Raw genomic sequence first — 72,089 nt, forward strand, 5'->3', positions numbered from 1 at the left:
TATGTTTGAATAATAAGTGTTCAGCTGCAGGATTTGGGTCCCCATGCCTTCCTTATGAGGAATGGATTTCAGCAAAGTCATGGAAAAAAAAAAAAAAAAAAAAGACTCCTTGATGATATCCATTGCTGTACACTGTGGGAGAGGCAAACTGAGGTCAGCCAGGGTTTGATTCACAAATTCCCCTTTATCACGCTTTGTCATGGTTCCTCTTGAAGTGCGCAAAAAAACATAGATGTAAAAGACTTTAAATAAATAATAGCGTAGATTGTTTGGAACATTTTAAACCATGTTGGCATCCACTTTTGTGCCGCTTTTGTCAGACAAACAAATGTTATCGAACTGGCTGTTTGCTCTTCAGTACTGCTGGTTGTATGAGTGAAGCTATGCTTTTCCAAAGGTTTTCAGTAAAAATCATCAGGTCAGTCCGTGTTGTCAACCTGGACAGAGACTTTAGGTTTGCTTTGAAATGAAAAATAATTGCCATCCAGCGGCTAGCAGAGCTCACGACTTCATGAACCTACGTGTCTACATGTTTTGCACAACCAGCGTCAATTGAATCGGAGTTCTAGCTAGTACACATGGTCATGACAGGTTGCGAGACTTCCATCAACAGCTTTGGATCCAAACATTTCGTTGTTTTGCAGGATAAAATCTGCGTTCAGCCTCGTGGCACTACACAGATTTGATGCGATTCTCCGTACATGTTACAAATGGTTAAATGCAACAAGCCCTCCAGGGCTGTGTTGCAGCCAGATGTTCATTTCCTCTCTCGTTCTTTTTTTTTCTTTTTTTTCTCACCATTTGCCTTCCCTCCTCTGGCTCTTATTTCTCCATATCCCTGTTCTCGGTCCAGATGTCCGACTCTCCTGGGTTCTCCTCTCTATTCGCATGTTACAGCTTGTTATTCCTTCCCGACAGCTGGACAACACAACCCAGGTGTGTGAGGGTGTGTGCTGGAGCTGTCCTGTATAAATCTCAAATCTCAAGTTGAAGGGTCTCCAGAGAGACGCTGTCCTGGATAAACATATTCGTATGACATATTCTGTGACCGTCTGAGCATGCTAGAATCACAGTTTATTGGGTCATAATTAAAAGTATCAGTCCTGTGTTGGTCTGATTCTCTTACTTTATATACAATATTTACTACAATCAGCACCTGGGGGCTTCAAATGTTGGTATTTTCCTGCCTCAGAGAAAAAGGCAGCTCTGGTCCACTTGAGTTTCATGTCAGTTACACTGTAATTCAATGATTCCAAGATTTTACATCAGAAAAAAAAAAAATCCATAACGTTCATGGAATATTCTGGAACATAATCTACTCCTGCACTCTGCGTCTGTACAACCAGTACACCCATGTTCCAGTGAAATATGTCTAAAGCTTCCCTCAGCTCTGTTTAAAGCCTTGTGTAAGCTTGTGTAAAACCTTCGCTAGCATGGAGGTGAGGTATTGTGAAATCTGACGTGGATGTTCAAGGTCCCAAGCAGACGACTGCTAATAGATCCGCTGATCCGTGGATGTTTTGTGTCACGCTATCAGGTGAAGATTTTCTCTTCAGTGAACATCCAGCAAGGTTGGCCTTACTGAAACACTTTTCTTTTTTTGTTTTTTTTCAGAATCTCATAGGAAGAAGTGAGAAGGAGGATGTGAATGTATAGCCTACTAGCACGTTAGCATTAAGCACGCCATAGGTTGACAGTATATCAAGGCTGCTGTGAGTTTGTCAGCAACAGAAGCTAGAATTTAGCTTTGAAGCTAAATCATCAGCACAGGCTAGTTTGCTAGCCAGGAAAATATATCAAAACACATTTACATCCTCTAGCTACTTGACCTCAAACAAAAACACACATGTGGACAAAAAAAGTGTGCACAAAATAGCACTAGCTTAAATGTTAGCTTTTATTAGGCCTATGAAGAGTGTGTTTTAAACGCAGACTTAAATAAACGTGTCCAAGATGTGTGTGGATATTTTAGGATGAATTTGGGCCTACTCCTTTTTATATTTTAATCCTCAAATACAATCAAACATCACTGTTGGCATGGAAGAGGTTGAATGCTAACATTAGCTGTTGTTTAACCGAAGCTAACGGGTCATTTAACATGTTCTTATATCTTGAAGTCAGGCCCAGTTTCCCTCCAGATTTGACTTTATGGTAGCAAATCAGTCTGGAGGCTGTGAAATGATAGCAGTTTGTCAGATTACCACATTTGAGTCTCCCACCATGAGCTTGATTTTATAGGAAAAATGGCCACCATGTGATATGAGCAAAAGTGAGTCTTGGGACAAAGTTAACCAAAGTCAAACAGCAGTTACTGATCTACTTTTCAAGCCAGTTAGTGAACAATTACTAATTTATTTTATAAAAATCTTAAACTTCATGAGTTTGGACGCGTGTTGTCCATAATAATGAACACTCACTGAAGGTTGCAGCTTCCACTGCCTTTCTTTCTGCTCACCGCCACATTGGACGTCCATCTTTTCTTTTCTTTTCTTTTTTTTTTTACTTGTACATGTGAGAGAGAGAGAGACGCAGAGGTGATGACAAACAGGCAGAGGGAGTCAGACAGAGACAGAGTGTGCATCGCCGTCAGTATAGCCAGAGAATTGAGTTATGCTTCTAAAGCTGCTCCTGCAATCTGGCCTCCTCGTCTTCATCCCCTCCCCTCGCTCTTACGATTCCTCTCCTTCACACAACACGCTCAGGGCACGAGACTGTGTGTTCGTCCCGCCATGAGTCTATCTGTGTGTGTGTGGGAGGCGCTTTGGCAGCCGCCGGTAGTAGAGTAGAATAACGAAAACTGTCCGGTTGGCATTCGCTCATATATCCCAGTGTGCCCTTCGTCCTTCGCCCTGTCCCTCCTCCTCCTCCTCCTCCTCCTCCTCTTCCTCCTCTTCCAACGCGATCTTGTTTTCTCTTTTGCCGTCCCTTTTTTCTCTCTGCCATCTTTTTTTTCGCAGCACAGATGAAACTCGCTCCTTCACACCAACTCCTACGCTCCTTTACTCCTCTCAAAGTCCTTTTTTTCCCTTATCGTTTGCCTATCTAATTCTCTGAAATACATTTTTGCTCTGTCCCTCCATGGAGACGCTCGAGCAGTGCTTACACTTAAACTTTGTCCAAATCACATTTGTGACTCTCTTTTCTCTGCATGTTCACTCCAAGACTGTGTGTGATTTTCTTTTTTTAATTCCATCCAGCGAACACCAAATGTCCTAACAAGGTTAGAGAGATGAGAGAAATCCTCCGAAGTGAGGACATGTGGGCTGGTTTGCAAAAGTCAATCTTCCTGATATTACAGCTCGCAACGTTACCGTCGAAATGACTTGTAATTCTGGTGGAAAAACAAGATGCTACCTGACCACATCGCATGTTTTGTGGCCCTTGAATATCCTCGTTTTATCAACAGTCCAAATCATGATTTTGCACAAGCCAGCTTCGCAAAATAAGGTTTGATAATTCTTTGCAATAATACACTGAGATTAGCTTCTTTATTCTCCTCTCCTCTCTCAACTGTGGCTCATCTGCAAGGCAGCAGGACAGATTATATCTGACAGAACATTACTAATAGGAAAAACCACTGAGCTATTCCCCCCCAAAAAGCATTTTTCTGTGCAGCCATGTTGATGGATATCCAAGTAACAACAAGGCAGATGCACTACACCGTGCATTCACTGTCAAGGTCTTTAACAGCAGCACAGTAGCGCCTGTCTTTCTGTTTAAACACCGACCATTCAGGAGTAAATAATTGGAAGGAGAATAACAGGAATTGTAGTTAAAAGAATAAAGCCAAGACTTAACTTGAGGCGGGTTTGTTTGGAGCCACAGGAGCTGTTTTGTCCGACTTTAGGACGCTGTAATTTGTCAATCTGCTTCCATTTACTTCTCTGCTGGAGAGTGATCCCGCTCTGAATGAAACACTCGTTCCAGCTGCTATTTATATGAAAAGCTTTTGAGTCAAATATCTCAACCTCGAACTGAAAAAAAAAAAAAAATCTCTGGGACCTCCACCGAGGCCAGGCAATTAAGACATTTTTTTTGGCTAGTAGAAATGGTAAGACTGAGTGAAAATGTTTAAAGGGAGAATTCACAACAAAATCGTCTTACCTTGAATGCTTTATATACAGATGTCACCATCAGGTGCAAATATTAAATGCGTCTTCCACAGCTAAGTTAACGAACGGATGCCCTGTGATACGTGGAGAAAAGGTTCCTACATGTACCTGCTCACAATGAGGTCTGTAGATTATCTCTGGGATCTTTTTAAGACTTTGCTGTTAAGTTTTTTTGTAAGTTTTTGGGCACTTTGAGCTCCACGAGTCAACCCTCACTGAACTCAGCACTTACCAGAGAAATCCGGTTCTCTCTCTTCTTTAGGTATCTCAAGGTTTAAGTGCCAAAATGTTGTTGACAATAAACTGAAGTGGACAAACTGCAGGAGTCTTTTTCCTGATTTTGTCAGCCTTCAGTCTTCTCCTACACACCTGTCGACCCTCAAAGTTGCACTCTGTAAATCCCAAAATTAAAAAAAAGTCATCTCTGAGCTGTCCTCCTGTCAGTAAACGGGTCTGGATCAGAGCAGAATCTCAGATGATTCATGTCGTCTGTCTTGACAGAGAGTCCCTCAGCGTCAGAAATTACGTTAAAAAATTCAGTATCTCACGATGTTAAGAAATCCTGAAGCTGTTCCTTGACCAGGTCTCAATTTATGACCCAGTTTCTTTGTCCATGGCCGTAATTTCAATCAGATTTAAAGACCAAATGAATAAACCCAGAGATAAAGTAACTATCACATTGTTTCTACACAGGATCTGACAGGTACTCTGCTTCATTTTGAAGTGGGATCAGAGTGTCATCCTGCCATCAGTTCCCTGCTGACCTCTCTCGGTTTCACACTCAGAGACACCTGACCGAGGCTCAGTGGAGTTGGAGAAATTGAACAGGACATAGTGGACATTTCCCCTCAAAGTAATGTGCAGCTGGTGAAATGAGCTCGAAATCACACATTCCACAGAGGGCAGCGCCATAACTGAGAATCAAGAGAATAGATGTGTCTAACGCATTCAAATCAAGATAATCAACTTGATAGACACACTTGATACTGGATACAGCACCTGATTTACATGATGAAGAGATTGATTATCACAGAGCTTTATTCATTAGGAGGTAAAATATGCACACACACTTTTCACAGAATCAGAAGGTGTTTCAGCTAAATTCTTTTTAACATATCTTGTTTTCTTTTGGCATCCGACAGAGATCTCAGCGCTCCCCCCAGGCCTCTGACACACTTTTTCCCCTGAATAAACCAGAGTACATCTCTGACCCTCTTTGACTGTGAAATGGTGATCTGGAACCTTTTAGAATGTGAGTAAATTATGAGATTGGTATTCTTTTCAATTTCAGCTATATTCACCTTCAAGCATGTCAAGGATACAAGTGAAAGCAGAAAGATTCATCTTTCTGTTTGCAACTTTTTTTTTTTATGTGTTCGATATCAAGAGTCATATTGTGGGCTGGAGTAGATTTGTAACTATATATTTGTGTACATGGAACTGCTTGTATTCTCTACCACTAATTGATTTTTTTCTTCTTTTTTTTTTGATTGAATGGACTTATCAATACGGCCTTAAAAGTCTGATAATGTTTGCATACACGTATAACAACGTCTGTGTTGTTACTCCAGTGTGGATGCTGGCTTTGATCCCATTTGTTGTTTGTCAGTTTGATGTTTTTTTTTTTCTCTGGGATATAAAAGCTATGTTTGACATTTCCATAAATCTTGGTTACAAAGTAAGGCCATGAAACGGAGGGTTAGTCTTTGATTCATATTCAGCTCCAATAGAACAACATGTGGCCATTTATAATGCTCTTTGTATTTTTGGTGTAGAGGTAGTATTCTTCTTCTTAACTTATTTTCACCCGTGGGTATTCCGCAAAAGATTTTCTGCCATACAAACATATTCAAGTGTCTCTTTCTATGAATTCAGTCTTTCACGAGCCCTCAACGCTTCCTTCATTGAATTATTCCTTTCATATTACAAAGTATTCCTTCTAACTGGTCACCAGGTTCCTGTCTGCATGTGCTATTTGTCATTAACTGTCATAATTCTTCAACAAAAACCTGTGTTTGCAACCAGACTGAGATAACATGAGCACAATACTCGCCATTCCTGCAAAGGGTGATGCAATTTCATCTACAGGTGGTGCTACCAAAACAGGATGAATTTAAATGGACTTAATGCTAGTGTTGGTATGACTGTAGAATTCAGCAAATGTGGAGCACTGTGGAGCAAGCTACATTTTAAAAGTATCCAACCAAAAAAGATCCTACATTTCTTAGACCGAAAAGGCTACCTGATGTGACAGTTACTCCTTATTGCTGCAGCTGTGGCTCTGTTCCCTGCCTCAGGGGCTGTGTGCTTTGTGCTAACATTAGCTGTTGAAGAAGACTATTGCTGCCAATGGAGCTCAGAGCTTCTCGGGGGCTGTGTGCTTTGTGCTAACATAAGCCGCTTAAAGGGGCATGTTGATGTGGCTCTTTTATCAGGCTCAGGGGCTGCTTGCTTTGTGCTAATCTGTTAGCAGCTGATTGAGAGCCTGTCACTGCTGCTGGTGCTCACTTCTTCTTTGGATCAGGGGGTGTCTGCTTGGTGCTACGGAGTTAGCAAATTTTTTCTACATTTCTTTCTACAAATATGAAAAAAAAAGTTTCAAGAACAACTCAACAACCCTTCCTTTAAACTCATCAGTCATGAGGCTGATTTACTTGAGATTTTCATTCTTCTGCAGAGCCCTAATGTCGTTAGCAATAACAGAAACTACTGCACTATCCAGACCCTGGTTTTCTGAGGATGACAAGTCACACTTGCTATGAAAAAAACAACTTGTTTTTCCATCTTCCAAACAGCATGATTTCCTGTCACCTTATGTATGGTAAGGCAGCTCCAGAACCAATTAAAAACATTTCCTCATGAAGTAGCTGTAGCGCTCATACTATACAACGACAATGCCCATAATTTGATTCAGTCTGGGGACATTTTCCTGACCTTTTATGTCACACCAATCCCGCTCTCTTTCTTTCTCTCCTCATTTCCTCTCTGCTTTTATTCTATCAGTTGTCCAATAAAGTAAAAACATGAAAAACACATAAGTACCTCCTCTGAATGCGATCATTTAAAGCATCTTTGTCCACATGAAAGGGGGACGTCTGAGTGCAGAGATAGAGTGGAAGAGGACTCAACAGAGATATGTCTAATGTGTAATCTGTTTGTATAAAGGTCATTGTTTTTCCATATGCAGGTGAAAGCAGCGACTGCAGTCCTCTTTGTAATTACAGTCCTGCATGGCTGTTCTGAGACCAGTATGTCTCTTCCCAAAAACAGATGTGAGCCCTTTAACCTCAATCAGTAATTTCCTGTAATACCGGCGGCTTAAACAGTCGCTCTGCCGAGACCACATTCTGTTACTTATATATAGAAATAAAAAAATAAAAAAAAACCTTCATTAAAAATGGTCTGATTGTTGGAGAAAATATTTTGGTTTATGTTGAACCAAAAAAAAAAGAGTTTTAAAAGAGATAATGGCCCCGACGTTAATGGCTTTTTTTTTTTTTTTCTCCAGAATTTTCTTCATTGCAGCTTCAACTTGTCTGTTACGAGTAGAGCGGCATAATTTGGGTTTATTTTATGATTTTTTTTTCTCTCACACTGCACACACACACACACACACACACACACACACACACACACACACACACACACAGAGTCAGAGTCAGAAGAACAGAGTGATAATAGAATCATTGATGAATGAGCTGAATGCAGTTAGGGAAGCATGAAAGAGAGAGAAGGGGCGTGTTGAGATTAACGTAGCACAAAGCAAATTGGGTTTGCCATTATTACACAATTCAGACTGCAGAAAGCCCCTAACCATGAGAGACAAATGAGGCCTGAGATTCATAAAAGCTCCATTAACGGGAGCAAAGGGAGAGAGGGCAGACCATCAATGGGTCCGTTTAATACCAAACATTTATAGATCTGTGTCTATGGCCTGTGGCGTGTAATGACTAGACCGCAGGGCCCCTCGCTTTCTAGGGAGATCCAGACCGCTAAATTAGGATTAAAATAGATTCTGTGAAAGCTTTCCCTTCTCAAGCCGGTTCACTTCGTCTCGATCGACTGGCTTGCGATCCGTTGTATGGCGGTAACCTGCTATTCATTAACTTCTCCAGTGTCCTCGAAGCCTGTTTTTATTTGCCTGTTTGTCTTTTTAATTAATCTCAATCTAAATCTTCCCCGCCCCGCGGCCCGCTCTGTAAATTCCATCACGCTCACAAATCTCGGACTATTTTGTTGTTCACTCGAATGTTAGCATTAGCAGGTGCGTCTGGAGATCAATGGAGTTGTCACCGACTCCATAAAGCCATCACCATAACCATAACGCAGCCACTATAATACTCCGCTTAACTGACTGAGAACACATCATCGCCCATTCAGGGCTAATGTGCTAATACGTCTTAGCGCTAATGTCAACGCGACGGTGGAACTCTATGGATGAGGCCCCCAGCGCAAACCAGATTATCCGTCCGTCTCACTGTCTCTCAGATGGCCAGAGCAGGGGAAATAGAGTGTCTCATTATCATCATCTGCAGACGGCTCTCCACTAATCTAGAAAAAAACGACGCCATCAGAGTCTGTGAATATTTGCTTAGCGGGCAGGAGCACAGAGGGGCTGCTTGCCACCGGCGCAGATTGGCAGACATAAGTCGCACACACTCATCACAAGTAGTGTCAGTGCTCAACGCGAGGGCATCCGTCAGCCCGTATATAGATACAAATGGTGGGTCAAGTTTCAAACTGAGTGAGGAGAGAGAGGGAGCAATGAGCCAATTGGGGGATAAAGGGTTTCTGAGATTGTTTATTGCTGAGCTGTAATTGGATAAACCTGGCGTCTAACCTCTTTAGGCCTGTCACATTGCTTCATCCTCACGAGGCCAATCTCAGATGCCCTGATTGAGTTTATGCTCAATTGAAACTTATCAGCTTTTTTTTTTTTTTCTTGCTTTCCCTTCTCCTGTTTTAAGAGTGCTTGAACAGAGAGGTGTGTAAGTGTGATGCGCCGAGTCTCTCTCGCTCTCTTTGCAAGAACAAAGTTGGATAGCAGGAAGTGGCATTTTTCACTCTGGGGCTCGAGTCTTTGCTGCGAGTAGTTAAACTGCGTGTCATCTGAGCTTTACTTCACTTTTTTGGGGGCTTTTTAATCTCTCGGCGCTGAAATTCAACATGAAATTGCCCCAGGAGTGTCTCCACACCACTATTTCACTCCGCCAACTTGTACATGTTCATTGGCTGCGAGCACACATGTAAAATCCACAGTAATTGCAGTGAGCAAACGTGCTTTCGGTCTGTCATGATGAAGGGTGCTATTTATTTAAAAAAAAATGGGGGGAAATTCTTCTTTCTCTTATGGGCTACATGATTACAGTGAACTCCATTTAAGTCACGTCAATTACTGTAATTACACATGTGATGAAAAGCACTGGGACGTCACGCACTGATTGGAGGAATAACGCGTTAATATACCAGTCGATTCTGGAGACGCTTGATCAAATCACACTCCCTCTCGATGCAATTTGTCACCTTTAACAGAAACCCTTCTCCACAAATAGATACAAGATGAAATCGTTTGTGAAGCTAAATGTGAAAAATGTTCCCGTTCGGCTGTTTGTCTTGATTTAATACAGTTGTCGCAACAGGTGGGCTCGTGCAGATGTTGGACCAGGCGACCTGCGATGGATTCCGGGGGTGTTGGCTGTCCTCGCTTTTATCGTCAGAATCAATCTCAGAATGAGTAAAACAGACTCTGACGTCTGTACTCAAACCCAAAAAAACAGAAACACATTACCCCAAACCCAGATGGATCTGTGATTCACAGCCGGTTGTCACTCGGGACACGTCACCTACAGCAGCCTGATTAGTGGCCCGACGTCCACGTTTGACATTGGCGGCATCCTTCTAGCATCACTGTGCCCAGACAGACGACAGAAGTCCAGGTCTGGATGAGTTCAGGGTTTTTGGATGTGTCATAACTGGACCTAACTGAATCTTTATTTTCAGGAGATTTGGGCAGCAACAAACATTATTCTTGCAGCCATTTTCTGCAGCCTGTTCAGTGGCCTTAGACCTCTAAGTTTGATGCTGTACTTACGCTCTCTGTCACTTATTGAAGGGACCTCTAGAGTGAGAAAAGTCAAAGCCAGGGGTTGGTCGGGGCGACTGAACGGGTCACACACAGAACTAGTTTTGAAGTTTAAGGCTGCTGAGATAGCTGCTGTATCTGCTGAGATGACGACAGTCAATAGTTCTTACATTGGAACTTTGCAAAAGATTGGAAACCCACTCTTTTCTTATGCATTTGCCTAAAACACGCAAACTAGAAGTTAATGTAGTGGCTTTTGTTTATATCAAAATGCAGCAATGGACAAAACTGAACTTGACGCCCACATCGAGTCTCTCAGGATCTGATCTGACCTGTCTTGGGTTCAGTTTGGTCCTCGAGTTTTCAGCCGTTGAGTTCTCCTGAAGATCCAAAGCACACACACCTTAAACCTGGAATGATTTTTTTCTTCTTCCTGACTCGCTCTGGCACACGCTCTCTCACACACACACACACACACACACACACACACACACACTCCCTTCAGTCCCTTTCAGGTCCATCCATTCACTTCCCCCATCTCATGCTGATTCATGCCCCCTCTGCCTTCCTCCCTTCATGAGTTACTTTCCAGAACCAAGGTGCTCTTTACATTTGAAAGACCAATTTCTTCTATTGGATTAATTCATCAAAGTTGCCTCGGAGCTCACTGACCACTACAGCAGAAGCAGAGGAAAGGATACACGAATTATTGAGAGAGCATGAAAGGCCGGTATCACTAACTTTCTGCCTTTCTATGGATATTTCACTCAGAGCTGTAATTCTGATTTACTCCAATCCAAAGAGCCCGGCCGTTTCTTGATGTTAAAACCACTTGAGCTGGTTTTATTTTTGTCTTTCCGTACTTACCTTCCTGCTTCATATCACCCCAATTGACTCGTGTTAAAGTTTAGAAGAGTAAAATCCACTTCAACTGGCAATTGACAACTTATATTGCTTTGCTAATTGCACAGTTCAATGGCTGTAAAGAAAATGACACTATCCTCACATCAGTTCCCTGTAAACTTCGCTGTCGATGATTTTTTACCAGAAAATGACGGTTTCCTCCAGTTGTCGTCCCTAGATACTGGTGAAACTACTCAAACAACTGTGGAAACTCTTCACTGCAAAACAAAAAAGAACCTCATATACAAGTTTAAGAGGAAGAGTGACAGAAACCGAGGTGAAACTGAGTGAATGGACAAGCTTTCACTCAATGGAGAGCTCTGGTGTATCAAAGTCTGTTCCCCTGCTGATACATGTTTTCTTTTACCACCTGGAATTGAAACATTTCAAAACTGGCATTCTTTCCGCTTGATCGGTGAATAACCAAACCTGAAACCTGGTTAATACAACCAGGTTAAAAGGTCATTTTGTTGGACACTATTTTTGCTTTGAGCAGTAGCCAGGCAGTTAGCAGCAGCAATGCCGATACTGTTTTGTGACAGTGGCACCAAGGTTTATACCAAAAGGAAACCCTTGGATGGAGAACTTAAAAATATGTCTTGAAAAATACATTTATCAGGTCAAAGGGTTGGAGGAATACGAAAAAGCGCTTCAGATAACCATTTTATTTAATATTGGAGACTGCTGGTTAGTAAACTAAATATAAGATGACAACTGTATACTATCATTCAAAGTGAAAAAACACTACATTTTGGTATTTTTTAAAATTCTGGTGAATGTGTTTACAGTCAAAGCAAATGGAAAATTTGGACTTAAAGGGATATTCCAGTGTAAATTTAATCCATTGTCTAACACACTCCCTCTGAGATCAAGTTTGCAGGCCGCTAGCTTATGTAGTTTTAGCAACTTCAGAAAAGACCGCACGATAACAATACACTGCAGTATACACCTCCAAGATGAAACCGCCATCAAAAAGCCACAAATGATGCTCAGAACAGCATCAAACTTCAGCAACAGTACAAACAGGGTCCCAGTACATAGTTAAAGGCATCAAACATCTACTAGCTTTGCCGGATTTCTACTGTAAAGTGAACACAACTCACCACTCTCCTGCAGCAGCTAGCTCGTTGTGGGGAAGCCCTGACGAGTCGCTTACTGAGTGCAGTAGAGTTCTGCAGCTCAATGATGAAAATGTATGATTATTACTCCATGGAAATGCAATCAAAGTTCATATGTGTCTTACGTACCAGTTTTTAACAGTTATTATCGAGAGCTGACAAGGAAAAGAACGGAATTGAGCATTTCTAACTGCACCCTCAGGTCTTTGGGGGTTAACGGACTTACAAATGTTCAACCCCAAAACTGAAAACCTTTCTGAGAACAACGTGTATCTGGAGTCTATTTTTCATCCAGTGTAGTTGAAATGCAGCTTCTATAGGGGGCCTTGCTTTCACCAATAACTGCCTAATTGGTTGGAATTGCAGTCATATTACATGTGGTTGGACATTTTTCATCTGTGCAAAACAAAAGCAGACGAGGCAACAATAACCTGCTCTCATGGCCATTTTTTTTTTTATTTTTTTTTTACCGAGAGCAGTTTGTTCCGTTTGGTCTGACCATAATTTGTTTTTTATTGGTCTGAACTGTTATGAACACCACTTACACGGACTTAAACGTCACTTCTTCATTCAACAGAGGTCTTGTGATGGTATGAGATCAGAACGAAACCTTCCAGCTGAATTTTAAAACCTCAGCTGAGAGTGTGGTTTACCCCACGTTAGCTGTGTTACGCCAGGAGTAATTACTGACTAACAGATGTCAACATCTGTGTTGGAACCATAAAACTTGTGTTTTGCAATCATTGCCTGCAATATGCTTTCACAATCAATGATCTGCACAACAGTTTTATTGGAAGAAGACAGTGAGCAGGGCCTTGTTTTCACATTACAATCAACTCTGCTCATAAACGTCGGATCAAACTAGAATCTTTTGCTCCTTTTTGAGTTTCATTCCCAACTCGTCAAGTTCTGGCGAGTTCAGACAGCAGCTGACCCTGACCTACAATCCCAAAGCGTCTGTATGACTATCTTACAAAACTCTCACTGTGCTTGGGTCTTAACTTTACCGAGGCGAGATGTTTCTGGAACTTACTAACAACCGTATTCATCAGGCATTTGTTCTGTTCTCACTCTGCCATCATTGGCTTAAAAGAGCCGGCTCATGGGGTCGAGTCGTTCAAACCGACACATCGCTCATATGAAACACTTGAAAGCATCCGTCTGCTCCACAGTGATTGGTAGCTGTGGTTAGCATGAGGTCACGGTTGGGGAAAACTTCTGAGTCAACTCGTTCTAAGAACCAAAGCTTCGTATGTCCCTGCCACTTTTTTTCTCCTCCAGTATGACTTGATGCACTGCCTCCTTCTAAATCCTAATGCATGGCTTATCAAACAGTATAAAACTGAGAGCTGTGACTAAACTTTGTATTAATTCCCACCAACCGATATTATGCTTAACGACCAAACCAATCAAACTTAAAGACTTAACACTCCTTAGGTCAAATACACGGCATGCTTTTTGTGAATTTAGGCTTTATTAGTGCGCTGAAAGGTGAAATGGGCCACTGTGGCTCGGTCTTTACGGGTGACAGATCCTACAGAACCAGTTTTTCAGAGCTGATTACTTTTATTACAGGTTTTATATTGTGTATAGATTTTTCAACCCTATCGCTCTAGATCAGCCTTTCTCAAAGTGTGGTACTGCCAGTGGTCGACCAGAGCCCCCTCGCGGTCCGTGAGTAGATTTAGTCAAATATACGATATAAACTAAATGTTCCTCATGCTGTGAATGCGACACTGATCGACTCCAAAGCCTTGTGGTACAAAGGATATCTGTACCTCTGTGATTCAGCAATGTAACCAAACGTTTTGTGACCGTTTTGCGACACTGCCTGCAGCTAGTATTATGAGTAAAGTTCTCCGGTTTGCGTTCGAACATTGCTGTATGACCCGTGAGTGACTATGCGAGGCTATTTTGCAAGACCGTCATCTAATCAGGCTGTAATTTGTAATATGCTGTTGAAGTGGACCGACTGTTTGTGGAGATGTTGCAGAGTGAACACTCATGAGTTATTTTTTTAGTTTGTTTAGTGGTCCTTGATTTTTTTTAATGTTTAGATTGCTTGACAGCTCAATGCATTCAGAATTCACACAATCTACTCAATAATTTCACACAAAAGCTTTCCAGTGATCAATACTAACCCCCAAGTTAATCCCCAGAGAGGAGTCAAGATGTAACATCTGCTGTCACTCCTCAATTGAAAACTACCCTCGCACTATAATTCAGCAGTCGGTATTTTATTTTCCAATTTCCGCCGCTCTCATTGCTCGGACGGCCATGTTAACTTATTCGCCTCTGTCTCCGGTGCAGATTAACTTGTAATTGGTTTTCTCAAGAGGCCGGTGGGTTGAGCCGAATCAAAAAGGCCGTGATTTGGCTCCCTTCTTCCTCGCGACCCGGGGTACCTCCGAGTCAGAGCTCCCCACATCCACCGAACGCTGGGGCGGATTCTCTCGCTCTCGACTCTCTCCGTAGAGCCGCCGGTTGAGCGTGTGGGTGTTGCATTCCTGTTCATTAGCGAGGGTTTGATGTGGCCCCCAGATGACAGCTCAGCCCCTATATTACCTCGGCCACTCACCAGATTTGAAATCAAATTATCCGACTGGCTGAATGAGAGCTCTTTAAAGCTTTCCCTGTACACACACACACACACACACACAGTGAGAGCAGAAAAAAAAAGTTTGATTATGAATCAAACCATATATTTAAGTGTCTCACGGTGTCTGGTAGAATAAAGAACAGTATACGTTGTACAAGATAAACACAGTATGAAGGAATATGGATATTACCCCCGTGTTATTTTCATAAACAAGCTCTAATAGTCCCCGCGGTCTCTGAATGCCCATCAATTCAGCGACGCCGACTAAAATGTGCTTGTCGTTCCTCTCAATTAACTTAAAGTCATAATTGGAAAAGGCTAAGTAGCTGTCGTCTGTCTTAAGCGTGGGCCGGGAAGCAGAAGTTCAGTCAGTGGCTTTTAAGATGTGTGCGTGCTCTCCGGTTGCTATAGTGTGATTTGCAACAGCATAGACTGTCAAAAGCAATGAATCACATTACTTAAGTCAGTCATTAAAGGCGTGCCATTGCCGTTACACAAAGTACTCACATCAGCAGCTCCCCGTGACACCAAAGCAAGCTTTTAAAGCTCTCACCTGTGACATCTCGCCATGTTTTTTTTTTCCCTCGATTCTGGCAAAAATCTGCGGCGGTTAGTGCTTATTGCTGTGTGTTTTTTTCTGAGATTGCTTGTCAATCAAACAGCCCGGGCGGCTTGATGGCGTCTTTGTCCTTGGATTCTCCAGAACAAGACAGAGGAAAATGTGAGAAACGGTAAAATGTGAAATGTGACAGTTTCTGTGCACTAATGGACTTCTGCAGGATCGATCTACAGGCAGAGACGAAGAGAAAAGCTGTTTACAAACAGCAAACTGCAGAGGCTGCTTTGAATCAGACACACGTCGAGTCACAATCGTCTTACATCCTCAATACAAAGATATGTTATGTGTATTGTTGCTGCGCTGTGCAGAACGGTGCACTATGACATCAGAAGAGTACTTTCAAATTCACACCCATCTTTCTCTGAGCTATTTTTAAATCTGGGTTTAAAATGTTTACAGACAAACACGACTGTTACATCACAACTGGTACGGATGTAGTGTGACATGACAAGATCAAGACTTTAATCATCAGAGACTCTTGATTCTTTTTGATGAGGGATGAGCAGAAGTTACTCAAACTTCTGTCTGTGAACAAACCAAAAGTCATCATTTTATTCTGGCTTAAAGACTGAAACACTCAACTCTGAAATGCTCTGTTTTAGCTACCGTCTCTTTAAGGCCCGCCCCCTCTGAACACCCAGTCTGCTCTGATTGGTCAGCCCACACACGCCTGACCCAGGACTGCTAACAGAACAGCTGTAAGTTAATACTTGTGCGTCAAACTAGCCGTGAGGCATAAATAATGTAAATGTGTGACATGGTGTAGTAGTATGATGTCAAAGAGTCACTGAATTAAAGGCGGGGCTACTGACGAGGCGTTTGAGGAGCAGTGTTTTGTGTGGGAGAGAGGAGCTTCTGCTGTTGCAGAGTTTGGGCTTCATAACTATTGAGATATTTTACATGAACAACAACATTTATAACACACTGATGGAAAGTAAACAAACGAAAAAAACATTTTTCTTTCTTTTTTTTTCTTTCTTTTTTTTAAACATGTTTCTTTCGCACGGAAGCCCCGAGTCTCGTCTTTGTTAAAGACTTCAAAGTTTGTTTGTTTTTTTAAAAAAGGCACCGCAGTAATCTTTTTTCAGTACCTGAATGTTTTTTCATCTGTCAAACAGATGGAAGTTTTGGTAGATGATGTTTTTTTTTTATCTGTGAAAAACGAACCACCAAAGTTTTGACAGCTGGAAGAAAAAAAAAATGTCCGGATCATTTCTTTTTTCAAGTTTTTGTTTTTACAATGCAAATTAACAGGAATGTTTTCAGTCGTATTTGGGTGGAATACTTCAGCATTTTGGTCTGAGATGACTGTTACATAAAAAAAAAAAAAAAACCTCAGGAAAAAATATACTGATGAGACAAAATAAAATCAAAGTTGTTGTTTTTTTTTAAACACCAGAATTTTTTCCTTTTTCTTCATGATTAGTTTTTCACCTGCCAAAACTTAAAAGGATTATGATGTAAAAAAAAAAAAAAACAAAGAAAAACCTTTCTATGTGTTCTTAAATCATTGAAACATGAGTGAGAATGTTCTAGATTAGCCTCAGAAATAGATCTCGATGTTTTGTGTCTTTCAGGGCTTCTGTAGTTTTACCACAAAAAATGTAGATTTTGTGAGACTTCTGCAGCAAATACAGTCCAGGTGAACAGAAATATGTCATCCGCATCAAAAAAAAGTTTTCAGTGTTCGTACAAACTTTGGTATCACTGTCCACAAAACCTCATTCGGAGGAAACAGCGACGACACATCAGCACCAAAAAAAAAAAAAAAAAAACTACATCCCACTCATCTCGTGCTGCAGAAAGCTCAGCGACATCGGAGCAAAAACTGAGTCCTGTTGTTGTTTTCCTGTTCTTTAAATTTCAGTGGATTAATCCCAACTTTACAAAACAGCGAGAGGTATAAATTGAAACCAAACATCCGTGAAAAATAAATAAAAAATAAACCCTGTTCGGTGACATCTGTAGACTCAGCAGGTGGGTTCTTCACCTGAACATCTTGCCCCTGACAAGCAAATGAAAAAGCTTTCTGGCTGTCATGTTCCAGACACTCTGCAGACGCCGCTGATCTCAGTGTTGTGGTCAGTTGTACATGCAGTACCGGAAGGTGACTAATAAGAAGGAAACAGACTGATGCAAGAAGTCCCAATATCTTTCCCCCCCATGCTGCTTTTATTCACATGCCCACCCCACCATGTCTTGTTGCACCCACTCTTTCGCTGCTGTAATGAGGGTCCGCCGAGCGCCGGGAGGAAAATCTGCCCTCTGCCTCTGAACCTCCCCCCCCCGCGGTGCATGTTCATGTGCTGCGTGCTCATTTGCTCATCGATGGAGATCCCTTGCGAGACTTTCTGTCGGGTTTTTAATGGAAAGGCTTTCACGGTATAAAAGCAGTAACACGGCAAATACCATTATTAGCTTACAGTGGAGAGAGACGGCAGGTGGAGCATGAGAAAAAGACAAGTGTTACCTCCGCAGAGAGGGTGGATTTACAGCCTCGTTTGTCTGCCAGTTAGCAGAATACCCCAGAAAAAGGTGTTGGTGGATATATGTGGAATTAGGTGTAATGTTGGACCAGGGGGCAGAGGGACTCATTAGTCTTCAGTTGTGGATGTGGATTAAATGGAGCCACCATGTGGCCATTTTACACTGTGGCTCACAGCAGCTGAGCCTCGAGGTGCAGAGGCAAATTTATTTTGTTGGTTCAGTATTAATCTACGTGACCACGATGTGAATGTGTGCCGGGCAGCAACTCACGTTAAAGGATAAGTTCAACCCAAAAAATGAAAATACAGTCAGAGTTTACTCACCCTCATGCTGATAGAAAGTCTGGATCACTGCTCTCCTCTGTTTTACAATCGACTTATAGCTGGATGTCTCTAAAATTTGATGGTGTAGAAGATGTCATGTGGCTCGGCCGACGTACTCAACATTTATTGTCATTTGGATCAGATATTCTGTCGATGCAACTTGTAAACTTGTGATTTTGTTGTTCTGTTCTGTACATGCGGCATCTACTGCATCTCTGTCCGTCCTCAGAGAGAAATCCTCGTCTGTGGCTCCATCTGAGGTTCCTTCAATCTTTTTTCCCCCCGTTAAATGTTGTACTTTAAGTTTTTCCTACTGAAGCAGCTGCAGACTTGTTTTAAAATGACCTCATTAACTCTTGGTGTGGATCCAGATAAAGGGAATTTTGTCTCACTTTCCTTAAAAACATCAAACAGTAATAGTGAAGTAATGTTTAAACAGTTAATGCATTCAGGATGACAATACAACTGTTTAACATTTAGAGTGATGCTCTTGTTCAGCAGAAGTTGAGCTTTGCACCATGTGATCAGGATGTGCAGTTTTTTTTTTTTTTACTTTGCTCTTTACACCGTCTTAAAGGCATTAAGCAGTTGCAGCCAGATTTAAATGACATGCCCACATGCCACCTATGAGCGATCCTGATAAATGTGGTGACATTTTGCCTCCTGGAGCCTCTACAGGAGCACCACCAGTGTAAATGTCACATGAAGTTTTTTGCTTGATTCTCGGTCTCTGCTTCCGTCGTCCGGTGCTGACGATGCTCAGAGGAATTCACGTGTAGATTCAAAACTTGAATGCAACTTTTAGTAGCCCTATAAACAAAAGCTGGTAACATTCGTGGGTGGACTCCTCTCTGACTTCCTCATGCATTACGGTGTTTTGCTTTAATTGAGCCTAAAAAGAAAAAATGGGGACTTAAACCATAAAATGTGATTTTTTTTAATTTTTTTTTTTCTTTTTCCGATGGACTGATCTTTTGTCCCTCTGTAAATGTCATCGGGGGGCCAGCTGCTGCAAAAAAACCCACACAAAAGAATCACTGAGGCCCATTACATTACACGGAGATAGACTGTGTGGGTATGTCAAGGACTCTTGCATAGCAATTACTGTTAAAAAATAATTGATTGCATTAACCTGCCCTTTCACCATTTTACAAGTCCGATCCATATTCCTAAGTGGCCGTGTAGTGCGAGGTTTTAACCTAAGAGGAAACAGCGTAATGATTTTGTCAGGCCAGTATTGAATTGCTCAGTGGTGTTGGTGTTGCTCGTGGTGTGCCGCTTTTCAAGCATCCACACCACAACGAAAATGTCAGTGTGTCATATTCCATTGAGAGGGACCTTCACGCACACACACACACACACACACACACACACACACACACACTCATGGGTGTTGCCACTTGGTTCAGCTCTCGAAAGCTTTCATATTTTTTTTTCCTTATTTTTAGCGACTAAAGCTGCCAAAAATATCATTTGTGTGCCAGAAATCAACATGTTAACTTTCAACAAGGACAGCATTTGTACTTTTCCTTTTAGAAATGTGGCTGTAAAAAAAGAAAATAATAAATATTCTTGACAGACGGAAGAATGAGTAATCTTTCTTCGACGCGGCGACATGCGATCTGATCGAACCAACAGCACGGAAGTTATGAAAAAGCAGAGAAACCATGTAAAGTATTAAGTGTCATGATTGTATGTGTATCATGTTTTACCTTCAACTTCCTGTCTTTGTCTGTTTTCCTGCCTTTTTTTCTATGTACACTGTGTTCCTATGTCTGTTCTCGACTGTTGGTGTCGTAAAAAACAAAAGGGAAAAAAGGATTTTGGGGGCAAAGTCTGTAGATTACAAAGTTTTTCTCAAACCAGATTTAACTGGTGACTTATGTGTAGTTTATATATCCTGTTCTAATTTTGGTCTAACCCTGACCCTGACCCATACAGCCAAGATGGCTGCTGAGTGGCAAGACTTGCCAACAAACAAGTGAATATCTCATCAGAGGTGAAACCATCGTGTGAACGACATCACATCTTTGATATTTTGTCGGTATAACATCCACAAACTGATGTCAGTCGAGCCAGCAGCTGCATCGCAACTCATCCTGTTTTTTTTCACTTTGTTCTCGAGTTCACAACTTTTCATCATGTACATACTTCTTTCCGGTTGACTCAATACGGTGAAAAGCGCCACGTCTGATGCGCTACAAACGCCATTAAATTAATCAATTCGATAACCTCCTCCTCACACCGACCGCCGCTCTCTCCTTCTCCTTCTCTGTGTCTTCTCCTCTCGTCCCTCTTTCAACCCTAACCCAACCGATAGAGAAATATAGATTTGATGATGCCGCCCGCTCTCGCTTTACATCCGTGCAGACGAAATACATTTCCCCTCAAATGCAGCCGAGTCTCATCCTTCCTCTGTGGAAAGATTACAAAGCGAGCGGGGACGGAGAATGACACATTCTGCCTCGCCGTGCATCAGCAGGAGACCAGTTCCTGCACCGGCGTCCGCGGGTTATAATGACAAGACTCCCAAAACTGCTCAATCTATAACGTCTGGAGCTGCACCTGTCTGCCACCTCGTGTATAATTCATTATGATGTACTTATGGATTGTTGCGCGCCTCACAAAGTGCAACTCTGATTCACTGCGAAGGGAATAAAAGCACTCTGAACCAGCTTTGTTATGGAGAACACGGCACCGAAGATAGATTCTCTGTTGTGTTGGCGCTTTACTAGCACCGTTAAATCATTTCATAGCGATGTGGCTGAAACAGAGATAATTATTGATGTTGTGTCTCACCGTTTCATGGCGATGCACAGACACGTGTAGCTCGATAGGTCGCTGAGGACCCTCGCACGTTTACTTTTTTCCTGCTTTCTCTTTTATTAGATCCTGTGGAACCTTCTGTTCATATGTTTCGCTTTTATCTCGTATGTTTGTATGATTCTCTCTTATCTATTTTTACCTGGTCTTTTCGTGTCCCTCGCCTTCCTCTCATTACATACTTTAGAGAACATTTTTTCCCCCTCCTTGCATTGCTACACAGTGCGGTTGCATTTAAAGCCATTAGTCTTAAAATGTGTTTGTGTCAGAGCATGGCCTGTTGTTGTTCTGCCTCCTCCTCCTCCTCCTCCTCCTCCGCTTTTTTCTGAGGCTGATGTGTCTTTCATTACCAGGGTCTGACAGCGCTGAGCCGAGTGGACGTCTGTTTGTCACCCTCTAATGGGGCTTGGCAGCCTACAAGGTGTGCACAACACCTCAGAGAGAGTGGCCTTCTCCTTCTGTCTGCCTCAGCGGAAGGGAAAAGACCAATAACACTACCTCACGCATTCAGTCCACTGTTCAATTTCACTTCACGTCCGCGTCAGTGCCGCGAATTGGATCAGGCACCTATGGACAAATTCCACGTCCAGTTGACTTGATGGAAATTGACCAAACCTTGCCAGGATCTCACACCGTGCTGGCTTTGATCCGGCTCCAGCTGTCAATTGCAATATACAGTTTAGAAGTAAAGCTATCTAATCCATTTTGAGTAAATCCTGCTTTTTGGTGTCGGCCTATCGACCTGCTCTCTGCTGTACTGTTGCTTATCTATCTCCCCTGAGCAAATGTTTTCATTTGATGGATTCCCAGACAGACTCATATTAAGGCCGTGGACCACCATTTGATAAGATTTCAGCGGAAAAATAAAAAAATCTTTGGTTTAGATTCGGCATTGTATTGGATTGTGTTGTGGGGCCTTCATGTTCCTGACACATTCCCCAGAAAAGACACCATATGGATAATATCCCAAATTGAGTCTTGCACTTTACACACCTGCAGAACAGAGGTCCAGTTTTGTCTGATGTGTTCGCTGGATTGGTTTGCCAGCTCTTCAGAAACACATCCATCCGTTAGCCATGTTAACGGTGCTGCTCTACTGTGTTTGAGGTGGATGTGCAGGTAGCGTGCAGTCTTTACTGTTTGATGTCAAGAGGTTGAGACTGAACTGAAGTCAAACCAAAAAAAGGAAAAAAAAAACAACTTTAAGCCATGTGAAACTGCTGACAGAGGTGCAGATTTAACATCAGACACACTACCTACACCTCCAGCATCAGTTTTATACATGAAGGGCTCCGCAACGCAAACGGCAATAATCCATAATATACCACGACTTTCTGACGGTTGTTAGATGGTTGTGGTTAGGTTTTGGAAAGGTTTAGGAAAAGATCATACTTTAAGTCATACTCACACTTTCTGTTGTTTGTTTCAACATCAACATGAAAAATCTGACTTTTCTGACCAGAAAATTATCAGCAGTCATGTTTTCGCCGTGTAGATAACGACCTTCCTCTATCGGAGGCAAAGATGGAAGTCATTCGACGTTGCTATAGTGCAAAAAAACGAGGTCAGGGTTTCCATTAATCACGGCCCTGATCTTTCCCTTGATGCACCTGGTGTAGTTGTGTGCACATTGTGTCCAGGTGTGGGATTATTGATTTGATGGGGAAGTAATGACACACTGGATGTAAGCTCACAAAACTCGACCGCACAGGAAAGAGAAAATGTTTTGACTGAAACTTGTCAGGAAACAAACCCTATTTTTCCAGAAACTTTCACCAAAAAGAAGATTATAATAAACTGTTAGAGTCATCTTTGAGCATTTAGGTAAATACCAACAGACAACAGTAGTTTTCGAGATCTTAAAGCGACTCTACTTTGTGATTTTAATCCGAGGGCCCGTTAAAAACAGCGTGACGTTGACACCAGATAAGGCCACTCGTGTCTCGTCTCCCACATCAGTCAGTACCAGTTATTTTTAGCCGTGACGACATTTCCTCAACCGCATCCAAGTAGATTTTCTTGGCAGATCAGAATCGCTCACGTGAGTAATTTTCAGATTCATTAAATGCATCATAGTGATAATTAGGTGGCGCTTGCCAAAAAACACAAGCGTAAGTGGCTTCAAATTACATATATTAGAATAAACGATCAGCGTTTTTTTGTTTTTTTTTTGAAGACCACGTTCAACACCCTTGGCAGCCTGTTGGCATGACTTTGAGATGGTGGCAAGTGGGTCCAAACAATAAAATGATAGAAAAAGGCTGAATGGAGAAAATGGAGAAAATGGAATAACGCTGATAGAGAAGAGACAAAGAAAAAGAGAGGAGAGAGTGAAATGATAAGACGGACGAAAGAGAAAATAGATTCAAATCCCAAGTCGTTTCTTTCTTCCTCTGACTGTTGGGAGCGACTCGATGGATGGTCCTGTCGCCTGCATTAACACACATCCAGAGCCGAGCCCGCATCTTATTAATCCACTACCTTTAATTTGATCCCACAGAGGGGGGGCGGGAGAAGATGGAGGGAAGGAGGAGAGGATTCGGCTGAGGGTTGAAACATGGTGTGGGAGTCAGAAAAAAAAAAAAAAAACTGCTTTTTCTCTGCTCGGAGATGAAAGGTTAAAAAGCCTGATAGATCTTTCCGTATTTAAATGCACCCCTGCGCTTGTGTGTGCAGTGTGTGTGTGTGTGTGTGTGTGTGTGTAGATGCATTTGTGCAAGCGAGTGTTTATCTGCGAGTGTGTTAAAATGGGGGAAACGCCGGCTAATAACAAGATGTTCCTTTGAAAACCGCGGCGCATTCATCCCGGTGTGTTCTTTCAGGCGAGCGGCGCAGGGGCGAAATGTCAAACATTAGAAATAAACAGCCTTGTCATGACAACTCTTGACGGAGAGAACAATACCGCAGAGAAAGTGAGAGAGGGGAAGAGAGTGATAGATGTGGCGAGATGGAAATAGAAGAGGATGGAAAGGCAGAGAGAGGAAAAAAAAAAAAGAGGGAGAGGGGAAGATGAAAACACTTCCTCACTTCTGCTCTTCCCTCTGAGTCAGCCTGCCAGTCCCTCCTTCCAAAGCTGCTGAATCTCCTTTGCTCTTGTTTTTTCTTTCTTTCTTTCACCATCTTATTGTCTCGTTCTCTCTGAGACTTGTTTCTTTTTTTTTCTTCTTCTTCTTGACTAACACCATGGAGTGGAGAAACCTCCCGGTGTCTCACTCGGCTGTTTAACAGTCCACACATCATTAGCGGCGGAGCCGGGACGCCTTTTATATCTTTTGATTTGTGTCTTTGATCTGCTCGCAGCAATTTTCAGGTAAAATTGGGGGTTTATTAGCGTGGACGGAGAACATCCACTCTTTTAAAAAAAAAAGAGAGAGAGAGTGCAAAAAAAGAGGACTCGAATGTCATTTCTGTGATATGCACAGGCCTGGTTTTAATTTATGAATTTCAACAAGCCTCCTTCAAGCTGAAGAACAGAGAGACAGATTGTGCTGCTGATGTTATCTGGAGACGGATCCTGGAGCTGCTCCATAGGCAGTAAATAATTGAATTTCTCAGGACTAGACTAGGGTTGGGTGACGTCTACTGAACTGGCATGTGACGATGTCTGCAGTGTATCATCGTGATGGACGATGACAGCGTTGTTCGGGGTGGGGAATATTATCTGTTTACAAATTCCACTGCGTCCCCTCAGAGATGTTGTAAGGCATGTATTTGCCAATGAGCACACCGCTGTAGTCACAGCTGTTTCCCAGCGGTGCTCTGATGGAAACCGTCTCCCATCAGCAGCAAAGGTACAGGCAACACTCACGTTCACGCCGGACCGGCTTCTGAGGTTCAATCTCCTGCCGGGTTTTAAAGTGGTCCTCGTCTCCGCACCACGTGTCCGTAGCTCGCTGTGTTCAGCTTCAGGAGGTAAGTTAGCTCGATAGCTACACTCAAGAAACCTGTAAAAGAAAGATAAGAGATCACATCATTGAATTTAGCATTGGTGCCAGTTCTACTGTAGTCTCTGGGAGATGAAGACTGAAACCCAACTTATTTACGTCTTATGACCTTTGATGAAGAAATTCCTCTTCAAAATGAAAGGACACGTTTCAGAGCTGGTTACTGATTTTTGTCTTCGCTTCCCACTGGCTGCTAACTGCTGAATTATCTGGGAAGAAACAGGGCAAACCCCTTGATGGTCTCCGTGAATTATTGCGATTATCACCAATTTTAACTGAGCCTTAGTCGAGCCGAGCCGCACCGACGGTGGATCTGCTACAGAGTAGGTCATCTCAAACATCTGCTGTGTTTTACTCTTTCATCATGTTCACTTTCAGCTGTTTCTGGAGTCGCGTTTAGTGACTGCTGCTGAAAACGTGCTGAACCGTTTCCTGTGACACTGCTTCATAATAAAAGCTTTTAAACGAACCAACAGCAGGGGGGCTTTTATTGTGAAGATTGTCGGGACAAAAGAGTCGTTTTACACACCTTCAAGCAGGTAGTCCAACCGGCCGACAGATGTGATGGAAGAAAAAGTTATTTGACTGTAAGATATTAGCAGCCAGACCGGAAGGTCAGACAGAAATAGTCAAAAATCAATGTGTATTTCATTGAATGGCCTCAAATTCACATTTTCATAAAGGAGTGAAAGTGAAAAGCTTAAAAAAAGAAAAGACTCTGAATCACGGAGACACTGACCAATCATTAGACAGGCTGTTCCTCTAAAAGAAAAATATAATTTCCTTCACTGACAGTTTAAGTTAAATTGATTGCCTGACCTTGAAAACATACCTTTAGGATTTAAAATCAAGTCTCTATCTCGAGCAGTGCCATGATTAAAGATAAAAAAAACAATAATTGTGGAACGGCAGCAAATCCCAGATCCGGATCACCACCAAAAATCTAATCGACAGTTCCTTTGCCCAAGGCCAATCTGTTCTCTGAATTTCATGGCGGATTTCCTGACAGACTGACTTAATATCTAACACAGTGTTTCAAAACCACCAGGCATACAAAGTGATGTTGATGGGCGAAAGAGACGCGAGTTTAAAGCTTAATATGTCTGTGCTGCTGATTAATATGCAGCTGAACACCTGACATACTCCCAGATGAAAACCCGCAGGCTCAGAAAAATTGTGTAACAACTGAACCCAAAAAAAAAAAAAAAAAAAAGTTCCGGACTGCTCACCTTGTCGATGACGTCAGTATATCGGGGCTTGTTGTGGCTGATAGATTAATGAACAGTCATTACCAGTTGTCAGCGCTGTGTCCACTTTGCTTAAAGCGTTTTCAATGATGGACCTTTCCTTTCAGCACTCTCAGGTTTTTACAAATTGCTCACTGCCAAAAAAAAAACAAAAGTCAAATTACTCACAGCTAAAGAAAACAGCCCACTCTCCTGGGAAAAATAATCATATTTGACAATTCTGCACTGTTTCCAACCAGCACCAGTGTAGGCAGCAGAAGTGATGCTGTATTGTGTGTCCATTATCTCGTGAGTAACATCTTTTCTTTATATTTTTCAATATACCATTACTTCAGATATATTGTATGTGTGCCCCTGAATAATGGCTGCATTCTTATAGCCCTTCTTGTCGTAGCGCTGGCCTTAAAGGTCCAAAAGTTAATTTTTGAGTCTCATATCCTGAACGCTTTGGGTTGGTAGGTTGGATTTACCAACCCAAAGCATCAGTAAGTGACACTTTGGAATGAGACTCAGCTTTCTCACAAGTTTGGACCTCTTAACCGCTGACCCACAAATCAGCCTTTTCCCAACTGGCGACACTGTTTTTCTCGGTTTGACATATTCCAACGATCATGAAATTTTGTACAGCCATACATGGTTTCTGACTGATACATTTCTACTCGTTTAGTAATCTCTCACCTTTCCTCCTGCCACCACGAGGTCGATATGTTTGGTTTCAAGTGAACTGTCTCAAATATAGATGGAAATTTTCCCCCAAGAACTTTGGTGAATCCTTGTGTTTTTCTGTGATGTCATAATTATGTCAAACTGTCTTGTAGGGACAAAATACCTGCAACACCATATTTTCAATAGCATCACATCAGTTTTGATTTCTGTTTCATACGTACTGCCTCACAGAGCCGTCGGCTGTACATTCCAACTCTTGTAGAATTGTTTTTTAATGTGTCTTTTGTGCCCACGTTGGAAGTGATTATCCTTTTGGGAACAATAAAGTTCATCAATCAATAGCCTAACCTTCCAGGCTAGGCACGGATATTGTCAGAACGCGACCTTTACAAATCGCTTATTGAACATTAATTTGTGTCTTCACTGGACGACATATTGGGTTTTGCGGAAACTTCCAAAATCAGCTTTGAAAACGCATCCCAGCTGCTCTGAGGAACCAGCCAGGTCTTCTAAGATGAAGCAACATTTAGCTGAATCAGCTTTCAGTCTCTTCTCTTCTACGAACATTAAAGACAGATTTCTAAAAGCCACCTTAAAAGGACTTTTGGCGACTTTTGTGGTGTTTTCTTGCCATCAGAAGACAGATTGGCAGAGGGACTGAGGGCTCTGTTGGATTCCATCACCTTTTTAAAAGTTGGGCATACTTAAATCCAAATCATAAGAAGCTTGGTGCTGTGAGGTATCTTCACAAGACACTTCATCACAAACATTTCAGCTCTTCTTAACATAATCATTACTAAACCGGCTGAACAAAAATCTACTAAAACATGAAGCTCATTGTGGTATATTAAACCGACCTTTCATCAAAAACGTGTGTTATTCCTTCAGCTCTCATCGTCTGGGCTTTTTTTTTTTTTTTGTGGTGTTGGTGACATGTTTTGGATGGTTCCAGGTCTGGGGGTTTTGGCAGAGTCTTTATTTCCAAGTATGATGAGGATGGAAAGTGCTGCAGCCCTGGAAGGCAAATCCCAAATCTCTTCCTGCTGCACACCACCACCTGGGAACGTCAGTCCTGATTGTTCCAAAGTGACACCCGGCACCCAGATTCTGCCATCACTCGTAGGCGCTCACAATAACTGTCTTCCCAGTCCTCCCCTCCCCGTCGCCCTCCCATCCTGTCTCTCCATTCTTTTCGTCTATTCAGCTGCCTGTCTGGAGCAGTGACTGGTTCATCCTCATTTGCTCCACTCATATCCCCAGGCCTGACATCGCCAAGCAGCCGCCACTGTCTCCCTGACTCCCTCTCCTCCTCCTCTTGATTGTTTTTTTTTTTTTGTGTGTGTGTGTGCTTAATCTTTTAGTTATTGTGGATTATAGTTGATTCAGTGGTGAGACCATTAACCCCTAAACAGCAGATTTAGGCATTTTGTGTTTAAAACATCCAGCTTTCCCTCTGAATCACTACTCTGGCAAACTGCAACACACGGACGTCAATTCATAAACAGCTCTTATAATCTAAGATTTGGCCCGAGATGTTTTCTTTGGAGGTTCTCCAGAGATTGTTTATTGGACCTCCTTTGTTTCCTTTCCTGTAGTGCCAGCATTCATAATCGTAACTTTACAAAGTAAGTCGATTTTGGAGCCATCCATCTTGAAGGCGCCCATAAGTTTATGAACCAATATGTACTCACATTTTACCTCTCTTGTCAAATTTGTAATTTGCTGCTTTCACGGTCGACCTGTAAGTTTGTTTTGATGGACTGAGTCCTTTAAATTGTGTATCAGGATCTGGTTTATATGGGTAATTTCGCGCAGCCCTAGTAAGAAACAAGACAAAAACAAAAACATACGGACAAATTATTCTTGTCATAATCTAACTTATTGCAGATTCATATGGTTTCCTTGTGATTACGTGTTTTGGAAACCAATGAGGGCTTTTCTGTCCCGCCTACCCCATCCTGAAAACGACAGTACTGAATATATGATCTATATTCAGTGAGGCTGAGAATTAAGAGTCAACGAAAAAAAAACGTAAGCACAAAAAACAGCCAAAGGTTGAAAGAGCGAAGCATCCAGATGCTGCTGAGATGCCACCAGTTGATCTTTATGAACGCCATATTGGATTTTTTCCTCCATTTCGAGTTTCTTGCATCATTCATAAGGGAGGCCATGTTTACTCTTACCTTATGAAAAGTCTCGATGTAGTTTCATTCTAAGTCTCAGTGGTTATGATACTTAAAAGTCAGTGGGATGCAGAGAGAGGTTTAAGATGGGCAAGAGGTGACGGGGCGACCAACCGCGAAACAAAGGAGATGGAGGGGAAGGCAAGGTGTGGAGGAAGAGTTCCAGGGGAGATTGTGATTGGCCCGCTCCTCTCCAGGTTTTAATCTGCCTGATCTGTAATTAGTGGCAACTGTGTCACAGCCAGACCTGCTTAGAGAGACAAGATAGGTGGAGCACACACACACACACATAGGAAACACAAAGCAACGTTAACACAGACGTAAAGGACACAACGCATATGTGCATCACAAAAATGTACACAAAGAAACTGGAGGCTGTGCACAGACGGCTCCTACACACAGTTTAAGGAGACCAAACGCTCCATCAGCGGCGCGGAGGGTTGAAAGCTCGTCTTCCCCTCTGAAGCAGATAAAATGAAAATATTACAGAACATTCCAGAAATCCACTGAGGGACAAACTCCCACGTTCTGCTTTTATATCCTCTCTGCCTTCTGTAAACACTTAGAAGCTTTTTCCTCAAAAATCACCCATCGACACACATTCACTCACCGCCGCATCTCCCTGCCTTTTTTCCTCTGCAGCGGATCTCATGGTGTCTTGCTAGCCTCGGGCTACATGCTGCTCCTGATTGCTACGTACCCGGACTAAAGGCACATCAAAAATGGCCCCCGCAATAAAAAAAAAAAGGGGGGGTTTGGTGTGTGTTTGTGTGCGTGCGTGCATGTCTTAACACAGGTCATTTCAGCTCATTTTCACAGATTAAAAGGCTGAAGACAAATGAAGAGCCAACCAAGTAATCTCTTCCCTCTCCGTCTCCGCGGGGTGTGATTTAATAAGATTGATTCTCACAATAGATGACTGAAGAGGTTTTTTTACGACTCTATTTTTAACACTTTTTACAGCCAGCGACAACTCAGCGCTGCTTCGTTAAATTTTAATGTCCGTGTCATTTCTGCACATGTGTTTGCATAATATGTTTGAGTCACAGAGGACCTATAACAATGCTAAACGTTTTAAGGGGACGCTAATAGGAGCTGATTTGTATTTGAATAACTGATTCAAACATGTGTTATGTCCACCTTTCAGAAAACAACATATTTAGCCCACTTTAAGCCTGTGTTAGGAACTACTGTTCATCTCAAACTGGATCTGGGAACCATCAATTTAATCCACATTAAACTGGACTGAAACCACTGATTTAGTCCACCAACGCCTACCTGGAACCAACCCCTGTTTTAATCCAGCTTAAACTTCTTGTTTACCTGACAGGTTTAGTACACCTTAACCTGTCAAGAACCAACCATAGTTTTTGTCCATGTTAAACTTCTTGGGAACCTCTGATTTTGTCTAACTCAAACCTGTTTTGGGAACCATCTGTTAACTCCACCTGATTTAGTCGACCTTAAATCGCTTTTTGGAATCACTGACATAGTTTTCCTAAACTTTTGTGAAACTGACTGTTGTTTTACTCCAACTGAAACCTTCTTTTGTTTTAAACTTCCCAGAAACCAATGATTAAGTCCACCACTACCCTCTTTTGGGAACCACTGATTTAGTCCACCTTAAACTTGGTAATTTAGTCCTCCTCAAACCTTCTTGTTCAAGAATGCAATGCAGTAAAAAAACAAATGCTATATGCAAAACCTACACACTCCTCGCTCTACATTCCTGTCCCTTTCCCCCAGCAATTCTGTATTTATGTAGTCAGAGAAAAACACATTGTGCGTCATTTTACCATTTCAGTCTCTCCAAATGGAAACAGATCTTGACCTCAGCCAAGCGGAGCAGCAGCAGCAGCAGCAGCCTCAGGCGAGCGACACCTCCACGGTGTTGTAAGTCTGCGCAGAATGCATCTATAGTGTGGAAGGAAAAGGTGTGAAATCATGATACACTTTCACCGAGCCAGTGGAATTTGTACGTTTTGTCACGCGCGCTCACAAAGTCGCACAGTGATTCTCCCCACTTTGTTTATCTCACGCTGTGAAGCCATGTTTCATGGGAAGAGTGTGAACGTCGCACCTGTTGGTCCCCCTGATTGGCAAGCCATGTTTCCAGCACAAAACACAGAAAGAAAAAAAAGATATGTGCCACCCATGTTCGTCAAAACTCAGACACTACCAGAGTTGTTTTTCCTGCTAATTGCCTATGCTAATTTTATCTCCAGAGTAGCAGTAAAAGTATTAGTGCAAAGCTTTTTCTTGGCGCTCAGCTGTTTTTCTATCCCTGATGTCTCTGAAAAAAAAAAAAAAAAAGAAATAATAATCCAAAAATCTGCCAAACATCAGAACCCACAGCAGATCTTGATTACGAAACCTTGAGCTTCTCATTCATCAAGACGGAGCGCACAGTCGAGATGATGACTCATTATTTTCGCTTCTTCACGGTTTTCACATGTATTGATTCGGAGGGAGTGAAAACAGCGCTCAAATTGCACGTACACAATACGAGCAGTTACAGGTTTTCTGCAGCGGTGACACTCCCTTTATTCATGCAAACATTAGTGCCTCTTCATCTTGGCCACAATTACAACCCTCTTACTCTGAAACGCGTCACTTATCGGCTCGGGCTGTGACCTCCAATCACAGCGTGACCTTTGAACTGGTGAGCCCGGCGCCTGGGATATTCCCATTTGGGTGGCTCGGTATTGACTCGGAGGTTATTGGTTCAGCTAATTGCTATTTGCATAGCTTTATTAGTATCCCAGCACTGCCTCCGTGACATTTCAGTCTTTTCTCCCTTATTCTCTGCCTCGCTCTGAGTCTCTGGCTCCGTCTTGTTCCTCACATTCAGGGCGAGAGGAGGAATTAGACAGTGTTTGGTGTGTGATTAAGTATTCATGCTTAAAGTAGCGACGGGCGTATCTCTGGAGAGAGAGCCATGGAGGAGGAGAGCAAACATTAATATGCGCTTAATAACTCTTTCTATCTGCTTCCTTGTTTTCCCATTCTGTCTCTGTCTGTCTGTCTCGGGCTGGAGGTTGCCTCCATATATATATATTTTTTTTCTGAATTATAAAAAATTGAATTTGAATGGAAATGGAAAAAAATCTCATACAATTTTTATGTTTTTTTTTTTTTTTTCGACACACAAAGAAGAAGTTATTCAGTAAATATGTGATGGAAACCTCGCAGAACTGAGCTCCGCCATTAAAATGAACCGAAAAGAGAGTGACGACATTGGTCACGATTTGTTTGTGACTTACAGGTCTAATTTTTAATTAGACCTGTGAGTCCTGTAATTAAATTTTGAGCGGCATTCCCAACTCGTCAAATACTGATGCTCGGGTCAGGTCGGCTGCCAGTCCGTCGTTGTATTTGCCGAGTTGAGAATTTCGGTTCAACTCCAGAACCAGCAGGAAGAATTTGGTAGTGGAAGTGAGCCAGCCTCACTCAGGGCGCCTACATGTATAGAATAATACATTTATGACTGTGGTTAAAACTTACCTTCTTGCAGAGTTTCCTTCAGGAGCAAGCTGTCATTATGAAGAATCACATTTTCTACAGGAGTCTTCATGTTTTTTTCAAAAACCTTGTGCTACCAGAAAAATGTGAAAGTAAGCTTCTGCAGACATCATGCCACAGTTTATCTGAAAAGGGACCCGAGTCAAACAGGTTGAACAACAACAACAAAAAAAAAAAGCAAGCACTGATGAAATGTCCAAAATCTGAGATCCAGAATCCAAAAAATGCAATCAGCAGAAAGCAGGCAATGGAAAGTCCAAGGAAAAAAACTGAAGAGAAAAACAAAACTGAGGACGAACCAGTGTGGTTCACAACGAAGTGTGAGCAGAGAGGATAAACAAGTTCGAGGAGCTCAAGAGACGCAGAAGAACCAACAAACACCAAAGGTCCAATTTGTAAGAAAGTTGATCTTCAGTCCCGACCCATTAAGTAATTTGGAATGGTAATAAATCAGTGGTTTCTGTTGAGTTTAGCTTGGAATTAATGGAATAAATCAGTGGTTTTACTTACAGACTTTACCATATAATGGTAATGGTAAGGTATAGTTATCAGCTTCAAGTAGAACTACATCAGCGGTTCCAAAAACAGGTTTAAGGTGGACTAAATCAGATATTTCCCAATAAGTTTAAGATGGACTACAACACTTGTTGGTTCCTTACAGTTTTGGTCGGGAAGACACCCAAAAAAGAAGGGGCAGGAAAACAGACAAAGACAGGAAGAGGACAGTAAAACATGACACATGAGGATCAACTTTGAACATAAAACAGGAGATCATCCGAACTCAAACCCAGAACCAGGACAGTACATCGGATCCTCTTTCCAAACACAGCTGCCACATTTTGCCGTCTTTGTTTTATAAAATGATATCAGCCCGACTGACTGATAATTGTGCAGGTTTTTTTGTTTTTTCTCCAAAGTTTTTAAGGAAATGGTCTCTGTTTTATTTTGAATCTTGGATTTCCTTCCTCAGTACAGTCTGTCTTGTACCTTCGTCACCCTCTGTTCTGCTCTCTCGCTGTACAGGCCGTTGCATATTTGTGTGTGTGTGTGTGTGTGTGTGTGTGTGTGGGTGGGTGTACGCATGCCATTTCCTGCTCTCTGTCTTTGTGTTTGTCTTTGTGTGTGTGTGTGACTGCCTGGCTGACTGACTGAGTGTGTGTGTGTGTGTGTGTGTCTTCCAGAGTGAAATGTCAGTCTCATTTCACTTTTATTACTTGAGGGACGAAGAGGAGGGCTTTACTCTGTAATCTCAGCCTCCCTGTGGCCGCCGCTCAGCCCCCCCGACGTACCTGGGAACACACTCGCCGCACTTACATGGAGGCTTTTAAACACCTTATCCTCAGACTATTCCATTACAACCGCAAAGCATTTTTTTGTTTTTCGCGTGCGCATACCTGCTGCGCACGCCGCTGTGAAGCCACGGGTGAAGGGTGACAAATGGCTTGGTTAAAAGCATCACGAAAAGAGCGTTTGATTGACTGATTGATTGTGATGGACTGGCCTGTGGGGGTGTGGATCAGAATAATGAACACCTTCGTGCACCGCGGTGGTTGTTCAAAGCACAACTTCTCTCGTCAAAGACCTTTTGTCCAAAACACTTGTCAAGAATTAGCTATGAGGGAAATAATGGCTCTGCGTGTGATGCTGGTGGATATGCCAGAGTGAAGTACCTTTAAATGCTGCCGTGTGTGTGTGTGTGTGTGTGTGTGTGTGTGTGTGTGTGTGTTTGTGTGTGTGTGTATAATGCATGGGCATCAAAAAGGGGTTTTCAAAGAATGTTCCTGCAGGTTTCACCTTATCCACGCTTAAGGTGGATAACTTTACACGGCAATTATTTGTAATAAGTAACGTAATCTATTATCATTCACCTTAATATTACCTTCGTCTTTGCATCCAGCTCCAGGTTGGCGAAGTACCTCGATTGCTGAACTATGTGACAGTGTCACTTCTCATTTTTAGTCAATACATCCGTCCTGTTCTCCGGCAGCTGGTGTCTGCACTGTAACGGTTGTTTGTTCGAGGAAACAAACACCACAACGCTCACTGTGAGTCTGTGTGTCAACGTGACTCACAGAGCGGTGAGTATCCACTTGTAAAAAAAAAAAAAAAAAAAAAAGTTTATGTCAGGTTTCCAAATGTCCTGAATGCCACTTGCATTATTTGCATTCCAGTGTTTTCATCTAAAGCACTTAACACTCTGCAAACTTGGGTATTTGGAGGACGTCGCATGTGAAATATAGCACTTGGATTCTTTTTCAGATCTACAGATTATTTGTTCAGTCTTTAAATTGTGGAAAAAAAAAAAAACCCAAGGTGATGTCTTTTGAATAGTTTATTTCCAGCCCAGTCAGCAGGATTAAATGACGGCGAATAATGTTTCTGCGAACCACTGACACATTAGAGTTTTGTTGACATTTCTACAAAACGTGTTATATCACATTCACATTACATATTTATGATCTGACTTTCATACCAGGAGTTAGAGATTAACGGTGGTGGAGTTATGGGCGAGAAGGCTGCTTTTCAACATATGTATGTGCAAAACCGTTGGATACTGTTAAAGGGATATTCCGGTGTAAGTTTTCCGACTGCTAGCTTGAGTAGTTTTAGCAACCTCAGAAAAGACAGCACAATAACAACACACTGCAGTTTATGTCTCCAACCAAGAAACCACCATCAAAAAGCCACAAATGATGCTCAGAACAGCATCAAACTTCAGCAGCAGTACAAACAGGGTCCCAGCACATAGTTCGAGGCATCAAACATCTGCTAGCTTTGCTGGATTTCTGTTGACAAGAGAACACAACTCACCACTCTCCTGCAGCAGCGTGGTCACTGTGGGGAAGCCCTGACGACTCTGTGTCATGGTGTGTTGACCATGGATTACATTTACATCGGAATATCCCTTTAAGGAGAAGTTGGGGACGATTTCCAGCCGTGTTTGTGGAAAACAAAAGTGGGATATATTTGATGCGAGGGCGTCATTCGCGTGATGACTAATTAAAGTTGTGAACAGATTCTTGCAGAAATTGTCGTCAAACTTTCTTTTAATCAACGTTTAATGAACCGTGTTGAACATTAATTAATCTCCCACTCCAAACTGCAGTTTTTCTATTACTTCCCACGTATCGAATCCTGATCTCAGCTAAATCTTTGAGTTCATTTGCTTCTCAACATTGAAAGCTGAACACAAAAAAGACTCAAAAATAGATTAGAAAGGTCATGTCATGTCATTGTCTGTAACCGCTTATCCTTATCCCTTTCCACGGGGTCACGGGGTGTTGCTGCTGGAGCCAATCCCAGCCTTGTCTCAGGGCGAGGGCACGGTACTCCCTGGATAAGTCGCCAGCTCATCGCAGGGCCCTCACTGATGAGCAATGTGAGGTTCAGTATCTTGCTCAAAGACACTTCGACATGCAGCTCAGCCTTGCCCGGAGCCGGGATTTGAACTAGCAACCTTTCGATCACTAGTCGACCTGCTTTACCCGCTGAGCTACAGCCGCCCCGATTAAAGGTTTTAGATTAAATGCTTTTGTTTTTGTATTTCTTCTTTGTCTTCCTTTGTTTTCTACACAGCTGATCTCTCACCGTTTTCCATAAGTTTGCATCTTTCATCGATGTTTATTCTGCTGTGAACATTTGCTGCTTAATTGAATTCACGCGGCTGTTTTTAAGGCTGCCGTCGCGTTTTATCATCCCACCTCTGGAAAAGACCACACTCTCTGTAAATGAAAACTATTATTTCTGACCCTCAGCCCGGTGAAGCTCTGCAGCTACGCGGAGTCATTAATTTTTTTCTCCTGCCGTCCGGTTTCATGTCAAGCCCGACTGCTGGCCTCTCCCACACTGAGCCAGCTGTGGTTCGGCTGTCCTGAATATGTTAGCATGCCAATGAGGCCTACGTACGTAGATCCGCCGTACACACATTTTGCAAAAGCCGACCTGTGTATATGTTCTGTGTGGGAGGGGAGAACATCGCCCCTCAACCTCTATATTCCCCTGAGGCCTGAGGGAGAAGGTGTCTCTTAAAAACATGTGTCTGTTAACTCGCAGCTGTGGATGCACAGCGAGAGACGAGCTGGTCAGTTTTATATCGCTAACGTGTGTGGAGGCGAGGCCGGCGAGGGGACGGGGGGGGAGGGGAGAGGGGAAGGGGCAGACGAAATTGAAACAGAAATCCAAGTCAGTGGATAAAGGAACAGGACTCTTCATTTTGCCTTGTTGTGCAGCCATGTATATTTCCCACCTGCCATCGCTCTTTCTCTCTGCCTGTGTCTCTCTGCCCCGCAGCGTCCCCGCGATGATTGATATGCACCGAGAGCGAAGCTAGCTACAGAGACAGAGAAAATCATGCATAAAAGATGAACGCAGTTTATTGTGTTTTCCTGGGGGCCGAGGGGAGAGCCCAAGTTATGGATTTATGCGGCGTGTGATTGGATGAGAGCCCGGACCCGTGGGACAGATGTTGAGCAGGGAGAAGTGGGGTGGTGCTGCTGGTGGTGGTGGTGGTTGGTTTAGGGTTTAGAGAACTCGTGTCGGACAGGCGTGGATCACTTAGTGACAAGTGGCGGGACTCGCCGTGGCCGGAGGGAGCGGCGGGTCCTGCGCGACTCCCACGGACCCTCGCCTCACTCTCCGCAATGGAAGCTGGCATCATAATTGCATTATAACAGCCCGACCTCACCTCTTCATTCCACGCAAATGGACCGAGCGCTCCGCCTGAACCCTCGCCGACAATCGTCACCTCGTTGGGTTACGCTGATTAATTGGTTTGCTGATACGCCGGGTCACTACTTATTCAAAAATTGGATATCGGCCGGCGTGATGGATGTGATGCAGTGTGTTTGATGACAGTGTTTAATTGATCCGTTTCTATGGGAAGCCATTAAACTGAAATCATTCTAATGAGACATTTGATTGGATTCCACACAAGTACGCTTGAGTGTATTTTCCTCTCGTCATGGAGAGTATAAGTGTCCTATTATACTGTACACATGAGGTTAATAAGCACCCTCCAAGACTCACGATCATGATAATTGGGATCTTTATTTTCGCACTTTAAAACATTTTGATTTAAAGTTTAAGAAATGTAAACAGGGGATTAATTATAGCCTCAACAACAGTGTTAATCCAGAGTCTACAGTCATCCGTGTTATTATGAACCAGGGCTGATTCATTTCATTTAAAAGTTCAATTTGATGATTCATACTCATGGGGCGTGCGTGCACGTATGAGACGAACAAAATGACATTATGGTTAATATGATGATCTGATCAGCAGCTCTGCTTTAAAGTATGTATATAATACACAGTATTTCTACTAATACTATGTTTTCTGTTATGATTTTTCCACAAATACCTCTTTTCTCTTCTATTATCTTGTTTAAAATCCCTGAAGTGACTGTACATCTATTTCTTCTCCCTCACAAAAACATCATCCATCAGTGAGTGATTATGCAAATACGTGTCATTTCAGAAGTTCAGCTACTTCAGAAACATGCTGGCATCTGTACAAAAACCTGACAGTGACAGAGATATTTGTTTTCGGCTAAAGTACAATGTTACAGTAGATGCCGTTTAAGTTTAGAGAGTGAGGCTGAGAGAGACGCTCACCTAAACTAATGATTATGCGAATAAAGAAATAAAGAAGCTGGTCAGGTAAGACTGACAAAATGAAAATAATAATGTGTTACAGCTGCTGAATTTTCAAAATGGTACCGACACTTCAGAATTAGTCTTCACAGAGTTCATATGGTAAAGCTTCCCCTGACTCAACTACTCACAAAACGCTGTGTTTTTTCAAAGGAGTCTGGTGCTGGTTCAAATTACTATCATGCCGGGTTTGGTCCTGAAGATACAGATCATATCCCAAAGAGGATTAAAAATATACATATATAAATAGCTTCAAGCCCCCTTATAGAATAACTGAAACAACCATATAGTGAGTATTACTGGTAAAAACAGGCGTAGTTACATATGGACGCCTACATAAGTGCACTGTACATGCATCTGTCAGATTGGAGGGAACAGACTGGACTTCTTCTCTTCTAGTTATACACTTGTATTTAACAACATGACGACTTAATGGAGCAGGAGGCACCGCGCTCTCTCCACAGCGTTTCACTGCTCATTGTGTGTTGTCGGCTTAAGGTTTGTTTTTTTTTTTTTTTATCACGCGCCATTTGAGGACAAATTATCCGGCGGGAACAGAAGAAGTCAGCGCACTATTTGACTGAAAGACGCGTGATGTAACCGGAGCCTCTGGCGCCCTTATCAAAAACATATTAAATCTTTTTTTTTTTTTTAACAATTTATATTCTTGGCATGCACATTTTTAGGTTTCCAACACTTTATTAGATGCTTATAGAGGAGATAGATTTCTAAAACCAGCTTTAACACTAAATAAGTAATAATAATTGGTAAGTGTTCAGAAAACATCATCTTTTGTTTTAAATACGAGTCTTAGATGCCAAACAGGGCTGGAGATGTTTGTAACGTCTCGTTAAATATGATGGTGCCACAAATAACACTTGACATTGTCCCGGCGCCTCGTTAAAAGTATCCTGTGATTTCACACTTGCAAATGTTGAAACACAGTCTTGAACAGCGGTCACTGGCTTGGTGGCCCTCTCACTGCAAACCCAACCACCATCCCTTCCACTTATTGATGTGACAGTCAGGTCACGAAATGTGAATGCAATCTGATACGGGTTGCAGACACATCGATGTATACGTGCGATGTATTCTCTGCTGTTTCAGTTGTTTGTGAATTTGATGGCACTAATAATAAAGTCTGTAGGACGATTAATCATTTAAAGCCTGTATAAAGTGAACCGGAGTGCCAGGTTTATTTCCCTTCACGCCGTCTTGTGTGAATATCCCGATGAAATCCCCTTTAACGTTTCCTTCATGGGTCCAGCAGGACATCCAGCCGGTGATCAGGTCCACGCACAGGCCCATCAATGAGCGCTGTTATGAAAGTTTTACCTCTTGATTATTAGCGGGTTAGCTGCGACTCGTCCGTCTCTCAGAGGCGGCTCGCATCGATCGCTGGTCGTAGAGCAGGAGAGAAATCTACCTTATTGATCGGCTTTGATTCCTTTGTTTCATCTCCTCCTCGCTCAACTAATTGGGCTATTCTTTGTCGACAAGATTGACTTTTATGCCTGATATTACAGAGCTGTATTTATTCCCTTGAGGGGAAAAACAAATTAAAGGGAGTGTTCTTTTTTTCATTCTTCCCTCTTCTTCCCTCATACTGATATAATTCATATAAACCCCCTTTTTTTTTTCCTCCAAAGATGCTCATAAATTCAGAGAAGAAATCATTATTTTCTCATAAATGTGATGATATTGCTCTCATCGGGCGGGCTGTGATGTAAAAGCACTTTATGAGATGGGCTATCTATCCCACTTGTCACATGACAGCTGTTTTGCTTCCTGATTGGCTGAGCGGCGTTGGCGGTAATGCCATTTCATTAAATAGAGACACACAGACGTTTTCCATCTGGGAACAGAAGACTCTGCTCATCTGTCTCGCTGCCAAGGGAGACTTAAAGATGAAAAGTGACCCGATGTGTCCCCTCGCTCTTCCTCTCGCCCTATGAGGGACGTGACGTCTCCGTAAAGACTGTCTGTCTCTGTGACTGGCCGTCTCGTAAACAGAGATGCATTGATGCCAGTGCGTCCCCTTTAGCCCCGAGGCCGGTATTGACCAACGCATTACTAGGAGGTTTTGTCCAGCTGGAGTGATTACAGCGTTTAGATGAGATTTACTCAGCGGTTAGGGAGACAGGTCTGTCTGAAGGAGATGAACTGCTCTGCAGGCGGGAGGTTGTGGGTTCGGATCCCCCGGGGACGGGTTTGTGAGCGTCTCTGAGAGCCGCTTCATTAGATGCTCCGGGGTTTATTCACGGGGAGAATTACGAAGGCATCCGGTCAAAGAAGTAGAGCTGCAACAAAATAATCAATTATTTTACCAAAATGTGAAAAAATGCCCATCACAGGAGCGACATCTTCCAATGTCTTCGTTTATACCACCAGTCCAAACCCCAAAAATGACAAAGGAGAGCAGCAAATAACTCGTTTAGGAAGCTGGAACCGGCAAATGTTTGACATTCCTGCTTGAAAAATGACTGAAAGAAATAAAAGATTAACAAAATACTTGCTTAAGTGGATTAATCGTTTGGGGGGTTGTTGGCACAGGTTGGTCAGAAAATGTTTTTTTTTTTTTCCAAATCAGGTGAGAAACAAGAAAACACATTACCCTCCAAAGGTTAACGGAGCACAGATGGCAAATCTCCATTCTGATGTGGCGACTACAGGGGGTTGGATGGCTGTGACACGGTTTCTGACGCAATTCTCTGCTAAGAGAGAAGAATATCATACATTATGAGACGTAAGTGTTGAATTCGCTGGCACCAGAAGTGGGAAAAGTTGGGATGATTGGAAAGGCCATCCACAAGTTCCAGTGTAGAGAACCATTCGATACTGGGCGCCCTGTGGCACAAACAAGAAGTCCCAAGGTCGTGGTATCATCGGACTCCTGCTATAGGCCAGTGACACAGGAAAGGTTATCCAGGTACGGTGGACAGGATGTGTTTTGGAACAATTACTGTCTTCCAGAAGATTACATAGAATCTGAACAAATTGGGAAACATAGCGAAAACAGACGTGGAAAGTCGGCTGTAAGATATCCTGCGCAAACTAATTCTTTAGCATGAAAACAAAGCCCATTTCTGGACTCTTGTCACAATAGTTTGAACGTTTCCTCCCATTCATCCTCTTCAGCAGTCCAACTTTTACCAGCCAGCAACAGCAGCTATCATTCATTATCATTCATACATACATTGGGTATGATTCATATGCAGCACATCCACATTCAGTCGGGCTCTGCGCTCGGCGCTTGGCATTCCCCCCGTGGGTTCTTGTGTGTAAACAGCATCATTCTTCCGGCGAGTATCCTGAAAGGTCTCTCAGAGACACACTGCTTGTAACTTTCTTCCAGCACTGACGAATGATAGAAACATCTGTTACACCTTTTTAAGTCTGCAACCATTTCTGTTCCTGCTTTTGCACTTCTGCCTGAAAATACTCTCAGTAACAATGGACAGACATTAAGGGTTTCTAACCTTTGGGAAACTTTGGGACTGCATTGGACAAACAAGTTACATAAAAACTATTGTGGCTGCTGTGGGGAGGTGGATTTTAAAGCACAGAGAGTAGATGTGCAGCACAATTCTCAGCTGGACAGTTGTGATGATGAAAACTTAACAGGATGTGTCAGGATGTTGTGGTAAGTAAATATGAAATCATGTCAGTCATCAGAGACTTTAAGCTCCACTATGATAGACAGCACCTAGATAGTAACCTAACCCTGAAACAGTATGCTAATAACTGTGTAAATACCTGCAATATTAGCTTAGCTTCTGTTGGTTTTACGATGCCTCCCTGTGGGGAAACTGGAGACCATTAGCTATAATGAAAATGACAGAAGTAGCTCAGTTTTCTGGGGACTCGAAAATTTCCCTGAAGACTCCTTTCACTTATTTGGTGTTGCTCATGCGTTGTGTCGTGGCAGTGTACCTGCCTCTGCACTCACTTGACTGAACTTGTTGTGTATCTCGCAGCCTCGAGCAAAGATTTGTGGGCATTAATTTGAGCCACTCATCGCCTCGAGCCAAAAAAAAAAAAATGTACAGATTGTAGTTTTATTACAGGTTTCCTGTGTGTTGTAACATAATTCCTCCTTGAATGTTTTCTCCGGGTGAATGAACATGTATGCTTAAACACACTTCTGGCTATCAGCATGTCTATGAGGCATGACGGTGCTCCAGATTGCATGTTTTTCATGCTGCTGCCAGGGCCTGTAAGCTGCTGCCAGCCTCGGCTGCATCCGAGCTGAATTGCATGCAGCGGAGAGCGCTGGCCTTGTAATTTCAGCGAGGAGGTGTCATGTTTAGTTACGCTCTCCATAATGGAGAGCTCCTCTTTTCATTACCCTCGCTTTTAAATGGGCCACACCATAGCAACATGTGGCAGTGATCAATTTGAATGTCATTAACACGGGCGGCTTTAAGGTCCAGCCTTCATTCTCCCCACTCCCTAAACCGCAGTAATTGAATCAAGGAAACGGGCGGCGTTCGAGAGCTCCTGGTCAAGCAAACAAAGGGATTATTAACATCGCCAATGACATTGTATTTACAGGAGAGGCTGAGGGAACTGTGCCATTTACAAAGCAATTTGCCGCTGTGATGATGCAAGAATAAATAAATGGGAATTTGTTGTTGATTTGTGTATGGGAACGGGGATTGTGACATGAGGGATGTGGCAGCCGGAGGAGTCATCCACATCCTTAGGCGAGCTTTGAATGAGCAAGGGGGGGGCGACGCAGTTTTAATATGCTGTTTGATGCCTGGAGTACCTCACTGATATTCAACATTCAAAACACAACTTGTCCTCCTCTAACCTTTAAGTAGATTAGAGCTATGCGAGCAATAATAGCTTCTGAGTTGCATACGGGAGGGTGTGGTTTTTTTTTTTTCTTTTGTGCATTTTTGCGTCTGCAATCATCTTTGGCTTCTTGGGAAGTGTTTTCATCCCCCCCCCCCCCCAACCACCATCACCACCTCCCTCCATGTGCGCGTGTTGATTCAGACTGCTGTAGTAGTGTTTCGGATGGCAGCTTTAGTCTATTTTCTGTGAGGATAAAAATCCGAGCCCATCTGCAATTTGTCTTGATTAAGCAGGGTCTCCATCTGCGAGCACCGATCTCTTGTTGGTGTCTTTTCCCATTTGCAATATATTTCATTCCAGCAGCGCCCCCCCACCCGCCCCCCACCACGTCCACTTAACACCCCCCACCTCCTTCTCCAAGCAAAAGATTAACAGATTAGAAGTAACATGATTGCCTGCTTCCTCTTTTTTACTCGGGCCCTGCCACTTTTTTCCCTCCCCTTTTTCCAGGAAGAACTGAGGGGCGAAAAGAAAAAGGAAAAAAGGAAAAAAAAAAAAAAAATCATCAGCTCTATGATTTGCCTCTTTGTGCCCCCGTCTGCAATATCAAGCCAGTCGAAAGCACTTAATGTCCCAACTATTCTAATTTCATGTGTCTTTCTCTCGCGCTGTACTGCATCGCATGACACATATGCCCACACACACACACACACACACACACACACACACACACACACACACACACACATTCATTAGGATTCATTGCAGATGTATAGTGTGACCAGGGCCTATTTCTCCAGCGTAGTGTATAGAGGCCTATCACACACCTCAGCAATGCGTAACCAATGACTGAAAAAACGCATTACTGAGAAAAAAAAAAAAAAAAAATGAAAAGAGATGGAGGCAGATGAAGTGCGGTTAGATGAGAAAAAGGAGAGGTGGAGTTGAGAGTTTTGCTGGATGGAGAGAGCAGGAGAGATAGAATCAGAGAGAAGAAGCGAGGAGAGAAAAAAAAAATCAAAAAAAAATGAGGGGGAGAAAAGAGAGAGGTGGGGGTGGGTTTTAAGAGTGGTGGAGCAAAGGATGGAGGATCTAGCTAGCTGGGTGGCATTAGTAGGGAAAGCCTCTCCACTGCTGCTAGATAAGAGATGGCCCTGGCCAATGATGTGGAATGGTTTTGATTGGCTGAGCCTGATCCCCCAGCAGAGCGAACCGAGGCCCTCTCCTGAAGCATGGAGCTCCACCGTAACACTGTCGGATATTTCATACTTGGCTCCTACAACCATGACTACTGCGGGGGTACCGCGACTCTGACCTCATCCCCGTACTGTTCAACACTTCATACTTCACTTCTGCAGCTGTGACCACTGTGGCGTGCCGCAATCAGAGCCTGAGGCGTGCATTCTTTAGGGCAGGAATGGTACAGCGCTGGTTCACCCTCAAAACTTCTTACCACTGTGGGGTTTTTCAATCTCAACCCAATAACTACCACCGGTACCCCTGGAATTATATTCATTTCAGATGTTTCTTGACCTCAAAATTAGGGTTTGGTATCGTTAAACTCGATACTTTAACGGAAATAACCTAGAGCAGAACTTCTCCAGTCAAACGACACCTGTAATTGACAGCATAAAGTTGTATAAAGCCTTTTGTGGCTCCTGTAATCTGGAATTTAATACTGGAGATGTCACTCTCAGTTGCATTGTGGGTAATATAGTCATCAGGTTTTGAAAAAGAGGAAAAGAATCATGGAATAAGAAAAGGTGATACCGCTGGATCGTTTGACAGCAGTGTTATAGTAGTGGACTGCTTTTCAAAACCTGGCATTGACATGACCCACAATGCACCTCAGCCAGTGAGTGACATCCCCCATCAGTTTCCTCTGGAGCCACAAAAGACTTTATACCACTTTTTTTCACACATGCAGTAGTCCTCCCCATGACCTGTAAACACACTTTAATGTGTAAAATTGGTGGAGTTACCCTTTAATGTGACGTGTGATTGGCCCCACTACCCCAGGAGCTACGACCCATAAGTCTGTAGTGCGCGGTGTATTTCAAGGTGTTTGATTAATTTCACATGGAGAACATGAAAAATGTGAGATACACAAACCCAAAGTGTTCTGACACAAACTGGACACCCACCATTTCCTGAGGCTTTCCCTTCAATTCATTTTAAGCCGGCATCTGTTCGTTTATTCAGCTCTGAACCATATGGGAAAACCTCTTATTAAAACCTAATTGGCTGACAAATGGTGCGTTCAAACCTTCATGGTTTCACGGATCATTTCAGCGCTGCAGAAACACAATATTTGACTCTCGGACGACAAGTCCTGATATCTAAATGACCAAACGTGTGCCACAATCCCAGTGACACAAGTTTATAACCTGAAGCTCGGTAAAATGGAATCTCACATGATCTCACAAATCTCACAAGGAAATCGATCATAACCTGGAAAAAAAAAGAATCAGTCATCATTGTTGCCGGCTCTGTGGTTGTGTCATGCCCGTTCACAACTTGCTGCTGCAGGCTCACATTTCACCACACAAGAACGTGATCTTTAAAGGTGTGACATGGAAAACAACGTGAATTGGTTCTGATGATTCTGACTTCAACACAGTCAGTTTTCACACCTCGATATGAACAGTGTCAGCTAGAGTACAGTAACACTACCTTCTCACGCCGCTGCTTCTTCATACTTCCTGACCATGACTACTTTTGGGCACCCTGACCTCACTGTTACCTGGCAAACCAGCTGGTTATGATTATGTAGCGTGGAGACTTTGGCAGCAGGGGCTGTGGCGCCATCTGGAGCAGCGGGAGTTCGGTCCCACTGGGCCGGTCGACCTGTGGGCCAGCAGCGGTGAGAGTGATGCACAAAGCAAGTAAATATACTCCTGTGTTGTATTAAGGACCCGCTGTGCGTGAAAGCATGCATGAATGACATATACAAGTGGGTGAGTTTGGCAGGAGCAGTCTGGGGGTCCTGGGATCCAACAGTGGCTGGAAAATGAGGCGCAGAGAGCATGAAACGTTTCAGTCAAAGTTTTTACTGCCTTAAGGAAAATATCACTCAATACACAAGAGCCTTATTCAAAGTCAAAGATGCTGAAAATATGTTTGTTTTTCCAAAGTTTAGAGGCTTTTGAAATCCTTTTTGTCACTTTCTTATTACTACGCTGCAGGTCTTGCATGAATTGCTGCTATTAAATAGATTTTTAGACTACTTTTTGAAGGGTGTATAAGTGTTTCCTGGTGAGTCAAAAACTGCAAGAAACTGCTCTTTTTACAAAGCTTGTTTAGGGTTTAGGCAAGAAAACTACTTGGTTAGGTTTAGGTGACAAAACTACATGGCTATGTTTAGACTACAAAACTACTTTCCTGGTTGGGTTTAGGCACCAAAACCTCTTGGTTAGGTTAAGGGGGAAAAAAAAGCAGCTGACTACCTGTTTCTATGGAACTAAACTACGTATTTTGTTACTGTAAGAAATTCACTGTATTTCCACATTCCTGTTTACTCTAAACAAAAACAAACAAATCTACAACTAACCAGCAGAGCAGCTCGTTATCTGGGTCCAGATCTTGTATTAATAAAACTGAGCGCAAATTTAATGACAGCTTCCGCAACAATAACATACTCTTAAATTGTTTATCAAGAGACAGCTACAGTAGATATAGCTCAAGTGGAATGGCTCCAATTTGGCATTCACTATATTTAACACAATTAACAGCATTTAACAAGCCACTAAGTGACTTTGCTTCAAGTGTTAATTAGATTTGATTATTTTAGATAAAACTTAAATGATGCTTGAAGGGAGACGGGGTCACTGCGGCACCGGCAGCAGAGAAACAGAGAGGAAAAAATATGATGTTTAGTGAGAATACAGGCAATTAACAGACGGACATAATGAGCGTTACACAACAGAGGGATGGAGTCATGTCTGATAGGTCAGTGCAGAACATGTGGTTATCAAGCAGACAGCTGTCAGAGCTCCGGGTTCAACTGTGTTCAGAGCGTGTTTTATTCCGACCGTAATCTGTATGTCACACAGTCTGATTCTGTCTTTATCTATGGGTTGTCATATGGCCCCATGCCTGTCCTTTTCTCTATCCACTGTCCACTCTGACTGCTTACGGCTGAACCCTGACAGCAAGCTCATAGCAGCGAGGTCAAACCCAAAGCCCGAGCTTCAAAGGCCCACACGGCGAGCGGCGGACATGGCCGCAGATTACTGTCTGGCAGAGCTGGCCGCGGACAAAAGGAGTGGACTGTCACCGGGTCGCTTTTGAACATTTCAACACCGAGACCCGGCCGGGTTTTTGAAGTCGAGTCTTATCGTGGCGAGCTGCACAGATGAGCTGCTCTGTATCCTCGCTTTTATCAGATCAGATGGTGACAGGAGGAGCGTTAACAGGAGGCGATTCAGCAACTTGGAAAAGCTGCTGGAGGACATGAAAAGCTTCCTGAGAGACGAGGACAAGTCGGCTTCTCTCATCTCTTCTGGCTCACGCGTCTCTACATGTCTTCATGTGTGCTCCATGAAGACGTGCTCACTTGCAATTTTTTAATCCATATACGAGGATGCACCTGGCGTAATGGACGGAATACTATAGGCAATCTGTTTGTATCGGACACAACTGGGATGCAGTCACAGAAAACAGACAGTGAATCCTGGTATCACACATTTAGCTTGTTTCTTTTTTGGCATCTAATGATTTCCTAATGATGGCATTCCAGCTGTTTTTGCCCTGTGAGCGTCTCCAATGTTTTCCACATGTCGAGGCTCAGATATGCAACATGATTCCAACCAGTCATTCAAAGAAAACTCCCCTCAGTGTCGCAGCGGCGGCAGCGGTATGCCTGCTGGCTGAGTTTGCGACACAGAGGAAGATGTTCTCCGATTGTTTAACCCTGAACACGTCACTCAGCTTGCACATGCTTTAGGGTACGAAAAAGAAAGTGGTAACAGCTTCTGTAGATATGCACTTGAGGACATGTCGGTGGCCTTTTCATAGAGCTTATCTGCAGTAAACTGGTTATTATGTTTCGCTGCAAACACGTTTAGAACCGGGACAATGGTGCAAGTCGATTAATCAATTAGCTGCTGGTTTTCACCGGTCGATTTCCTGGCATTCCTCTCCTCTGTATCCCGATAAATATTTTTTTGAACAAAATCTAATATTTTGAATATATCTTGAAACCTGTGATGGAATTTGTTCAATATTTCAAAAGTTTTATTGACCAAACAATTGATTTATCAATGACATAATCGGCAGACTAATGGAGCATGAAATCAATCATTAGATGCAGCCTAATGGTATCTGGTAATAGAACCCGACTGATACCCGGGTTACTGAAGTCAATACTAACACCGAAGAGTGAAACACTTCTGATATTGATAGAACAAATGATACTGTTGAGTCGTTTGGGCCAGTTGTGGTTTGGTGACCCAGCCGGCCTTCATGTGGGTTGCTAGATGTAGCTGAGCCCAGGTGTGAATAGTTGTCGTACATTTGCATTTGGGTTAGGTTTTGGAAAACATCATAGTTTGGGTTGCCACAACGTTATAAATGTACTTAATATCAGTTACCATATGTATATTTACTGCTGTAATATTTACCTCAGCCACTAGAGGTCACCACTGAACAAGCAATTGTAAACATGATCAGTAATAAGCTGCTTTCACAGTCGAACTAAATGATATTTTTTCTGATGAGGACAGGCTGGTTTGACGATTAGCCTCATCCATTCACAACCTGAGCTAGTCTGGGGCATGCAGTGCATCATGGGATGCAGGCATCAGGCTGTATAAATAAAATGTTCGTGGATAGCTTGCTAAGAGAATAAACGAGTTGGATGTTAGCTAATGTTCTGTCTCACAGAAATATGTTTCAGCCTTAAACATATTACATTATTTTCTGTTTAGGATGCTAATACCATCCTGCTCCCTCGCTCCCATATGTGGACTCAGAGCTATAACTATTTAAATTATTTATAATCATTCAAATGCTTGCAAAACACCATCAGTCACTAGGGTACGTAATGAGTGAAACCAACACGAGCATATTCCGACTGCTGCGTTGAATTCCAATCGAAAGCAGATCACAACTCCCGTGTTTGGGTATAACAGATTGTAGTTATATCGTCTGGAGATGTGAATCAGATATGTGGGAGCCCAATATCATCCCATGTATCATCATGCTCGCACCAGTACCACCCTATGCAAGTGCTCATTCGTCAGCTATCTCTCTCTTGAATACTCTATTTCTGCCTTCCTGTGTGTTCTCAGATGCTGTGGGTGGTTTCTGCCCTCTTGGCTCGCCTCCAAATAGCTGCACTTCCTTTCCCTGACGTAACCGCAGCCCTCAGCTGGAGCTTACACTGGGAAAGCGAAGGTTATTGGCTGCGATGTTCAGCAGCTGAGCAGGGATCAACCTAGAGCGAGCGAGAATATACCTCGAGGTGAGAAATTAATTGAGCCTGTAGATTTCTTTTTCGTTGTTGCAGGGAGATTCTCGCTCCCTGACTGTGTATCCTCTTTTTTTTCCTTTTTTTTTTTCAAATGCCCTAAGAACATTTTAGCACCAGTTTGTGGAGAGCGCCGGATAGAGAGGCATTAGGTCTGAGGAGTCAGACTTTATATATGTGCCTGTCTGCTGCAGTCAGGCCTGTTTTCCCTCAGTCGAGCTGATGACTCCATAAGCACATCCACGAGGCAAAGCGATGTCAAAAAAGCAGAAAATCACAAGTAGCACTTAAATTATCCTGTTTCATTTTTGAACTGAGGGAAATAAAAAAAAAAAAATCTTCAGTGTGTGTGTGTGTGTGTGTGTGTGTGCGTGTTATGCGTTTTCATGTGGGGCAAGGTTTCCATAGAGACTAGGCCAGCTAATCCGACGAGCTGTGGAAGACGGAGCGAGCGGGTCTGAAGTGCTCAGCATTACGGCGGCTTCTAAAAGCTCCCTGCCTCTCAGCGCCTTAGTCTTCATTACCTCCACATCCCCTTTTGATTGGCTGCGTTTATCCTGAGTACCCCAGGTTTGGGAGGCAACAGTAACCTCATACCCCCCCCCCCTTTTCCCAACCCCCCAGACAGCGACGGCACACACCACCAGCATCGTTCAAGTCGTCATAGCAACATCCCCCTGAAAGTAAAGTATTTGGACTCATAAACTAGATATTGTATCATGTGCTGTACCTGGTAGTTTGAAGACAATGCAGCGTTCTCCGCTGGCCCCGCTTCATACAACAAATTATGGACAGACGGAACAAAAGAGTGATTGCAGCGTGTGGTTTGTGGGAGTTGAAATGATTTTAGTTTTTTTTTTTTCAAAAAGAAACAGAGGTGAGGTGGTGAGCGGCGAGATGATTTGGCACTCCTGTCTGGTTTGGAAAGTGTCGGTTTGTGCAACACTTTGGCGAGCTTTCAGTCATCCTGTGATTGAAATGGAAAAATTAGCCGGGGGTCTTAAGCCCCTCTGCTCGTGCCATGCGGTGCCCCAGTGTGTTCACATTGCTTATCTGGAGTCAACGTGGACACTCGAGCTTGGTAAGAGAGTTAAGTGAATGCTGGCAAGACGCGGGAGCCTTCGCCATGACACGGATCCCACGGATTTACATTCAGCAGTATGAAAATATGAAAATAGTTTGCTGGTTTTTAAATGGTTACTTATTAACCTCACTACTCTTTTAGTTTTAGAGTTCATGTGGTTGTTTGGATGTTAGCAGTAAACAGGACTAACACATTGTCACTTTATTAAGAGAATCGTGTCGGCAAACAATTTTCTATTTACACCTCCAACAGACATGGAGCAACACTAGCGTCAGTGTTGGGAGAATGTGGAAGTGTAATATGTCAGGCAGTAATGGACTAATCTAACACATGCTATTATAGCAGTAACTATATCCAGTAACATGTTACCACACAAATTGAGGGTTTATAGATATTTTACAACTTGTTGTCAACATCTAGTTCCAAGCAGTTCAACAACAACCCCAACAGCAGACAATTGCACGAGTTATATTGGAAGGACGGGAACTATGCTATGAAACATTGGCAAATCATCAGCATATGTGCAAAGTTTTGCTTCACAAAATATTACTTCTTAACTCTGAAACATCCATGCTTTGTCCTCCGGAAGCAACTTGCATTTGAATAAAACAAACAGACATCAACATGCAAGATTTCAAGACATAGGATTTAACCATTCTTAAACTGTTGCATGAAAATAAAAGTGCTGAGTGCATCTTCAAACCTGCACATGTAACTCTTCAGTCCAACCCTTAACCTTCACCTGCACTACAGACTGGTCTGGAGTCAGTACAGGTACCAGTCAGTGATATCCCTTCAAAGATTTGTACTTCAAAGTGCACACATACACATACTGTGGTGTTCCCCGCCAAGAGGAAATGCATTGGTCACCATTATTTCATTCCCAAAAGGCGACGCTTTCATCTTGACTCAGCATCCTCTCTTTATTCCTCTTTCTTTCTCTCTAATAACACACATGCAAAATCACCTGCTGAAGGCTTTTCATCCCGATTTCTCTCACACATTCTTCTATTCTCATTTTAGACTCACCCTGACCCACATAAGTTTTATTCCCCACACACACACACCAAATTCTTCCATCCTCACACCCTTTTTTTTTTTTTGTTGCTTTCCGTTTCAACCTTTTACCTCCTTCCCTCTCACGTTTCTCACGTCTCCACCACTTTGATTTCCAGTTTTTTATTGTTGTCGGTGTGGAGACGTTGACACTGAAGTGGTTTGCTGTGACACCAGGATCAGAACAACATAAATGAAAGCACCAGTATTAATAAACACGACTGACTCAAGTGTTTTTTTTCTTTTGTGCCCAGGAGCAGAATATTCTTCAAGACATGACTGTGACAGACCATACAAGTATTTCCAGATAACTTTCAGCATACTCTCTTAACTATTTAAAAGGACTTTGACTTTAAGGTTCAAAGGTGCAACGTTATTGATCAGGCACTGTTTGAAGTTATTTTATGGTTTCATTATTGTCTGTTTGAAGCTCTAAACAAAGTGTATAGATCAACAAACTCCTCTGCTGTTGTTGTTTGGACACAAAGCGAACACTTTTCTGAAACATCCAGTGGATAAAACTCCCGAAGATGCTTCAGAAAAAGTTGGTCCGCTTGCTAACGAGTGCTGGAATCTTTTGATTGCACAAGTTTAGTCGGGACGTTACAGCTCAGGGCAGTAATGTTTAAAACAGAAAATAAACATGCCATGCATGAAACTCTGCAGGATTTTATCACGCCGACAGGTCAACTCTGGCTGAACTCGGCCCTTTATCCGAGACCCTCTTCTATTTCGCCTCTCTCCTTCCGTCTGTCACATTACCATCATGAAGCGAAGACATTTGCCCTCCAGCTCCAGTCGGCAGTCAACGCTACAGAAGTAGTTGTGTAAAGAGCGAGAAACTTTGCACAAGGAGGAGTCGGTTGGGTCAAACAAGCACAGGATGGCTTTTTGTGTCCAGCGTGAAAACCAAACGTTAATCGAGTTATTTCAACTTTCCCATGTTGTGAAGTTGTATCACAACTGTTGTTACGTATATAACGTAATAAAGAAGCAAACAAGGAGCATGCTTGAGACATCTTCTGGTCGTAGTCTGATCAGGTTGACAACCTGCTGTTTCCCCCGATGCGTTCGTGATGGTCGCTGATTTAAGTTAAAACTCAAAAACGTTCCTCAATGTCTGTAGGAATATTTCTTGGCAGCAGCGAGGTAGCCGTCCCCAGAGTCAGTGGGGAAAGGAAGCAAGAGCTGCCTTGTAATAAAAACTCCTGCAATAAAATGTTGGCCAAAAGCTTTAATTATAAAGAGCTCCGTTCTTGTTTACCGACTTTATTATTACAGCTCTGAGCGGAGCAGCTCAGCAGCAGTGAATTTGTTACCTGTGGTGACGGTGACATTGAATCAGAGAACATTTTGACCTTTTGACGGAGATCTGGAATTCAATCAGTGTTAGCTTCAATTGATACGGAGGTGTACGGATATTTTGTACATCTATATTTTGTCCTTTTATGATAAACTCTTTCCTTTTTGCCTCGGCCTGTCAGTCTAACCTCATCATACATTCTCATAATGTGAATCGGAGACTCTAATTAGGATAAGGTCAGCCCTGGTAAAGTGGTAATCGCTTCCTATCTACTGCCCTATCATAAATTATGTAGAGCAGCCATGAAATGATATTTATGGCGGTTGGCTATGGCTGAAGCAGCAATTAGCCACGCTGGTTAGCAAATGAAACCTCCCTGTAGTCTTTTTTTTTTAATACTCAGAGGAGATGATTCATAGTTACTCACGGAGAAGGGAGACCAGAAGAAGAGTGGGATGAAGGGGGTAAAAGATTATAACCTCTGCCAAATCGCGCATTGTCTGTCTGCGCGCCATTGTGTGCGCATACATGTGTGCAACCCGGCGCTTTTCTTCATGCACATTTGTGTCCCGGCTGGCATTAATGTGAACACGAGTGTGTGTTTAATTGGTGGCTGTGGCGCTCGGTTTCCGGAGCCGTGTGCGCTTGATGGGTGCTGTGCTCGCTGTTGCATTCACACACACACACACACACACACACACACACACACACACACACACAATGCCAGCTATGAATCCATAATGGAGGGAAAGACAATGGCACGTGAGGTAATTTCTGTCCAACCACACCCACCGGGCTCTAATTGCGCTGCAAGGCATGTAAAGGAAAATCAGCGGCCGTGCGAGGAGACTGTCAAACCCTGGGAACACTGTGGCTCTGACAACTTTAATTGGTAGTTGTCGTGTATATCCCTGTCTTCATTAGCAACCCAAGACTACCTGCCTCTCCTCCCACACACACATGCAGAGAGAGAGGGAGAGGGGGAGAGGGGGGAGAAAGGGAGAGAGAGACATACAGCTATTGGTGAAAAGGTCATTAGATGTGCTTGGTTTAATAGCAGATTGTCATCCAGAACTGCCGCTGCTCCACGGACACCTTAAGGTATTTTCATTCACTTAATTCAAGTTTTGTGAATACCTGCTCCGGTGCGTTGTACTGGAGCTGCGGTTTATGAAATAAGCAATTACAACAACTGACAGGATGTTTTTTTTTTTTTTTTTATTCTTATTATTATTTTTTTTTCCCTCAACTGCCTCCAACCTCTGAAGTAATTTTAAGCGAGCGAGCGAGGCGAGGGGCTGAAAGAATATTGCTCAAGAGGCCTGAAAGGAAAGAATGCCGCCAAAGAGCCACGTCCTCAGCCGTGCTACAGGCGAAAGCATCTCTAACATCGATTCAAGACGGGTTGCGCTTCCTGATTCTGCAGTTGTCAATTCATGCAAGAGATCCTGCTGGCAGTGAAAAAAAACAAAAAAAAAACAGAATAGGCGATCACAAATAAAAAGCGTACACTACCAAAAAAGCAAATTGCAGGACTGTGCAGGACTGGTATCTGTAGCAGTGCAGGTTTGGTGTCAGAAATGGGGGGACACACTGCAGTCAGGGGTCCTTCTCTTCTAAAATTTGCTGAATGCTTTTTCTTGCATTTCTATGAAACCTCTAAAGGAAGCAAGAAAAGTGCTGGAAACGGTGAGCAGTTCTGATTCAGTAGCCGCGTTAGTTGTGAAGGACAACGTGACGCACGCTGACCGTTTCTCGCACAGAACAGATGACAGGATCATTTGAACTGTTTGATCAGAATTTGATTTGTTCATTTCAGTATTTGGAAAATGTAACAGAGCCAAATAAGTAAATTGACTGAAGCCTGGAGTCTTTTTGCCACATGTAAACTACGCAGAGGGAGTGACTTTCTACATGCATCCATGTTCATGAAGTTCAAACATACATGCCTGGCGTTTAGATTACTTTACTGTTCATTAGCTGCAAGTTAGGTACCCTGTGAGTATAATTTCAGGTCAGCACTCACTGGAGACTCCGGTTCTTGCTCTACTTTCCCCCTCAACTCTGTATGTTACGTTCATAAAGTAAAGTATATTTCCCCTCCAGCTCCAGTCAACCCGACAATAGAGGTCACCTGCAGATCACTGCTGCAGTCAGGTTGATAAACAGATACGAGGATAAATTCACTTTTTATCCGAAAAGTTAAAAGATAATCTGTGAGCTCACTTCTTGTCGGTAAATGGCTTTGTATCGAAGCAGAACCTGATGTGTTTACTCCTCCAGACGTTCTGGCTCTGCAGCAGCAAAACAATAAAAACATCTGCGTCTCCTTTGCAGTGTTTTGGCAACTTATAAGCCTTTAAACTAATGAATCTGTCACTTAAAACCAGACTTCCTGGATCGTATGTCACCATCTAATCGGCACTTGTGACAACACAGCCCCTCGAGAGGACTGCTGCATGTCAAACACAGCATCATACTCGACTTGTGCGCGACACAAAGACAAGGGTTTGTCTATCGTTGACAGTGTGAATGTGAGTCCTGTAAGCTCTGCCTGCGTTCAAGGCAGCCGCTCTAGGTGGCCAGAGAGAAGCCATGCATTATTGAGGAAGGGCTTAGGGGGGGGTAAGAGTGGATTAGTCTGATATTAACCTCCAGAGGAAGAGAGAAAGGGAAGGGGATGACATGATGAGGATCACCCCTGGCCATTTAAACTGCTTTAATTAAATCCTGGATGGAGAGGCCACCACTCAGACCTGGAGAATGAGCGAGATAGAGGAGATGAAGAAGAAGAAGAAAGGGATGAAAATGAGGAAAGGTAGAGCGGCGGTGAAAGAGACTGATTGGAAAAAAGGGAGAATAGGAAAAAGGCGAGGAAAGAAAGAGGGTGAGAGGGAAGGATGTGTGTGTCTGTGTGTGTGTGTGTGTGTGCGCGCTTGCAAAACCTCCCACTGTGATGAGGCAGACTAATGAGTTAGCCTTTTGCCATGCCGGTCACATGTGTGTGTAGCTGACAGGGACCGGGGCGAGCTGATAAATCAGCAGCAGAAATGAGATTTATAAAAACCTGATCTCCATCTCAACCTCCTGCCTCGCTCCCCGGCCACCCTGTCACCTTGCTATCTTCATCTGCAGAATTTAGAGGGGCGATTTGGGGTGGGGGGTGGGGGGGGTTGTGCGTTGGTGGTCGACAAGATATGTACTCCGAAATGTAGTTTTGTGTAAAAGAAAAGAAATACGGCGTGTTGGCATCTGGGATTTTGGCCGAGCGAATGACTAATTAACCGAGCGAGAGGACATAGCTGCCAATATATTCTGACCTACGTGGATTTTTAATTGGATGACAAATTAAAGGCTCTCTGAATCATTGATCATTACCTCCACCGAGGACAGTTTCTTTTCAGTCAGATGTGTTTTGATGTTTGTTTATGAGCAGAATATATCTAAAACTCTGCAGCTTTCAAAGGAAATTTGGTGGAAAGTTAAAATCAGGAAATGAAGAACATCTAATGATTTTTTTTTAAATTTGTTGTGTGATGAGGAATCGCTCCTTGGATCATCAATGTGCTGTTGTTGGTTTTTTGACACTGAGCAAGTTAAAAATGATAAGGTAGTAAGCTGAACAACAATAAGTTGTAGTTCCAGAATAATCTGTCCTGTTGTCGTTGTGTTATATGAATTTCTTTATACTGTTACAGTAATTGTTTTGGTTTTTTTTCCCCCAATTAATTAGTTCAGCTATTTGTGGACATTTTCATTTTGGTCTCATAAACATCTGCATTTACGTGAGCTAATGGGAAAAAAATTAATTAAAGCTGCTCTAATCAATATTTACCAGCCAAGACAGCATTGGTTGGTAATGTTATTACTGTGTTGTTCTGTGTGTGTGTGTGTGTGTGTGTGTGTGTGTGTGTGTGTGTGTGTGTGTGTGTGTGTCCTGGTGACACCTTTTGCAGAGGGAACTACCACAGAATAAGCCAGCTGTTAACACATCTGTCTGTCGCTCTGTGGGCAGATCTTTCCAGCCTCACAGCTGCACAAGAAACAGTCGTGAAACGTCACAGGTGTTCAGTCATGAAGTCAAGTTCAGTGACGGGCGAGATCCGAGCATGTGGGCCGGAAGTAGGATGGTAGGACGTAGATGAAGACCCCCCCGGCCCACTTTCCAGGTGTCTGTTTCACCTCGTCCATCCTTCTCATCCAAAACAGATTTGCAGAAATTGTGGACCCGATCATGGCTCTGACTTATCAGTCATAATATTCTCGTGGCATTCTCGAAGATAAGTGGAAGTGGACCCTCAACTTCACCCCCCACCGGCGACACCTTTTCTTGTGGTCTCTTACTGAACACGACCCATCCAGCACCAAAGGGTTTGCAATGTTAGCAACTAGCTGATGAACATAGAGCCAAGCCACATATTCCCCTCTGGAGGTGATGGATACTGTACCAGACTTCATTCATTAGATGGATGCAACTCCACATGAAAACACTTTTGTTGCTCTTTGTCGGCTGTGATGTCTAAAATTATCAAACAAATGTTTGCTAACACATAAGATGCATTGACTTTATCAGATTCTGTGTACGTCAGTGCTGTTTGGTTCGTTTTATGGCACCAAGACAGCAAAAGATACGTTTTACTTCCTGCTTTTTCTCTGGTTTTAACATCTCTACATTTATTTTGGCAAATTTTGGAGTCAAAGAATAAATAAATAAGATCACAAGAATAAAATAAAATGAAATAGCAAGTGAAACTACAGCTTCAGTCTCGTAGGTTGTGGCCTCGGTGAGTGAGCTTCTTTTCTCACACTGTCCCAACACAAAACTGAACAATATCATCTTCACACAGGTAGAATTTATTGCAGGGCTATTGCAGTGAATTGCATTAAACTGTAAGATGGTGGTGCTATTTTGTTCGCCCCCTGTAGCTACAGGCTGTGTGTGTGTGTGTGTGTGTGTGTGTGTGTGTGTGTGTGTGTGTGTGTGTGTGTGTGTGTGTGTGTGTGTGTGTGCCTGTCCAACAGCTAGTCCATCAAAGAAATCACATTATAAATGGATAGGACAAAGCTGCTCCAACAACTGCAGAGGATTTTAGATCCAAGATGGTGTTTTTTTTCAGGCTGAAACTTTGTAAAGGCCAATTTGTTCACCGCTCAGAACTCGTTGCCTGAAATTCTGACTTCGCTGCGCGTTCGTTTTTCCCTCCGCTGACGAGGAGGACGGTGTTTTGAACCAGAGGCTGATGCACGTGCACTCACAGTATCCAGGCTAAACCCACACGAAACGCAGCTCTTATCAAACACTTCATCAGACTCATCCAGGGTCTTAAATGTAATTTAGTCTTTCTGTGGTGTGTACACATCGTCTTAGCATTATCAGTCAACAGTAGAAGTGTAGCTCATTAGAAGTGCTATTAAATTATTCTAATAAGAGGAGCCACGACGAGGCGTGAAGACACAGTGTTTGATTATCTCCACTCCGCCTCGCTGGCTCCACCCCTGCACATCCTGATCCGTCCTCTCTGATTCATCCACAAAGCAGTTGTGGTTAAAGAGGCCTCTGTGTAATGAGCGAGCCCACAGCCAGGTAGAACAAAGCCGAGGAAACGACTACGTACATCAAAGACACCGAATGCAACACTCGGTTGTTTAACAGGAGACGACGGCTATAAAGAGGGAATGATATTTTTGGATTGCTGCCTCGGATAGTCAGTGGTGGAAGTTGCAGTGTGTGATACCTCGTCAACAATCCTGTTACTCCCAGTATTACCATTAAACAGTCCATTCCAGTGATTTGTAACACTACCCCAACTTATTTAATACAGTAATATCTTTCAATAAACCCCACTGCTGCCTTGGAGGGATGAAGAACGATCGTGTCCGTGTTAACTTTCCTCTGTAGCAAAATAAACGTCTTCCTCAAACGGCCATGGTTTCATTTGGTTTAGGGACTAAAACTACTGCTTATGTTTAGGAAAAGATTACAGTCTGGGTTCAGATAACTTCCGTCAGTCTCATGTAACATCTGTGACATAACCTGAAATAAACTCTTGACTCTCAGGAGGGAAAGTCCAGTGTATGAGCCATCGAACCTCCTCGACTGGCCCCTGACACTGACTTCTGTTGCTCTTCTGGTCTTGGGGCCCATAGCAGAGCTCGTTCAGGGTCAGAGGGGATGTTTAGTTGAGTATATTTGTCTAGTTTGCCTGATTATCAACCCTTAATCTGTCTGAGATTTGTATATATCTTGGACCAGACCATGGCTCTGTAGCATATAGTCATGATGTGTTGTGGATTGCACGTCGACGGCACTGTCCATGGTGCTGAGGCAGCAGACTGATTTGTAATCGTGCCTTTTTTCTCTCAGTCTGGCTCCTCTGTCAGTTTCATCTTGTAGCTGTAATATTCTCTGAACTACAGACCAAAATAATACTCAGGTCTATAATATATTATTGTAGATGATTTACTCTCTAGCGTGCAGCAGAATTGTATTTTTACACTTCCACCACCCTCGTCTGAAAGTCCAAAGGTTTTTGTTTAACACAAGCGCAAGATGTTGTTGCATTTTGCTCTGTAACAAAGTGCATAAGATACAGATTGTACAGAGAGGCAACAGTTAGTGCTGAGCTCGGTTAGGGTACGCACCATTCCCCCGTTAAAAATGACCAAATCACCGTCTGAGCGTAGGTGTACTACAACATCTGCTACCCCTACAGGTGTGCATCCTTCTTTAGTAAACGTCTACCGTCAGTCCGATACTCCAACGAGTGATTCATTGATCCAATCAGTGTTGCATTCGCTGCGGTGCAGGCGAGCAGAGAAACCCTCTCTCTGCACTCTGCTCCATGTATCTCCACTTTTGTATTTCAAGGGGGCAGTCAGCCATTAGCAGGCCGGAGATAGTGGTGTTCTCCACACAGCCAGCCTCCATGCACTGCGCTGTAATCTGTTGAATTCATTGATTTTTTTCTTCACCTTACTTTCTAACGCCATTTACAGTATGTTGAGGCAGGTGAAGATGAGAACTGAGCTCACAAAGGACCACAAATTAAAGCTTTCTGCCTCCTTTCACTTTGGTCGTTCAGTGTTAACAGCTAACTGAGTGAATCAAAGTTAAAGAGAGCGGCTCCAACACAGACTCTAAAAGAAGTGGTTTATTTTTGTTAATAAGAAAGGGTGTATTCTTTTGGGACATGCAGATTTTTCTTTTCTCACATTGTGTATGCTGCGGGTGACTTGTGAACTTCACTGTGCAGTTGTGGGAGGAGAGGCACAGCAGGAGGTGTGTTAGTAACAGTCAGGTAGTGCAGCGCAATTCTGGCCTTTCCTTCCAGATGAATAAATCCCTATAACTATCTGAAGCTGCAGATGGCAGGACAGGTATGTGCCTTCCATCGGCACCCTGTAAATTGAGGAATGAAGTGTGCATTTTCAAAGAGTTGCACAATCACCCATGAGTCTTTCAGTGTGGGTACCCTGATGAAATCTTGTGGCAACTTGCACCGGTGTTGGGAATACACAAACCAAACTGGTTAGCTGTCATTTCAGCGCAGATCGTCACCTCTCTGACCATGTGAGCAGCAACAGGGTCAGATGAGTTGCTCAGTCATAAACAATGATGCAAAAAAGGAGCCTCGTTAATCTCAGATTTGTGTTAATTACGCAGCCCATTCTCACTCTGAACCCACCAACATATCAGCCTGATCAGGGGGCTACTGAGTTGGTGTGGTTGGATAGGCCATAAAATTGGAGACTGAATTGACAGTTTGCTATGTTATGCAATTAAGTTATCATATGTAAATGACATAACATTTTATTTTCCTAAACCTAACCCAGTAGTTTCAGTTCCTAAACCCAGCTAGACAGTTTTGTCGCCTAAACCCAACAAGGTAGTTTTGGTGTCTAAACATAAACAAGTGGTTTGCAGTTTGCAGTGTTCTTTGACTGAATTCAAGTCACACAAAATACAAGGATCCGGCCAAATCTTTTGAATATCTTTCCTTTTGCACACAGTCAGTAGTAACTGCCTGTTCTGGTCACTGTATTTGTGTTCTTCAGAATGAAATACCTTCAGTGGTCATTGTTAGCCCCCTCTGTCTCTCTCAGTGTATAATCATAGAGGGCTTGACCCAGTCCGCCTCTCTCCTCAACAAGGAGGATCTCTGGTCCTGAATTATAAGTTCAGCCAGTGTCAGATAGATGAACAGCACAGTCTCAATTTAAGGTCGGATAAGAACATCAAAAAAACACCTAAAGGAAGTAAAAAGCACATCAGATTTATGGAATGTATGATTGTATAATTAATGTCGTTTTAAAACGAGCATAGTTATATGATTAACACTGAAGTGTTTCTACAGCAGTCGTAACCTCTAACAGCTCCCTGTGCTGCTCATTTAATCAGGTTCCCTGGTATCAAACTCCTGTCCTTTCTATACAGACTATTCTCTACCCCAGTCATCAAGCCGAATGACAGGCTATCTTAGGCTTCTATTGTGCCAAGCCGGCTGTGCTACACATTTACTCTGAGAGCTGATAGCACTTTCCATTTGCTAATGATTAGTTTGTGCCCCAGCGTGAGGGCTGTTTGTACCCACTCTGCACTGAAGAATCATATTTTATCAAGGAGAGAGGGGTCACAAGAACAGCACAGAGAGGCTCTGAGTGTCCTGTTACCTATTCAATAGTTTTGTGTATTTCTATCCAAGTGTCCCATATTTTGGAATAGCTCTTGTAGCAGTAATGTGATGCCCCCTTCTCCGGCACCCTTTGTCAGCCCCTGAGTTTGCTGAGTTTCAGCGACGTAAGACAGACCCCCAGCTCCTCTGGACACGTTTTTTAATTGCCTGAGTTATACTTTCCCTTCAGCATCTTTTGTGAAATAGGAAGGAAAACCTGCCATTAATGATCCTGGAGAGAGATGGCTGATGGTGGAGTCTTGTTCCGAGGTCGTCAAATATCAGCCGCCAGTAAGTAATACCTCTATGACTGGGAGTTAGAGCTTGACTGTACAAGTAGCCTCATTACCAAGACTCCGACAGAGTGTTACGGTCTTTTGTATTCTCTGTCCGTCACGTTACAATCACCTTGCACATTATGGCACGTGATCACATTTCATGAACCATTCCTCCTCACTAAGTGAAGTTTATTTAATCCCAACCATTTGTGTTCTCACAAACTACAACCGTTGTCTTCTTGATCAGGATGATCCGCCTCTAAACAACTGCACCGATGGAATCATAGTTCATCATTTGCCCAGATAAGAACAGATTGTAGATATACATCAAGTCATTTGCTCACACGCTCCGTGTGACCAAAGCCAAAGATTCAAATAACATAAATGCCGACGGATGGTACCAATATCCTAAGCGAGAGATGGAAGAAAGAAACAAAATGGACGAGATTTAAAGGATTGAATACCAGCATCTCTTAATGAGTCCGTCTTTTGTGTCTGGCAAAAAGCAGAATAAAAGCACGCAGTGAAAGATTTTAGGTAGAAGCTTTACTAGGCTCCTTTTCCACACAGCTTCAAGGCCAAATAACTTATTGGGTAGTTAAGGAAGCGATTTGAATATAATAGGTTATGAAATCATTCCCAGTGAGTCTAGAGTGGTTAAACCAGCTGAGCAGTGGTAGTACGTCTTACAGCAGATAAATATGTAATTCCTCGTCGTGTCTGGACTCAATAAAACTGTCCCTTCAACTTCAATAGCATGGTGGTGTCAACGCAGCCTGTTAGTGATGTATTTACACAGACTGTGTGTGCGTGCACGGCTCTGTGTTTTGTTTTGTACATGTCCTGGCTTTTTGATTGATAGATATTAAGCTCCAGTATTTGCAGCAGATTCAGATGCAATCAAATCTGCCTTTACTATGTTTACCTAAAGTTATTGTGTGGAGGCTCTTGTGCTCAAACGCTTGAAAAAAAAAAAAAAAAAAAGACCAAATTACTCGCCTGCAGTTTTTTTTTTGTAATTTATGAGAGAACCACCATCGCTGCTACCCAAATCACTGTGTCCGTTGGTTCTTTTCTCCACCACAACTGCCACCCACATATGGTTCAACCCGCTGAGAGAATCACAGGCTGCTAAAGCTTCCAATCTGACCGCTAACCACAGTGCTAACACATCAGCTGGGATGCAGACGCAACCACAGCCGACCATTACCCAGACTGCCAGCCTCTGCTGGTTTGGCAGCGCTATGGGCGATTGCAGTCAGCCTACGAAGCCTGCTGCAGGGAATGTAGTCTATAGTTCTAGCAGTCAACAGAAGGTGGAGGTTGAGGGTGGTTGGCTGGGTGGACTTCCACCCAGGAGACTGCTGTTCATGGCCGGTGGGAAAGTCATAGTCAGTTGTTTTGTCACGAAGACAACTTACCGAAAAAATATCTATCAACTACATGCAAGGCAACATTTTTGTAGAGCCTGATGTCTTTGGGTTGTGGAAGGAAACTTGAGCACCTGGAGGAAACTCACAGAGACGCGAGGGACACTTGCAAACAAAATGACAAACACAACAAACACACAGAATCCAGCCAGTTGGTGCCAGTTGCTGGCAAACCATGAAAAACAAAGAAGAAAGAGACAAAACACAAGATGTAGAGGAGGACCACGACGACTGGAGGAAGGGAAGCCTACGTCCTAAATTAGTGAGTGTGAAAGAAAAGAAAACTGGTATTTAACCCCAAGGACTGGTAATTTCTACAAACTGAAAGTGATCTCTGATGTATTATATCTCCACGGGGTTGAGATTCAGGAGCATTTTATTAATTTTTTCTTATTTTGAATCTTTTAGTTGCAAGAAAGCAAAGTTATTAACAAGAACCACATTCATTTATTTACATCTGTTATCACCATGAGTTAGCTCAGAATTCGAAAACAGTGCAGTTTGCGGTGGAAATCTTGTTAATGCGAACAGGCTGAAGTCACGACCACAATCCATTTTCTCACAACGCCTTAAGTATACGTTCAGTGAGTCTCAGTAAGAAATGCTGAATGTAAACAGAACTTTGGTTCTGTGAAGGAACTGAGGACTATCATGGCTCTCATTAGCTCCACATGTCCACATTAAACCTGTGTATTCATTGTTCCTGCCTGAATAGATTTCAAGTTTTGAGTCTTAGCTCATCAAATACTGACGCCTCGGGATGGCAGCCCACTCGTCCTACAGTCACAAGGCGTCAGTTTTTAGGATTGTAGGCTTAAAAGAATCAACTTTTCTTACATATGGTACCTTTGACTTCTGTTGTCATCAGTGTCTGTGGTAGCACTATTGTTTCTCTGCTTACTTCTCACTTGGTTTAATAGATTTATTATTTCATAACGTAACTGTCATGATGATTACGTTTTCTTTCTCATCTCCTTTACATGTAGTTCTGTTTCTGTGTTTTTCATTAGGATTCATTATTCTACGTAAGAGAAATGCGATTAATTTACTGGCTTGTGTTCCTGCATGTGTGAATTCTTCATTTTCCACTGTGGGTATTTTGCAATGCATATGTCCTCGTGTGAAGCTGACTGGATGAATTAAAAGTTTCTTCAGTTTTGGTGGCAGACCCTCCTAGAAACCCCCACCTCCATGCTGATCCCAGTCTTTGAAATCGAGCGAGTGATTGAACTCCTCTCTTTTATTTTTGCCCACCCCCCCTCGCTCGTTTCCCTCTGATTGAATGTGTTTTATCTATCCGTGGGGGGTTTCGGAGAGGGGGGTGGGTGCTGGTTGGTTGGTTGGTTGGTTGGTTGGCTGGTTGGTTGGGGAAGAGGAAGAGGAAGGAGGGAGGGATGCGGAGGAGGTGACGGAGGGGGGTTCTGTGGCACAAGTCGTCGTGATGAAAGGGGTCTTTCACTCTTTTACTCTCCCCGTCTTTCCTCTTTTCAGCTGTTTGAGGCGTCTCATCAAACGGGCCTGAATAGTAGACGTGACACTATCTGTCTCTCCACCACCACCTCTCTTCTTGGTATCTCACCCACACATCCTTCCATCCTCCCCTCCCTCCCTATCTATCTTGACTCTGTCCTCTGTATCTACCTGCGACCACCGGCACCCGTCCAGCCATTCAGTCGCTCACAATGCCTCTCAGTGACCACTGACAGGAGGCCAGAGGGGAAAAAAAAAAAAAAAACAAGCTCAAGTTCCCGCTGAATGTAAACATTGAAGCCGTGGGTCTATATTTCTTGTATTTTCTGTTTACTCAATGCGAGTGAAAATGGCAAGGACACTCGATGGCCACTGTATTATTTACTCCCATGTTCATCCAGATGGATTTCTCCTGCAGACAGTAGGTCAGATGTAAGGAAACTGTGAAGGATGAAATATTCTGTCAGAAGCAGATTGGATGTTGTAAATACTTTCTATTTTACAGCACACCTTCAAGGGTCGGCCGACAAGCTCGTCATCAGAGAGAAATTATGAAGGGTCAAGTAACAGGCTGCGGATATTAGACGTTACATTGCCAACCGTTAAAACTGTTGGATGATGTCCAATGGCATTGGTTTATCAGTTAAAGAAAATAACAACACAGTGATGATTGATTTTGAGATCAACATGATTGGCTCAACAGACGGGTCATGGTGGCTGATCTGGAGATGTTTCCTCCATTCCCTAACCGATCAGTGTCCACAGGGGGGTTTTCTGCAGATATGTGAAGACTTTCTTTATATTGCAACCATATCTTTCTTAAGGTTAATGCTGTGCTTTTGCTCTAGCTCTTGAGGCAGACAAACCTCTCTGTTAGGGTTAGGAAAAGGTCGTGTTTTGACTTAAAATACCTATGTTGGTTGCCACAAAAGCAGCGAGGGATGTTCCGATTCCACGGCGAAAATATCTGGTATTGGCGCCACAGATACAGCTAAAAGAAATATCCAGTGGTGTCACTCTCACAGCGCTGAGAAGGTGCTGTCACTCATCAAGCATCCAGTGGTCTAAAAATCACAACGGTTGTCACGCGGTCTTTAGCTTGAGAGCCTTTCTTGCCTGTAACTCCATCACATTTGTTCTAACTTCTTTATAGTTTTTTTTTTCCTCAGGATTTGGAATCAGCAAGTGTTGACCAGTCTAAGCATAATTACACCCCTCCTCCTCTGACTGGTCCAGACTTCACCTGCTGGGTTTTTAAACAGGATATTAATCAACCAACCAAGACATTCAGCAGCATGTGGAACATTTCTAGTCCCTCGTTTTAGTGGGGAATTTTGTGATACCCCACCAATGTGCAGTATGTGCTGAATAGTCAGAATAGGTTCAGCCGTCCAGGTGGAGGTGGAGGTTTGATGTTTAAAAAAACAAAAAAGAAGGTGGGAACAGAATTACTAGTGGGGCAGAAACGGGGCAGTAACAGCTCGGCATTTGAGGGAAAAGAGAAAACGCTGGCAATCGGAAAGAAAGGAGGATAGGGTTAGGAGATACGTTTAAAAAAGGAGGGTGCACAGGAGATGGATAAGGGGAGGAGTGGAATGAGAGAGGGCGAGAGATAATGAGAGGGAGAGGGGAGAGAGCGAGGGGAATGAGAAGATAGAGACGATTTCCTATTCCGTCAGACGCACTGTGGCTCATTCATTATATTCCCCAGGCAATTACCCAGGCCACCTGCTTTGTCTCTCCCCTCATTGTTTCCATCTCTCTCTGTCTGTATCTTTCTCTCCGTCGTTCACTCGATCTCTGTCTGTCATTCTCTCTATCGCCCCTTCGCCACTCCTGTGTGATCCTTGCTGGTTTTTTTGCCAACTCTCGGCTCGTTCCTCGGTTGCTCTCGCTGCATTGTCTCGATGCTCCCGCGTTTTTTTTTTCTTTTCTTTTCTTTTTCCCCGCGTGTCTGCTTGTTTAATGTGAAAACACTGACAGATTGGTGTGTGTGTGTGTGTGTGTGTGTGTGTGTGTGATGTTGGGCCAGTCCTAATGAGCTCAGCCTTGCATTTAGCAGGGTGCCAGGTCTCGGCTAGCTGCTGCTGTACTCATCTCAAAATGCTTGAATTCACTAAACGACTTCGTGGGTTAAACCTCAGACCTGCAGATTTTTCTGCCACTTTGCTTTTTTTCTTTTCATGTCTTTGTTCCAAAACACAAAATCCCCTAAAAGATTCCGTCAATGTGGGAAAAAAAACAAAAAACAAAACGATCTTCCTCCCATTGTCTTAAAGCTGTATCGTTTCCATCTCCTCATTGTTTTACCTTCCAGTGCTTGAGTTGTCGGAGATTTGGAGGTTTTAAGTTCAAGTATGCATTATGTACAGAAGTGCCTACAGAAATGATGACCTTTATGTTCATTCATGCATGTTCTGAGTTGTTTGTTACAGTCCGGTTTGTGTTTTTTCAATTAAAAAAATAACAGTATCCCAGCATCACTTCCACCGTTCCACCAGTTGTGTTCAACTTATTGGTGTAATTGCTTTCAGCTCTGTCCACTCACAATTACATTCATTTCAGAGGGAATGTCTGTAATTATCAAAATGACAAAATGCTTCTGTTTAGCACATCAGTTCACGTTCACGTCTTTCACATATTTTACTTTAGTTTCCATTCCTGTCAAATAATGTGTGAGGTGTGATTTGGGTTTTTTGTGATTATGTTTTTTTGGCAATTTAGGTGTAATTTGGGACACATCATAGTGTTGGTTTCGTACAGCATCAGTAAAGTCGCTGTGTGGAGGTTTAGAGCCTCCTACTGCTACCCTGCCTCCTAAAAATTAGGTTTTAGAATTTATATTGTTTTTTTCGTTAATCTGGAATGTTTTCACATCATATCTGTAAACTCACAGATGTGTTCGACAAACCATCATCGTTTCTCGACTGAAAGTGATCAAGTGACCTCAACCATTTGTGATGCAGACTCTGGTCTCCAACGTAGAAGTCCTGTGTTTTGTCCGCCACCAAACTCGCCTCTGAGTCATACAGCAAATGAACGTAACCCTAGCAGCATGGCATGGGCCCAGAGAGAATGAATACCATCAGATCATTTGAAAGAGGTTGTCTAAACTTATAACAGTGGGCGGGTAAGGTCTGTTTATGGTACAGCAACTACAAACAAAGGGTTTACACTAAGGAAAGATTGTGCTTGTTTTTAAACATCGGCAATGAGATGGGACACAAACATAGCTAGACATAGCTTACCATATAAATGGTCATTGGATAGTACCAGTGTCAGGCTGACCGGACTTTTTTCCTCACATGGTTAACATTGTGAACTGTAGGTATTTTGATGATGTTTAGGCACCAAAACTACTTGGTTAGGTTCAGGAAAAGACCATGTTCTGGGTTCAAATAAGTCGATTTTGACACATAAAGCACGTGTTTGATACATGAATTAAAATAACTTCTCCCTCAAAACGATAGCTGCTACTTGGTTGGGTTCAGGAAAAGATTGTGATATTGCTTGTAGTAACCTTAATCCTTAAAATATTCTGTATCTATTGGTTTCTCACAGGACTCAAACAGCAGTCGCCTGGATAAAAGGCTTACAAACCACCCGATTAACCCCGACATTGAGTCGATCACACATACATACATCCATGACCTAATAAAATGAAAGTATGTCCTTCAAGTTTCAAGAGATTATCTTTACGATGCTGCAGTCACAGGAGGCCCTCCATCGTCATGGTGTTGGCGGAGATGCCAGGTCAGTTCTGTTGGAAATATGAAATACAGCTGAAAAGGAGTATCAATCTAATGAAAACAAGATAAGCTCTGTTCTGCCATCGACCAATTGAGATATCTGCCAGGCTACAGTCCAGCTCATAAACCGGGGTTGTGGTTTGGGTTATGATGAAGGGGGCTGTCTCGCTAAAGGTCAGATGTCAAGTCCCAGCTGCCCGAAGCCCAGCAGGGGTTTTCGGCTGGAATGGTGGGTTTGGCGATGGGACAGCTGAGGTGTCATTAGGACACAGTGGGCTCTAACATTAGACCTCATTACTGCGCTCGTGATGGATCGGCCCAAATTACATCCTGGCAAAAAGCGCATCTGCCGGCGAGGACAATACCAACTGGAGATCCATCTCTCGTCTCCAGTTCACAATTTCTCCGTCCCTCTCCACCTGTGTCGTTTGAAATTAAAGCATTTAAAGTCATTACAGGGTAAATAATACGAGTTGAAAAAGGAGCTTGAATAGCTGCGGCCACTTTAGCAGGCAAACATCGTTCTAATGAAAATGATCACATCCTTTTCTTTCATTTTCACAGCAACATGTTTCTCACACGACTCGCCCCTTCCCCCCTCTGTTCGGTACAGTACGACTGTCTTATCTCTTTTTTACAGTAGGAAGACACACCGCTGACGTTAAACATGCCGCATGCAGGAGCTCCTAATGAATATTTCACTGTGAAATTAGGTGTGATGCCTCATTCTAATGCTAGCTTATAAATAAATGCATTTAAGCCACTGAAAGCAGCGAGGGCCAACTGGCTTCCTACTACGATTTGCTCTAAATCTTTGGGGTGTGCAGGTTTGTTTTCCCGCAAAATGTTGAAAATCAAAATCAAATGCGTGATGCTGAAGGAACCTATAGTACATAGGGCTAATCCTCCATTCATAATCTTTCATTAAACGCAATCAATTCCATAATACTCTACATAAAGACGACTCTATGTTGTACCTATAAATGCCGTTTTCTTTCCTCGCCCTCTCACATTGTGTTCCATCCGCCCATAAATACACATTTTAACACTTACAAGCACGCCTGCGGCAAGCTGCAGCCGCCCACACACATCCCAGATTTCATAGATGAGCAGGAATAATTCATTCTTCACTTGTCCAATTGGACGGTGGCTGAATGTGTGTATTGTTCACGGTGTGTGATTGTGGTGTGTCGGTACGCTCCGTGGCGGGGACATAATGGATCATCCTTTTTCCCCAGCGCCGACCTTTGCCTCCACGTGTTATCCTACAGGGTGCAGCCTATTGTTTTGACCCCCAGCAAACAGCAGACTTAGAGGGATCAGGCCCCCCTGCATCAGAGGCTCGGCAGGGCTCCAGGAGGTGCTGCTCGTGGTATCACAGCAAACTGATGTAACAATTGTCTGCAACTGGTCCTCCATTTAAAAATAAAACTCCCCTACCCATGTTGTTGTGGACCATATCAGCAGACTGAGAACATCATATCAGATAATTCTGCACCTCATGTCACGTATCCACTCCCAGTGTTTATTGCCAGTGCAGAGAACAGTGTGCTCGCAATGTAAATAACACCGAAAAGGTAATTTATCAGAATCACAATCTTTTCCCAACCTTACCTGAATGTTTGAAGATGTATTATGAATTCATTCTACATTACAATGAAAATGACTGGACCTATTTTCATATGTTTTGTTGAGGTGTTTACTTACATTAGCCAAGCTGTTTCCAACAATGTTTACTCAACCACAAGTTTACTCGAGGTAACCGTATGTATCATCATTTGGTGCTCGAGGATAGGGAAGTCTGTACATTTCTGAAATGGTGGTTGTTAAATGGAGTCTTCACTGCTGGAGAAGTAAGTTTAACAGCAGGATAAATTGTGTTTATTCACCCCAAGCATTCAGTTTACTTGACTGTACATTTGCCGTAAGATAGCTGGCAACAACTCACATCGAGTGTACGTATATGTTTGAATTCAGATCGTCTCAAAATGCAGAGACTCTGGTTCTGTCTCTTCTTCCTCCCCATGTTCACGAAGTAAAGTACATTTCCCCTCCAGCTCCAGTCAGCAGTCAACATTACAGAACATAAACACTCGACAATGGACGTCACCTCCTCTGCTGCAGTCAGGTTGATAAACAGGAGTGGAGATAAATCCAAACAGAGCAGAGTCCGATGTGACTCTGGGTGTTTATTCCTCCAGAAGTTCTGGATCTGTACCCTACTTTCTCCTCCAGAGTTGGCCGGCTCTGAGCAGCAGCTGGGGTGGCGCCAAACATTTTTGTTTTGTCCCTGCCAAAAATGTTTGTTTATGGGCGGGATATGGCGTGCGATAAAAGTTGCCAGCTGGAATCACACCGGCGACGGTTGCAACCATGTGGCCTTTTGGCACGCAGTCCAATAATTCGGCTCGATGCTCCAACGATCTACTGTTGTCGGATTTCATATGTGGACCTCTTCAGTCCAGTTCCATAATATCACAATTGCCATCCATCATGAAACAATATTTCTTGAAAGTTTCCTCAGTATGACCTAATCTCTAATAGCAGCAGAACTCATTTCTTAAATGATATAGCTGGTGATTACATAGAGAAAAGGGTGGCTGGGGAGAGAGGAGCTTCCTGTTGTTCCGAGTCCACTAAATGAAAACACCTTCCCCGTGAAAGTCATCATTTTTAAAAGAAAATTAAGTGAAAACAACATTTCACCTGCCTTCCTCTGCCCTTGTTTGTAGACACATTCCCTGCTGTCTGTAACAAAAGAACCGCTCCCCCAACGTGTTCATGATAGACACTCTATTTTGAAGCTAATAAATTGTTTTCCCTCCCCTGGTTTCCCCAGCGGTGGTCGTTGCCACTGCCATCAGCTTTTTTTTTTTTTTTTTTTTATGCTTCGAGGAACAAACTGGACTGGGTCCATGAACATTCATGCATGCAAGTAGAACCAGACATGCTGGCTTGTCTCCACGTGTAGCGGTCTGTATGTGCATCTGAGGCCCAGTGGGCAAGTACTCTGCAGCTCCTGGCTTTGCTTTAATGATCAGTGAACAAACATACTCCAGCAGCCACACAGTGAAGGACGGAAGTATAACTCAAATACACCGTAGATCTATAAATGTCGACTGCTGAGGTGGGTCCCCTGACAGATAAATGCAATGAAGGAAAAATACGCTAAAATGAATCTCTTTTTACTAGTGATGGCCACCATTTTCCACTTGGTATGCACAAATGTTACTCACCAGGTTAATAATGTTTCTAATGAGACAAAATCTTTCCACGAAGGTCCAAAATCAATGATGACTGACATGAGTTTGGTGAGTTTAACATTATCATAACTAATAGCTACCAAAATAAGATGCAAACTGAAATAACCTTGAATTATTTGCCAGAAGAGGCTCCTCTAGGTGAAGAAAAGTGACCGTGAAAGCATGAAGGATTTTAACTGAATTATAATCTTGAAGAAATCTGTCCTGTGTTTTATTGGAAGTGACGTATGACG

At 43.0% G+C, this 72,089-nt stretch overlaps 1 long non-coding RNA gene across 1 annotated transcript; it reads right to left on the bottom strand.

Annotated features, from left to right (window-relative positions):
- Window positions 1–24,573: 24,573 nt before the first annotated feature.
- On the bottom strand, window positions 24,574–30,983 carry LOC119032721. Its single transcript, XR_005079020.1, has 4 exons — window positions 30,903–30,983; window positions 29,107–29,353; window positions 26,240–26,391; window positions 24,574–25,010 (listed from the first exon to the last, which is right to left on the bottom strand). It is a non-coding gene; the product is annotated as an uncharacterized LOC119032721 (long non-coding RNA).
- Between the last annotated feature and the right edge of the window lie 41,106 nt (window positions 30,984–72,089).

This window comes from Acanthopagrus latus, chromosome 14, assembly GCF_904848185.1.
Source record: "Acanthopagrus latus isolate v.2019 chromosome 14, fAcaLat1.1, whole genome shotgun sequence".
Lineage (NCBI taxonomy): Eukaryota > Metazoa > Chordata > Actinopteri > Spariformes > Sparidae > Acanthopagrus > Acanthopagrus latus.